Source organism: Primulina eburnea, chromosome 1 (assembly GCF_022965805.1).
Source record: "Primulina eburnea isolate SZY01 chromosome 1, ASM2296580v1, whole genome shotgun sequence".
In the NCBI taxonomy this organism is placed as follows: Eukaryota; Viridiplantae; Streptophyta; class Magnoliopsida; order Lamiales; family Gesneriaceae; genus Primulina; species Primulina eburnea.
In genome coordinates, this window is record NC_133101.1 from 26,433,378 (window position 1) to 26,505,466 (window position 72,089).

Here is a 72,089-nt window from a genome sequence, read left to right on the forward strand (position 1 = left end):
ATTCAAGCTTGGAACAAGTCTTCAGTTGCATTGACTGAAATGTAGAATTCTCAAAAATCAGTTGATGATAAAACTGATTTAGGTTTTAACACTCATGATGAAAATTCTGCTAGTGATACAAAGCCAAGGTTGTATGAAAACAAAGGAAAGTACATTACCTTTTTAAAATCAACTATGGTAAATGAATTCTCAAAACCTAGTAAACCAGCTGTTCAATTTATTGAAAGCAAGAACAAAGGCAGAGGGTATGGTATGGATATAGCTCTGAGAGTTCAAATGAAACAAGAAACTGGTAACCTAAACGATTCAGTCACAAAAATCAGTACTCAAGGAATGGCTATTACAATTACGGTGTATTGGTTATAGACTTGTAATGACTTTTATGGAGTTTAAAAGTCTAGAGGTATTCAAACTAGACTTTTGTATACTCTATAAAAGTTTAGTGGTATTCAATGTAAACTTTTGTAGAAATTTAAAAAGTGATGTGATATTCAAACTTGACTTTTAAAAACTCTACAAAAGTCTATAGGTATTCAAAATGTCAATAGACTTTTAATGACTCTATGGAATTCTATTAAGTACAAGAATTATAGCCTAAAGTATAGCAATAAAATGTCAACAAAAGTCTTTGATTCAACCTAAAGATTTGGATGTACATTTAATACAAACTTTCATTCTTTTCTCATCTATTTATTTTTCCTTTTATTTGTACTTTTTAAAACTAAAATTTAATTTTTTTATTAATTATTATATAACATTTTATTTTTAATTATTTTCTTTAATTTTAGTTAATATATCTTAAATTATTGTATAAGCAAATTCATACCGATATTATACACAAATTTTCAGTATACCGAACCAAAATAACCTTACATTTAAAAAAAATTATGATTTATTGTTTTAAAATATATATATTTTAAACTTTTTGTATATTTTTCCGGTATTTCGGTATATACCAAAATTTTCAAATTGGATATCGTTACCGTACCAAAAAATTCGGTATTGTTATCGTACCGTACCGAAATTTTCGGTATACTTAAAATTCGGTAAATTCAATATTTTTAGTTACGGTAATCTCGGTATACCGAAAATTCGGTATTTTTTGCCACCCCTAACAGAGCTTGTATTGGCATGTGCTATATTACACAATTTTCTTTGAAAGAAGTGTCAATTTGATGAATTTCAAATTGAACTAGATAATGAAGCTCAATTGACTTCATCAGCACAAGTTTATGAAGGTGACAACTTTGATCAGTTATTTAATACTCAAAAACAACAACGAGCAAATGCTAATGCATGGAGGGATATCATAGCCAATGGAATGTAGAACGATGTTGATCAAATTGTCAGTAATGATTAGATTTTTTTTATAAAAGACTACTCATAATAAAATTTTATTATAAACTTATAAAAATATTATTCATTAATATGTTGAATTGACATAAAAAATTGAAATTTTGATTTAATAAATTGGATGGTTCATTTGTCGTTTTTCACAAATTAAATTAATTTAACTTTTAAGTAAGTAAAATTCATTTACATTCATAAATAAAAATAATAATTTAAAATTGAAGAGGTTATCTATGTCCAATAATTATTTTAAAAAAATTAATAAAAAATAAATAACAATTATAAACTACAAAATTCACATAATTCTATGAAAAGTTTACAAAAGTCTACAAAACTCTTGATAAAAAGTCTATAAGAGTTTATGAAATTTGTTTTACAATTCTATGAGATTCCATAAAAGTCAATAAAAATCCATCAACTCCACAAAAGTCCATCATTTGAAAAAAGCCATTAAAAGTCTTGAAAGTATAGAATGAATTCACCCCCTACAACTGTAAGCAAGTTCAGAAACGATATCAGAAGAATAGTCAGTTGAAAAAGGATACAAATCATACTGTTTCATCCTCACATCACACACATATTGCCAAAAATCGAGAAAACCCATATGGAACACAGTAACTGAGAAATCAGTTACACTGATCCAAGTCTGGGTTCCTAAAGGACTAATCAATTTAGGACCGCAAATGAACATGGGTACCAAAATTATATACTACGTGGGATTGCAGGTAACAGGAACAAGCAAGGAATCAACTTGGTATTTAGATAGTGTTTGTTCGTGACATATGACAGGAGATGAAAATTTTCTATCTCAACCGATAAAATATACTGGACCAAACATCAGTTTTGGAGACAACTCCAAATGTAAAACTATGGGTAATGGTAAGCTTATCCATGGTAACTTTACAATTAAAGATATTTTGCTAGTTGAGAATTTGAAGTATAACTTGATAAGCACCAGTCATCTATGCAAAAATAATTTCTCAATTCAGTTTGACAGACACATGTGTTCAGTTAGAGACTCAACTGATGAGGTCATCCTAACTGTAAATCGTTGTGATAATACTTACAAAGTCAGTTGGAGTGAACAACCTTATGCACCCGTTTGTTTCATTGCTTCCAAATCTTCTAAAAACTGGTTGTGGCATAACAGATTGAACCACTTAAACTTTAAATCTATTAGCTATCTGAGTAACAATGATCTTGTAAATGGTTTGTCCAAAATATATTTTTCCAAAGACAAAATTTTTTCATCATGTCAGTTTGGAAAACAAGTAAGATCTTCATTCAAGAACAGAGGTTGTAAATCATCTTCCCAATGCTTATAACTGTTACATATAGATTTTTTTGGTCCAATACCAGTCATGAGTTTAGGGGGAATGAAATACACCTTAGTGGTTGTGGATGATTTTTCAAGATTTACTTGGGTCATTTTTCTCAAATCAAAAGACCAAACTGCTACACAACTGATTAAGCTCTTCAAAAGATTTTTAAATGAAAAATAAGTTGGGATTGATCGAACAATGTCTGATTGAGGGACTGAATTCATCAATCAAAACCTTTCAAATTTTTTACAGAATACTGGAATCAAGCATGAGCTCTCAGCAGCTAGAGCACCTCATCAAAATGGTGTAGCTAAGATAAGAAATCGGACCCTTAAAGAAGCTGCTAGAACAATTCTTGTTGATTCTGGTATTTCTCAAAGGTTTTGGGCAGAAGCAGTAAACACTGCATGTTACACTTAGAACAAATCAATGATTAATAAGAATCATGTGAAAACACCTTATGAGGTCTGGCATGGAAGAAAAAATGCGTTATCTTATTTCAAGATATTTGGCTGCAGATGTTTTATTCATGATAATTGTAAAAATAATTTAAAAGCCTTTGATGCTAAATCTGCAGAGTGAATATTTCTTGGATATTATTCAGTTAGAAAAGCATATAGAGTTTTTGATAAAAGTTCTTTAAATGTTGAAGAATCTATCCATGTTGTTTTTGATGAAACTGTACTAACCGATCCAGTTGAGCGAGTTGACCATTTTACAGAGATCGGTTTGGAGGATGATAATGAAGAAGAAAATCATATCAATAGAAATATCCTTCAAACACCTGAACCAGAAATACTAGATAAAACAGTTGAACAGGAACCGACTTCTGATAATAAGTTGATGGAGCAAACAGATGAAATTCAGTTACCAACTGATACAGCTCCAACTGAAACTGAAAACATTCAGTTGCCAACAGAAGCAGTTGGTGATATGGAAGCAACAAACACTAAACTCAGATGGAAGAAATCACATCCTCTAGAATTGTTGATAGGTAATCCATCTGACCCGGTAAGAACAAGAAATCAAATGCTTAATTTGTTCATTCATTCTGCTTTTGTCTCACAACTGGAACCAAAGAAAACTGACGAGGCTCTTGCTGATCCTAACTAGATAAATGCAATGCAAGAGGAGCCTAAATCAGTTTACCCATAACAATGTCTGGGACTTAGTTCCAAGACAGTTTGTAAAACAAATATAGGTACAAAATGGGTATTTAGAAATAAACTGAACGAAAATGGTTCAGTTGCACGCAACAAAGCAAAATTGGTAGCACAAGGATATAGGCAGGAAGAAGGAATGGACTATGATGAAACGTATGCAGCATTTGCAAGACTGGAAGCTATCAGAATGTTCCTTGCCTATGCATCATTCAAGAACTTTAAGGTCTACCAAATGGATGTAAAAAGTGCATTTCTGAATTGTCAGTTGCAAGAAGAAGTTTATGTTGAACAACCTCTAGGTTTTATCAATCACTCTTTTCCCGATCATGTCTACCATTTGAGCAAAGCTTTATATGGTCTTAAACAAGCTCCAAGAGCTTGGTATGAGACACTTTCAAAATTCTTAACTGATCATGATTTTATTGTTGGATCAATTGACAGGACCTTGTTCAAATTTTCTAAAAATGATCATATTTTACTTGTGTAAATTTATGTTGATGATATTATATTTTGGTCAACTAATCCCAAATTGTGTGAGAAGTTTGCCAAGTTAATGCAGGACAAATTTGAGATGAGCATGATGTGTGAACTAACATTCTTTGTCGGACTGCAAGTGAAGCAACTGGAGACTGGTATTTTAATCAGTCAGACCAAATACGTGAAGGAATTGCTCAAGAAATTTGGCATGGAAACATGCTCAGCTGCAAGCACTCCCATGAGTTCATCAGTTAAACTTGACAATGATAAAGGGGGAATATCAGTTGAGACAACACTATACAGAGGTATAATAGGTTCGTTATTGTACTAACTGCTAGTCGTCCTGATATTGTCTTTGGTGTTTGCATGTGTGCTAGATTTCAAGTAAATCCTAAGCAATCGCATTTTTCAGTTGCCAAAATAATTTTAAAATATTTAAAAGGCACTCAAAATGTGTGATTATGGTATGCTAAAGACTCTTCTTTCAATTTAGTTGGATATTCAGATGCAGATTATGCAGGATGTATGCTAGATCGTAAAATCACCAGTGGATCTTGTCAGTTTCTCGGAGACAGACTGATCTCTTGGTTCAGTAAGAATCAAACATCCATAGCTACTTCCACAACTGAAGCAGAATACCTTGCTGCTGGAAACTGCTGTGGCCAACTTCTCTGGATTCAGCAACAATTGAAAGATTATGGAGTTGATGCTAAAGAATCTCCCATATTTTGTGATAATACGAGCACGATTACAATAACTTATAATCCAGTTTTTCACTCAAGGACCAATCATATTGATGTCAGGAATCACTTCATCAGAGATCATGTTCTTAAGAAAGTTATCAGACTGGAATACGTGTCAACTGAACCACAAGCTACTGACATCTTCACCAAACCATTGCCATAGACTAAGTTTTCTCACTTTTGCAATATACTTGGTTTAATTGATTTATTTTAATTATATTAGTTTTATTGTTGCTTTGTCAGTTGCTATCCATTCAGTTTGTCATTTATATGTCTGTCAACTGATGTCAATTATTAATTTATCAGTTATGATATTCAGTTCGTTCACTGTCTGTCAAATGATGCCAGTTATTAATTTATCAGTTATTGTATTCAGTTAGTTAATTATTTATCAACTGATGAAAGTGAAGTTTTTGCAGAAAGTAAAGAGACAACAATGATGCAAAACAAGAATTTATTAAGCATAAAATCGAAACCATACAACATCATTCAATTGTCTTTCTACAACTTCTTGCCAATCATTTAACCAATTTACAAGTTCTTGGCTATGCAGTTCTCTGACGAATTCAAAAGTAGAGACCTTCTCAAGCTGATGCCATTCTTTCCACAACATCACATGCCACAGAACTACATCAGTGACAAGCTGTGAAACATGACGGACGTTAAAACACCTGAAGTACTTTCTTGCTACAACTCTTTGTTGAGTAGTGGGAACTGAACCGTGTCTTCGAATAGACTGAAGATCTTGGACTTTAATCCAAGAAGATATCACCTTAAACCAGACGTATTCTTCGATGTCTTTCTTCACATCTTCCAGTTCTCGTGTTCTTTGTGTCAATATGTGATGATTGCTCCTGCAGGCATCTGAAATGATCGAACCAGACTCACTAGACAAACCAGACACACTCGACATATTGAACTGTTGTTATCTAACATTGTTTTCATCTTACTTATAGACATATCTCATTTAATATTGAAGAAAATGAAGATACTCAAGTAAATTGAAACGTCTTTTGACTTACACAGACTGAGTTTTTCTTATCATTTCACTTAATTATATGCATTTATTAAGGGGGAATGTCGATTTGAAAAGTTAACTGAGAAGACAGTAGTTAGTTGGTCTTCAACTGAACTGACTGAGTTCTCAACTGGTCATTAAGCTGCTGATCTAACTGATCTTCTCCTTTATGTTAACTGATAAATCAAATAATATTCTATATTAAATGATGTGACTGTTTGTCGAAGCATTAATTGATGTCTTTCAATGAATAGTATTTTGGAACGTGGACCCACGTAATCCATTAATACTTTGCAAACATTTTTATCACACGTACACATGTTTTTAATTCAAATTTTCCTGGACTGACACGTGTCCAAAAATTTGAAGATTCGCCTACATCAGTAATATACCCGCTCCAATTCAATTTTTCTTCTTACACGCAAATTCAAGCATTCAGAGCAAATTTCTATTTAAAAGGATACTCTTTTTCGCAGATTTCACTCGATAAAATGGCAAACCAGATCCCAGCTCATGTCATGAACGCTATGACGATCGACTTTGATTCAATCTTGACTGTAAAAGACGAAGGAGTCAAGAATGTTTTTCTGAAACTGAAAGCAGCTGGATTGAAAGAATTTCTGGGATTATCTTCCCAATAAATCTATGTCAAAGAGATTCAGTAATTCTACGCCAACTGATATGTCACTACAACTGGAACTATCGCTGCTACTGTAAATGGTCAATTGCTGATCATGGATGAGGAGTTCTTCTGCAACCTTTTCTAACTGCGTATGGATGAGCTAGTTAACCTTTCTGAAGTGAAGGCATTTGATATTGAGGAGATGCAAACTACCCTATCTGCTGATGGTCGGAAAATCAAGGTTTCCGATCCTAATAAGGATTTGAAGCGTGAAGTACAATTGCTGGTTGATATTGTAGCGAAGGGGCTCTTGGCAAAGTCAAGATCATTTGCTGCCCTCACTCTTGAGAAGTTTCAAGCTATGACTGCAATCATGGCTGAAAGGAAGATGAACTGGAGGAACATTAAATTCAATATTCTGAAGAATATGTTTCAGTCGTCCAAGCAGTCAAAGGGCTTTGTAGTGCAGCTCAGCCATGTGCTGAAAGTAAAAGGACTGGTGACTATGATTCTGAAAAGTCATCAAAGATAAAGATTTTCAATGCCAAGAATGTCCAGCTACCCAAGCCAAAACTAGAATTATCTCCTGAGCATTTCTTAAAGGTCAAGAAGGAGATTGGGACGCATGAGGCTCCCAAATCAGTTCAGAAGAAGAATACCATTCAAAAGAAGACAATCAAGCGCAAGCTGATTGTCAGTGAAACTGATTCAGAGAAGACCCCCTGTAACGATAATGGGCCATTAGGCTGAACCAACTAAGGCCTTGGCCATACCCACGCACCACTACTGGTCATGGGTCGTTAGGATGGTCTAGGCCTATGCCCATGCACCGCCACTCATAGAATATCCCACTCCTGGAAAGTGGTTTCTTTCGCCTTCACCAACACTTAAACCCAGGACCTCCAGGCTTAAGTACCCACACTTTAAATTGTAACGCCACAGATTCGACGAATGTCCTCACTGTATCAAGACGAGTCTTTCCAACGTGCTTATGTCCTCACTTATACGCACCCTAGGAAAATTCCCAGAGGGTCACCCATCCCAAATTACCCCAAGTCTAGCATGCTTAACTTTGGAGTTCTTATGTGATGAGCTATCGAAAAATAGATGCACCTTCTTGCATGGCTGTGATTCTGCAGGTTTTGGTGCTGCAGGTGGTGGCTTCTGCTATCCTTGCTTCTTGACTTGACCTTGGGGCTTTTGAGGCCCTTGAGGTCTAGGAAGACCCGTATATGGCTTTTGTTAGGATGATTAATATTCTGATGTTGCTGCCTCTTGCGCTGTAACTCAAAATCCATGTTCCTCAAGGATTTCTCAGACTGGTACGCATAAGTAACAGCAGTAGCATAATCCAAAGGACGCATCACCATAACATTATTCTGAATGGTAAAGCTTCTCTTCCTCATCCCTGGCAATAAGGGGTACAAAGTGACAACCCCTATCAAACCTTTTCATGAATTCAACAACAGTAGTGTCTCCTTGACAAAAAATCATAAATTCCCTCTTTATTCGCCCTCTGATATCAGCAGTAAAATATTTCTCATAGAATATCATCTTGAATTGAGCCCAAGTGAGTGTAACAAGGTTAAAACCATGCTCGGCTCCTAGCCCAACTGGTACCCACACTTTAAGAACCTAGGTACTTAAGCCTGGAGGTCCTGTGTTCAAATGTTGAAGAAGGCGAAAGAAACCACTTTCCAGGATTGGGATATTCTATGAGTGGCGGTGCATGGGCATGGGCATGGGCCGAGGCCCATGCTAGACCATCCTAACGACCCATGACCAGTAGTGGTGCGTGGGTATGGCCCGAGGCCTTTGTTGGTTCAGCCTAATGGCCCATTATCATTACAAAAAAGGCGCCTTTTTTTAGAGTGTAACGTTTTAAAATCAAAGGAAATCGTCAAATCACAAAATCTTCCAACGTTTTACCAAACCTAAAAAGCAATAAATTTGAAAAGTGTAGCCCATAATAAATGATAGGTGTGGTTTTTACGTGTTTTATTGCATTAGTTTGTGTGTGTTTGCATTGTGCATGCGTACATTTCATTTACATTTTGTTTGTTTTAGAGTAAGCATATGCATTTGATCATTTCTCACTTGTGCGTGACAAATTTGCAGGTAAAATGACCGGACAACCGAAATTGGAGTAAAGTGTGCAAGCCAAGAAGACAATGGGCAGAAAGGCTAGCGCCCGAGTGGTAGAAAATTACCGCCCTAGCACGAGAGTTGAATGGATAAGGTGATTTCCAGAAAGTATGGAGCTCGGGCGGTAATTTTCTACCGCCCGAGCGCAAGATTTGTCTTCCGAAGAGCTTACAAATAGAAGATTCGGCGCTCGGGCGGTAATTTTCTACCGCCTGAGCGCGAGAGTCCGCACCTCCCAAGCATGATTACAGAGAGATTCTACCGCCCGAGCGCCACTTAAATTTGGAAAGATTTGCTATTGATTTCTTCCCTTATTTTCTGAATGAAGTTGATAAGGAAAATGAGGGCACGATTCGGAGGGGGGATTCAGACATTATTGGAGAGCCGCCACAAGGTTTGGAGAGGACTTTGCACTTGGAGTTGAAGATTCGAAGATTTCCGGGCGTCGTTCCTCGCATTTTCAGTCACGAATAGTATTTCTAATCCAGTGTTATCATTCAAACTTTGTTTTGTTTATTTCTAATATGAAATTGATTAGCTAAACTTTAAATATTTGTTTGAATTTTAGGGGATCCTACCCCAAACTTTGATCTAATTAATTTATATTTCGATTGTTCCGTTATTCTTGAATGTGCTACTGTTTTTCTTTGTGTTGTTAGAGTGTAGCTAACTTTAACAACGTTTTTATATTGCGAGTGAGTTCGAGACAATAACTTGTGATAGGAATGAGTAGTATAATCCGTGGATCTACAATTTACATAGACATATGAAATTGGATACGCGTCGATAGTCATAGTCTGGTAGGGCGAAAACTAGGGGATTTCATATATCAACATGCGATTCACTCTTGATAAATAATTAAAGATATTTAATGACTTCATTGAGTCGAATTAGTTTGGCATAGCTCGAGAGAGTGTGTTCAATTGAATAGGAAATCCTGTCGGAATCATACAATCACTATCAAAAGAATTAATTAATTAACGAGGGGTAGGTGAACCGATATTCCCAACAAATTCATTTCTTATTGAATTTTAATCAACCATTTTAGATATTAATTCTTATTATTCAATTCTTGAATCATTTTATTTGCATATTTATTTAAGCATAGTAGTAATAAAAAATCAATCAAATTTCGTTGCTAAAGATTTAATAACTGAAAATAATAATTGTCAAATACAGTCTTCAGTGGAACGATACTCGTACTCACGTAAATTATACTATTACTTGACATCGTGCTCTTGCGATTAATTATTGAGCATATAAAACCATATTTTTATTAAGTATTCCATAGTGCATGTTTTGCTCGATCACTAAACCTCTCAAAAAGCATAAATAAATATTTGTAAAATCTTTAACATAATCATAAACGTAAATGCGAAAATAGAAGCGCTGGTCCTCTTGTCATGTGCACCTCCAGCCCATTCAAATCACACATCCAAGCCTCCCTCAATATTATTATCATACTCACCTGCATCAATCACACCTAGTGAGTAAAAAAACTTAACACATCATATTCTTGATACCAAATAATACGTAGAAAACCACAAGCAACAGTGAAAATACTTTTACATTAAAATAACATTTTCATGACATGCATAAACTTCCAAACATAAATATTTTCAAATCATCCTCAACATATTCATATACATATTAACATCAACATATGCGTATTCCTTTTCCTTTTCGTTGAATTCAGATCGTTAATTGTGACTTTCATGTTCATCTATGTCTACATGTTGGGCGATGGATCCATCTACATTTAACCACAGTACTGGACGGCAGGGACATCAGCAACCCTCTCACCGGTCAACTGAGCCCTACCCTTACGTATTAACATATCATCGTATACATATTCGTATCCACAGAAACACGATCGTCGGGCTCCCACTAGGACCATAACCCTCACGATATGTTCAACATATCATCGTATTAGTCACAATTACTTCACTTCATTCAATATTTCATATTCTCATCACTTTATAAAATTCAAACATGCATATAAAGTTTTCTTTTTAAACAAAGCATGCAACATGTCTTTTAAATGTCCACGTTAACTCATGAAATCCATAAAATTTTTAAAAATAACATTTTAACATATACATATCCATGAACATTTAAATAATCATATTAACATATAAACATCAATCAGAGCACTGCCATGACATTTACTAATTTTTAGGTGTAAAATTACCGTTTTACCCTTAGGCGTAAAATTTCACGTTTTTGACTTTTTCTTAATTTCATTTACACTAACTTGTCCCAAATAATTATTTAAGCCTAAATTAAAATTCTCATAATTTTATTTAGCCTAAATACTAGTCTTTTTAATTAATTCATATTTATTCGTTTTGAAAGCGTTTTAATCCCGAAAAATTTCAAAATTTAATATAAAATTCCTAAATTAAAAACTTAGACTTTTATATTATTTTATGCCTCGTGAACCACGACTAGACCCCCGTGAGCCATGTTTTGAATTTATTTTTCAACTAAAAACCCTAGTCGAGCCAAACTTTAAACCCACGAGCCATCTTTGGCTTTTCCCGAGCCCAGCTCGAACCACCATGAGCCAAACCCGAGCCAACCCTCGTCTAGACCCTACTTGACCCTTAACACCCTTAGGAATCAACCCAATCCCAAACATGAATCCCCCAACCATGCACTCCAGCTGGCCGAGAACTCCACTTTGGCAAGGGCTCTTGTTTCACATCTAGAACTCTAGCCGACCGAGCCACCCTTGAACCAGCCTGTTGTGCACTCACCTAAGACCCCAAAGAGTCACCCTAGCCCAGCCATGAGCCCCCTGGCCGAGCTCCTTAGCCCATGGAAGTTTGCGCAGTCTACGCATGTTGCAAGCGTTTCTCGGGTGCGAGTCCTAGGAATCTTCCCTTGACCCTTCGCAGACCTTGGCTAACCCCTGTACTCAATCCGTGACCAAGCCAAGCCCCTAACCCAAAAGCCGAACCCCCTAAAGACACAAAAGAAAAATGTGATTCCAACTTTTATTTTTTTTCATGTGCAACGTTTTTTTTTTTTTTTTGTATCTTAGGACTCTAAACTTCGTGTAAAATGTCCTTGATCACTACCTAGCCATGGCAGCCTCTTAACATGAATAAAACATGAATTTGGAATCAAATAACCAATGTTCAGAACACATATGCATGAAGTTACGAAAATTTAACTTGTGTGCCATGTTTTTCCTTCAAAATAAGTTTACATGATTAATATGGTGTGATAGATGTTGAAGGAAATAAATATGCGTGCCATTGCGTATTTTACGCACGAATTCTTGTTGACGATTGTGAAGAACGACGACGACAACCTTGCCTTGAAATTCACTTGAAATTTACGAACCTTTTTTATCAAATTGTGATGTGTGTGTCGTGTTGGAGAGAATTGTAGGCCGAATTCTGAAAAGTGGCATGAGGTTGTAGGGTTAATGGGGTGAGTTTTGTACATTAAATAGTTAATTAAGTTGCTAATAAGGCTTTAACCCACTAAGTAGGTAAATTAAGCCCATTAGTGCTTAATTAAAATATAAAATAATTTTGTTTAAATATGTTTGTGAATGTATTAGTCGGGTTGCCAAAACGTTTGTATTTTTGTTGAAAATCAACACCGATAAAATTTATGTCATGGCGTATAAAATCACCTAAAAAACCCTTATTTTCAAAAATATGAAAAATCATCATCCATATTTTAAATAATTAAAAACAATTATTTAATAAAAACATTTTACGTTTTTCAGCTCTCGGTCTCCGTTCCTCGATCGCAACTAGAATAATTCTTAAAAATACATTTTAATGCCTGTAAGTTGAAAACTCCTAAAATATCGTATAAACATGTCACATAATCAATTAAGCAATTAAAATAATTTAATTAACCATTTTTCATATTTCGTAGATTTGCATGCAGTTGAATTATGTCGTCTTAATTTTGGACCTTACAGTTTGTTTCTGTGAACGCCAAGAAATTGCAGTGCTACCACGAGTAAATACATATCCGGTTTGGGAACGAGCCTTGCATGGATTTGATAAGTACACAGTATCGGCATAACCAATTATACTTAAAATCCACTAATTTTAAACTTTAACTTTAAAAACCTACTAATTTTTTTCTTTAGTATTCGAAACATGCAAGTTTAAAATACTCAACATTTCGAAAACCCAAAAATTAATTTAAAATTAAAAATCTCAAGTGTATAAAATCCATAAAATCGTCAATTAAAAAAATCATACGTCAACCATTAACATGATCAACACTAACTTCAAAATAAAGCATAAAAATCTCTAATTATATCATTAACAAAATCGTTAAAACTTTTATTATCAAGGTAATGGGGAAAATGTCTCTCGGAAGTGTACTACCGGACTCGATCTACTCAAGCGTCAGCGCCTCCCTCAATCGAATCCTCACCTGCAACATTCAAACCTAGTAAGTCTAATGACTCAGCACATTCTAAACATGAGTAGCAAATAATACATATACAAGCACATGCATTAAAAATCATACATTTATTCAAAATAAGCTAGCATAAATTTGTAAGCATCATAAATCATCAAATCATAAAGCTTTCTATAATTTATCGTTTGGGATAAAGTTTGATCCTTGAAAGTGACTATCTATATCATTTTGTCAACTGATCAGTCTTAGCTCACTATTGCGCATGGGAACGGGCACTAGGCACCGTCGTAAATGGAAATACGATTGTTGGGTTCTCTCTGGAGACTTTTCTCGTAAACGGGCTCCCTCTAGGGCCTTCTCCATCACGATATTCCCAATAATCATATATCATATGCTTTTTGTCCAAGTCAATTTGCATTCTTCAAAATATTATTCTTTCTTTTTAATTATATCGCGTACTTTCCAAATTCGTAAAATAACATTTTAACAGTAAAAATTGCACAACTTTATCATAAATAATAAAATATTATAATTTCATCATAGACATTTTAAAATATAATTTAGCATGCATTATGATTCTTCAGGACACTGCCAATCTTTTCGTACTTCTCGGGACGTAAAATGACCATTTTGCCCTTGAGCTCTAAAATTCCTGATTTTTTACTTTTCTCACTTTTATTGACTCGATACTATCCCAAATACTTAATTAAGCTTAAATTTTACTTCTAATATTTTTATTTGATGTAAACTCGGGATTTTTTTATTTAATTCGTAAACCGTGAAGCGTTTAAATCCCAAATTAATTCAAAACTCAATTGTAACATCCCAAAAAAAAAATTTTGCTGGTCCACGTAATCCACATGAATGCAAGTTATCAAATTTCTTATGTGCTTTATTAAATTGTTTTAATTCAGTACATGTCTGTTTACTGCATGAATAAGTGTTTTCATTCATGGTTTATTTAAGTTCATATATAAGGGCTTTTAGTAGTATTCGCACTCGAACGTGCAACAGAGACTGGAGATAATTAAGGAAAAATGTTTTATTAAATAATTATTTTATATATGGTGTATTTAAGTATGATTTTTGTAAATAGGCCTTGGTTGGGTATTTTATTCGTCGGGTTATATTTTTAATCGGTACGAAAATTTTAACGATTCGAAGGACTTTTTGAGGGTGAGAGCAATATTTTCGAAAACGTACCAAAATAAAATATTTTTCGACAGTTTTTTTGGGCTTGATGTGTTTATTTTAGTGCTTAGTGGGCCCAAAACCCTTTTAAATTCATTTAATTTTTAATTGGGGCTCATTTATGCATGAATTTTCTACTTCAACCCTAAACCATCAAACCCTAACCCTAAACCTAAATTTGTCTGCCCCTCTCCTTTGCTGCAGCAACCTTTACGAAATTTTTCTTCAGCAGCAAGTCTTGAATTCCTCCATAGCTTTCAAAGAAAAACTCATCCCCACCTTTCTGGTGAGCTTTTTACGCAAGAATCTTCAAGTTTTTGAGCACATATACACTAAGGCACGTCATGTACCTCTTTTTCTCATCAATCACGCTATATACATGTTGTTGTTGGTGTGTTTGCATGAGAATTATTCGACTATCCATGTAGTCACGTTTTGATAAGGGTCATGACATGTACATGCTTATATCTTTTTCATAATTCAATTTTTCTTGACTTTGGTGCAAGGAGCTGCTATGGTTGGTGGATAGAGGGCTGTTCACGTCAATGGTTAAAGGTCCTAAGTGCTGGAGTCAGTTAGGGTGCAAGAATTTTAGAGGGCCGATCGAGTTCCTTGAGTGTATGGTTCGGTTGAAGGGAGTGTGGCTGATGTAACTGAGTCTTTGGTGCAAGGGCCAACCCAAGGCCTGGACCAGACCCTGGTGGATCTGATATATGTAATAGGATGGCTCAAACGTTGCTGGACTTGGTCACGAAGCCGGTCGAGCATGAAAGGGAAGGTTGGTCTCGGGTGGTGTCTTCTAGGGGGCTCTCGGGTGTGTGCACCTTATGGCATGCATGGTGATGAGGGATTGTGTTAGGTTGGTCCAGGAGGGTCCAGAGGAGGGCTAGGGAGAGTTGGTTCAGATCTGATCCTCGACGGTTAGGTCTAGGATCGATCAAAGTCAGGTATGGACCCATCTAGGGTTTCGTGGTTTGTGCGCTGGAAATTTCCAGCCACTTTCCAGCATGGTTCGTAGATCCTAAGGGTTCTGGAATGAGTGTTTTAGGGGCTGGTCGAGTAGGTTCAAGTCATGGTTTAAGTTGGGAAAGATTTGGTTAAGTTTCGTAAGGAGTTTTTTAGGCTTCAGGTCGAAATTCTGATGTCCAGGGGTAAAATGGTCAATTAGGGTTTCCAGAGACAAAATGGTCATTTTGCAGCCGAGTTCAGTATATGAATTTTTTTGAAATTAATTAGGAAACATACGTGGCATGCTTGATTTTAAGGAAAATTACGTATATGCATGATTTTTATAAGTGATAAATATGATGACATGTTTTGAACGATGAGAGTTGGTTCTTACTAATATGTATATGTATACGATGACATGTAAGGCTAAGGCTAATTGGATAGGTAATATTGTCGCTGATGTCCTCGACGTCAGGTACCACGGTTATACGTAGATGGATCCATCGAATAGAGCTGATACAAAAGTCACAACTAACGAACTAAATTCAATCAAGAAATTGAACACGTATATGATGATATGTTGAGACATGTTTTGACATGTTATGCCTTATTACGTATACGTTTTCTCTTTTAAGATCATGAAATGTATTTTGATTATAGTACTTTTCATTGTTGCATGTTATGTACATGTATTCTTTATAACGTTACATGTGTGTTGTGTTAGAGTAGGTGCACGTCGAGCCAAGTGTTGGCCGAGTGTTCACAATGAAACTCTATGTATAAACGATCTTTATTTTAATAATATTTGAATTTATTAATTTGGCGCATCTTTATCTTTATACCCATGCTAGTTGCATAGATAAAGTCCTTGAATATACAAATAGTAGAAAGAATATGAGATGCTCATAAGATGAGTATCATGAAACTCATATTTGGAATACTGTATATTCTAAACGGTTCCTAGTCGATTCAGCCGCCATTAAGAAGGATATAGGCCGCTCGAGTTAGAGACTAGTATCTGCGATGTGAGTACCATATTTCATTGGTAAGGGACATTGTGATGTCCGAACATGCAGATAGGTGCTCCTTGTAGAGTGCACTGAACAACCCTCTATAAAGGACTTTCCAAGTGGTTCTCACTTATCGAGTGGAAACGTCCTAGTTTATGGTTGTACACCATTAGTCCTTATGACCCGGGACAACATTGAGACTCTATGTGCTAGCGTTTCACTTTGACTTGTTTACCGACTCCTATGGGGTCATCAGGTGGCAAGGTTGGGTGTTATGGCGAAACGTATAGGAGTCGATGCATTGTAGTCGGGGATTCACCGCTTACCTACGGGTATGGATATCCTATGTGTTTTTCATGTATGTGTGGATTGAAATCTCTGATCAGAGTATGGTGGTAATTATGAAAGGGGTTTCATAGATTATGCCATCGATGCAACCACGACATGACACATAGTATCGATTCATTGACAACTCTCGATAGACCAATAGTTGTCGAATCGGTCGGGATATAAGAGTTGAAGGGACCGTACTGTACGCTAACCATAATTGAATGGTTCTTGCAGGCACTATCATATGATACCTAGGGAATCACGTAAGCGATGCTGCTAGGCGTTTAACGTGATTGGTTGGGTACTATCAGACTTGAGTTCTGACGTTCTTACTATCAAGGAGTTGATAAGTAAGAATGGAGCAATTGGGGTATGCTCGAATAAGGATATGTTTAGTCCGAATCACATAGAGATGTGAACCCACGGCTAGTTGTATCAATGAACCATTGAGGGCCACACAAGTACTGGCTTTGTAAATCCCGATGAGAAATAAAATAGTTCAATGTGTTGAACGGCTTATAAATGTGTTTATAAGCGTTAAGAAAAATAGAAGTATGACTTCTAAGAGAGAAATATAAATTTTAATTTATGGAAGTGTTCCTAAGATTAAAATTTGGCCAAGTAAATAATGTAGTTGAAAATTGTGATTTTCATAAACATTGTTGTGGACTAAATTAAATTAATTCAAGTGTTGAATTAATTAAACACTAGTGGACCTAGTAGAGTCTAAATAATTAAATTAATTCAAGTGTTGAATTAATTATATAATATTGATTCTTGTAGAGCTCAATTAAAATAATTATTTAACTAGTGGGACTTGAATAAATTCAAGTAGTATTTAATTAATCTCAAAAATGTTTGAGATAATTAAAATTTAGTCTATGGTTTTTAATGTGTTAAAAACCATAATATATATGAGAGACATGCTAGGGTTTGCATGCTTGGGAGATCAAGAGTCTTGAATACTTTTTAATAAAATAATGCATGGCATGTGGATTACTTTTTGGACTACCAAGACTCATCTTCCCTCCTCATTCAACTTGACTTGGCCGAAAATTCCTTGAGTTTTTCTCTCTCATTCTTCAAGTTTTGTTCTTCAATTTTTGGAGAGCAAAAATCATTCTCATTGAAAAATCCTTGAGTTTTTCTAGTGCAAAACTTGAGGGGATTTACCTTGTTAAGTGGTGGGCCTTATTTCTTGAAGGAAAGGAGTTGGAGGCTTGTAGATCTTCAACCAAGAAGAGCTAAAGTATTTATACTTTAGTTGGTGCCATTACATCAACCTCAAGAGGTTGATAGGTAAATCTTTCTTAAACATCCTATGCATGTTTTTGTAGTTTTTGTAAATATTACACAAATCTTTTATGGGGGCCGAAATATTTGCTCAAAAAATTTATAATTTTTGCTTCCGTTGCGCTTCCGGCCTCCGTAACCGGTCCGCTTTCAAGTGGTATCAGAGCTAAGGTTACGGTTTTTGTGTAATATTTGCATAATATTATGTTGAGATCGATTTCTAACCGTTTGAGATTTTTTGGTGCAATAAAACTCAAGGACCGAAAATTTTACAAAACAAAAAAAAAAAAAAAAATTTCGGGGCTGCCCGAGGGGCTGCCCGAAAATTTCGGGCAGCCGAGGGGCAGCCCCGAAATGTGCAAGTTTTTTAATAAAAAAAAAAAAATTTTTTTGTTGTTGCCGGAATCCGGCGACGGAGCTCCGGCGATGGCGATGACGGCTAGGGTTTCCAAAAGTGTTTTGGACAATCTTAGTGTCATGGGCCTTGAGATGTTGGGCCATTAGATGGTCAACATATTTTGTGAAATTTAAATGGGCCTAAGTATTTTTGTGAAAAATGAGTTTTGGGCCCTTAAGTTTAAATTCACAATTGTTGCACATATTTTCTCATAAAATAAATAATTGAAGTAGGACTTTAATTATTTATAGTAAATTGTGATTTACAAGAAATTCGATTATAAATAAATTAATTTGAAAGTAGACAAAGGTGTTTGTATACTTTGTTAATTTAATTTATAATTGTGGCGGTTAGTGATTGGATCAAGATATATAATATTGGATCAATTAATTATAGTGATAATTAATTGATGGTGTATGATATGTGATATTATGCATGAAGGATGATCAAAAGCCCAAGCCCAATTTGCTAGGTGTATGCTAGGATATTTGTGTTGAATGATTGTAATAATTATCAATTTATAAAGTGGGCTTGGTTTATGGCCCGTTCCCACCCCATGAGATGTATCCCTATGTGCCATGGATATTTAATTGTAAATATTAGAATAGGGGAAGATCAAGATTGGAAGATGGTGGCCTTGGTGATTATGAAGATCGAAGACATGTAATATTGGATGCTAATGTAATAGTATAGTTGCATTGCATCTCGTGCATTTACCCTAGGATTGGACCTAGGCCCGTGTTTGGCTCACACGGGCCATTAGTGTTGGGGCAATTGATCATCCTTGTACTGTTTTCTATTTATAATATATGCATGATATGTTATAAATAATGAGTATGTGCGTTATTATTATGATAATAACAAAGTTGCATGAATCCGGCAAACATACGATCAAACATGGCGAGCTTTTAAAATAAAATTAATGATGAGACCTTTCAAAATTAAAAACCCTCATTTTGAATGAGATTCAAAATTAATATCAAGTCCGAAAAGGGGAATTATAAATTTGTTTATAATTTCCTTGTCTTCCATCGACAATGGGTGCATGATGAACGCTACCCGTACTCGGGGCTCGGCTCATATTATTGGGGGAGCCTTGGGTGCCGGAAAGCTGTGACATCCATTGACATGGTGATGTGAACTACGTGGAACTCCCATGATTTCGGCTCATATTATTGAGGGAACTCATGGCGACCGTCCATTAAGGTTCAATATCGATGGGTTAGGCTTGACACGTAAAGATGAACGACGTCTATAATGGGTCCTAATCAAACGTGAGACAAAAGTTTACGTTAAGGGTTGCATTGTGATGCAATTGGGAAACTACCTTTTAGGAATTGTGATTGGCTGTATAATCGGGATCATAATTCGCTAATTGGACCTTACGTACCTACTGAGGAAAGGAGTTTCCCGTTTTCACTAGAGGGTAGTGAAAATGTCAAAACAGTGGGAGCGATAATTTATAAAGTAAAAGTCCAAACTTTATATCTTATTAAATATTTTAAAATAGTCATTAACATTTATCTGTTTTACTTCTCAGTACAAATCTGTGACAATGTCATCAATTCGCAACCCGTTTTCCGTAATTCTCGAAAAACACATTCTAACCGGACCAAACTATATCACTTGGCTAAGAAATTTAAAGATTGTCTTAAACTCGGAGAAAATCGCATATACACTGACTGAGTCGCCCCCTGATGAGGCTCCGACTGACTGCAGTCCCGAGGAATTGCAGACCTACAAGGATTGGTGCGACCATGACTTGAAGGCGAAGTGTTATATGCAGGCTTCAATGAATGATGAGCTGCAAAGGCGATTCGAGGATGCTAAGAATGCTGCTGACATTCATATGCACCTCAAGGAGCTCTTCGGTGAGCAGACTCGACCTTTGAGGCATGCCACAGTAAAGGAGCTCATCACTTTACGCATGCGAGATGGGACTTCGGTCCATGAGCATGGCCTAAAGTTGATTGGGCTCGTGGATAAGCTCGTAGGCATAGATTTGATCTTGCCATCGGAGTTGACCACGGATGTGTTGCTGTTGTCACTGCCCAGCTCTTTCGATCCTTTTGTCGTGAACTTCAATATGAACAAGCTCGAGCCCAGCCTTGAAGAGTTGGTGAACATGCTTGTGACCTTTGAGTCCACAATCAAAAAGGAGAAGCAGGTTCTTTATGTGGGCTCTTCATCTGGCACGAAGACCGGTCCACCTGGGAAGGGAAAGAAGCGTTCTTTCCAACGTACCAAGAAGAGCGTGCGCTTGAAGAGGCAAAGTCCGAGTCCCGTAGTGGCAGCCGCGCCAGTGAAGGCTGAAAAGACTGTTGACATCTGTCACCACTGCAAGAAGCCTGGACATTGGAGGCGTAATTGCAGGGAATATCTTGCGCAGAAGGGTTCTGGCAAAGGTATGTTCTACATTGAAGTGAATATCTCTATTAACTCTACTTCTTGGGTATTGGATACCGGCTGTGGCTCACATCTCTGTAATGATTTGCAGGTGATGGGAAGAAGTAGGAAGCTCAGGGAAGGTGAGACCTTCTTGAGGTTGGGCAATGGAGCAAGGGTTGCTGCCAAGGCTGTGGGAGATGTTTATTTATGTTTGAACAATGATTTTAATTTGGTTTTGAGAGATGTTTTATTTGTACCAGACTTGATCAAAAACATTATTTCCATTCCTATGCTTGATATCGATGGATTTTCTTGTTTATTTGGCAAAGGTGTTTGCAATATTTACAAGAATGAATGTTTAGTTGGTACCGGTGAACTTGAAAACAATCTCTACACCTTAAAATTAAAAGATATTCCACTTAACAATGTCCAAACGATAACAACAACAAATAAGCGCAAACAAGATACTCTTAATTCGGCACAATTATGGCATGCTCGATTAGGACATATTTACTCAAGAAGGATGAACAAGCTAGTGGGAGTTGGCATGTTTGATATGTCCGATGTTAATGCTCTCACGACTTGTGAATCCTGTCTAAAAGGAAAGATGACCAAAATTCCCTTTAAGGGCCATGCGGAGCGAGCCAAAGGGTTATTGGATTTGATCCATACCGATGTGTGCGGTCCGCTTAGCATCACCACTAAGCATGGACATGCCTACTTCATCACCTTTACCGATGACCATTCGAGGTATGGGTATGTGTATTTGATGAAATACAAGTCTGAAGCCTTTGAACGGTTCAAAGAATTCAGAAGTGAAGTAGAGAAACAATTGGGACGAAGCATCAAGACACTTCGATCGGATCGAGGTGGCGAGTACTTGAGTGCCGAGTTCCATGAGTATCTAAGGGAGAATGGGATTCTCTCGCAGTGGACTCCGCCCGCTACACCACAGTTGAATGGTGTTTCGGAGCGTCGTAACCGGACTTTGATGGACATGGTTCGGTCTATGATGGGGTTCACGGAGTTGCCGCCATCCTTTTGGGGATATGCACTTGAGACAGCGGCACTGTTGTTGAACCATGTCCATACAAAAGCAGTTGATAAGACACCATATGAGATATGGATGGGTAAGCCACCCAAATATTCTTATTTTAGAATATGGGGGTGCCCTGCTTATGTGAAGCAGGTAGTGGGAGATAAATTGGATAGTCGATCCATTTTATGCTACTTTGTGGGATATCCAAGGAATTCAGCTGGATATTATTTCTATCATCCTCAAGAAACAAAGGTGTTTGTTTCTAGGAACGCAACCTTTTTGGAAAGGAAATTTCTATTGGATAGAAAAGGCGAGATGATAGAACTCGAAGAGGTTCGAGAAACACCCACAGTTGTAGAACCCACACCCGAGAAGCCAAGTGAGGAGATACAAGCTCCTAGAAGAACCGAGAGAGTCTCGAGACCACCTGTGAGGTATGGTCTGCTTCTTGAAGAGGGCCATGATGAGCCTAATCTTGGATGTGATCCAAGGACCTTCAAAGAAGCGTTATCGGATGCCGATTCGTCCAAATGGCTTGAAGCAATGGAATCTGAGATGAATTCCATGCATTCGAACCAAGTGTGGAATCTCGTAGATCCACCTGAGGGAATTGTTCCCATAGGGTGTAAATGGATTTACAAGAGGAAACTTGGGGCGGATGGGAAGGTATTGACCTTCAAGGCGCGATTGGTAGCAAAAGGGTATACTCAAAGACAAGGTGTTGACTATGAGGAAACCTTTTCTCCAGTTGCGATGTTCAAGTCCATTAGGATATTGCTAGCCATAGCTGCATGGTATGACTATGAGATATGGCAGATGGATGTGAAGACAGCCTTCCTTAATGGGGATATTAAGGAAGAGATTTACATGTCTCAACCTGAAGGGTTTACATCCATTGGAAGTGAGCATATGGTATGCAAACTTCAAAGATCTATTTATGGTCTTAAGCAGGCATCGAGGAGTTGGAACCTCAGATTCGATAGTACAATCAAAGAGTTTGGTTTTACTAAGAATCCTGAGTAACCCTGTGTGTATAAGAAGGTCAGTGGGAGTGCTGTGACATTCCTTGTTCTTTATGTTGATGACATTCTACTCATTGGGAATGATGTAGGAATGTTGCAATCAACTAAGATATGGTTAGTAAGTAAGTTCTCAATGCAGGACTTGGGTGAAGTATCTTTTGTATTGGGAATATAGATCTATAGAGATAGATCAAAAAGATTGCTTGGTCTCACCCAGTCCACATACATTGATACCATCGTGAAGCGGTTCTCGATGGATGAGTCCAAGAGAGGACATCTACCAATGTGTCATGGCGTGTCCCTATCCAAGTCTATGTCTCCCAAGACTGATGCAGAGATAGCGGCGATGACACGAATTCCGTATGCTTCGGCTATTGGTAGTATCATGTATGGGATGATATCTACACGTCCTGACGTGGCATTTGCACTAAGTGTAGTGAGTAGATATCAATCCAACCCTGGTCTTCCACACTGGAAAGCTGTGAAAGACATCCTCAAGTATTTGAGAAGGACCAATAAGTTGTTTTTGGTCTATGGGGGTGGAGAACTAAAATTGGAAGGCTATACCGACTCTAGCTTCCAAAGCGATGTTGATGACTCGAAGTCAACCTCCGGATTCATATTCATGCTCAATGGTGGTGCTGTCTCTTGGAAGAGTTCCAAGCAAGACAGTACTGCGGATTCCACCACTGAGGCAGAATACATTGCTGCATCGGCTGCAGCAAAGGAGGCTGTTTGGATTAGGAATTTCGTCCAAGAGTTGGGCGTCATTCCAAATGGAGTTGCTCCTATCCCGGTGATGTGCGACAACACGGGAGCCATAGCTCAGGCGAAGGAGCCAAGGTCTCATCAGAAGTCCAAACACGTATTGAGAAAGTACCACATCCTCAGAGAGATCGTGGAAAGAGGAGATGTCGTGATTGACAAAGTCGGCTCCGCAGATAATGTTGCTGATCCACTAACTAAGCCTTTACCAGGACCATCATTCGAGAAGCATCGCGAATCTATGGGTCTGAAGCATATGGGTAGTTGGCTCTAGTGCAAGTGGGAGATTGTTAGAGTAGGTGCACGTCGAGCCAAGTGTTGGCCGAGTGTTCACAATGAAACTCTATGTATAAACGATCTTTATTTTAATAATATTTGAATTTATTAATTTGGCGCATCTTTATCTTTATACCCATGCTAGTTGCATAGATAAAGTCCTTGAATATACAAATAGTAGAAAAAATATGAGATGCTCATAAGATGAGTATCATGAAACTCATATTTGGAATACTGTATATTCTAAACGGTTCCTAGTCGATTCAGCCGCCATTAAGAAGGATATAGGCCGCTCGAGTTAGAGACTAGTATCTGCGATGTGAGTACCATGTTTCATTGGTAGGGGACATTGTGATGTCCGAACATGCAGATAGGTGCTCCTTGTAGAGTGCACTGAACAACCCTCTATAAAGGACTTTCCAAGTGGTTCTCACTTATCGAGTGGAAACGTCCTAGTTTATGGTTGTACACCATTAGTCCTTATGACCCGGGACAACATTGAGACTCTATGTGCTAGCGTTTCACTTTGACTTGTTTACCGACTCCTATGGGGTCATCAGGTGGCAAGGTTGGGTGTTACGGCGAAACGTATAGGAGTCGATGCATTGTAGTCGGGGATTCACCGCTTACCTACGGGTATGGATATCCTATGTGTTTTTCATGTATGTGTGGATTGAAATCTCTGATCAGAGTATGGTGGTAATTATGAAAGGGGTTTCATAGATTACGCCATCGATGCAACCACGACATGACACATAGTATCGATTCATTGACAACTCTCGATAGACCAATAGTTGTCGAATCGGTCGGGATATAAGAGTTGAAGGGACCGTACTGTACGCTAACCATAATTGAATGGTTCTTGCAGGCACTATCATATGATACCTAGGGAATCACGTAAGCGATGCTGCTAGGCGTTTAACGTGATTGGTTGGGTACTATCAGACTTGAGTTCTGACGTTCTTACTATCAAGGAGTTGATAAGTAAGAATGGAGCAATTGGGGTATGCTCGAATAAGGACATGTTTAGTCCGAATCACATAGAGATGTGAACCCACGGCTAGTTGTATCAATGAACCATTGAGGGCCACACAAGTACTGGCTTTGTAAATCCCGATGAGAAATAAAATAGTTCAATGTGTTGAACGGCTTATAAATGTGTTTATAAGCGTTAAGAAAAATAGAAGTATGAACTTCTAAGAGAGAAATATAAATTTTAATTTATGGAAGTGTTCCTAAGATTAAAATTTGGCCAAGTAAATAATGTAGTTGAAAATTGTGATTTTCATAAACATTGTTGTGGACTAAATTAAATTAATTCAAGTGTTGAATTAATTAAACACTAGTGGACCTAGTAGAGTCTAAATAATTAAATTAATTCAAGTGTTGAATTAATTATATAATATTGAGTCTTGTAGAGCTCAATTAAAATAATTATTTAACTAGTGGGACTTGAATAAATTCAAGTAGTATTTAATTAATCTCAAAAATGTTTGAGATAATTAAAATTTAGTCTATGGTTTTTAATGTGTTAAAAACCATAATATATATGAGAGACATGCTAGGGTTTGCATGCTTGGGAGATCAAGAGTCTTGAATACTTTTTAATAAAATAATGCATGGCATGTGGATTACTTTTTGGACTACCAAGACTCATCTTCCCTCCTCATTCAACTTGACTTGGCCGAAAATTCCTTGAGTTTTTCTCTCTCATTCTTCAAGTTTTGTTCTTCAATTTTTGGAGAGCAAAAATCATTCTCATTGAAAAATCCTTGAGTTTTTCTAGTGCAAAACTTGAGGGGATTTACCTTGTTAAGTGGTGGGCCTTATTTCTTGAAGGAAAGGAGTTGGAGGCTTGTAGATCTTCAACCAAGAAGAGCTAAAGTATTTATACTTTAGTTGGTGCCATTACATCAACCTCAAGAGGTTGATAGGTAAATCTTTCTTAAACATCCTATGCATGTTTTTGTAGTTTTTTTTAAATATTACAAAAATTTATAATTTTTGCTTCCGTTGCGCTTCCGGCCTCCGTAACCGGTCCGCTTTCATGTTGAGTCTTTAGACTCACTTGGTGAGATTTATAATGGTGACCAGATCGATCAGAAGAGTGGGGGTGACGAAGAAAGACTGAGTAGGCAGAGTTGGATGTGCGCACGCGAACCCGAGAAACGTATTTTTCGCATGTCATTTTTATGAGATAGGAGTGAATTGGAAATTTTTATACGCTTTTGTTTTTACGTTGATGGTTGTTAAAGATTTTTGCATGCTTCGCTTTTGAATTATTTTGCTCGACAGTCTAGGATTTGACGTTCTTCATATTTTTAACTGCAGTGTTTTCACTGATAGTTGAATACTTATATTTCTAAAATATGAAATTTTCAGCTTTTATCGCATTCATTCTTAAAGACGTATATTTTTGAAATTTAGTTTTTTTTTAAAAAATTTCTAGCAGTAGACGTTTCAGTTGTTATCATATCAATGATTTTGTATAGGGTTGTGCCACCGGTAGCTTCTGCAGCTCAGTTTTCAAGACTAAAGTATGTGATTTTGAATATTTTAAATGTTTTGAAAGTTTTATGCCATCACCGGCTTGTTTACAAGATATTCGTTTTATAGTACATGTTTATATGTCTATATGCATGTTACGACATGAAATGAGAAATTATATGATTTTAATGTTTGCTGGCTTTGTCGTGGAATTGGACATGATTAAGAATTTGGCTAATGGACGTTAGGAAATGATTGAAAATGATTTGACTATATTGATTTTTGGTTAGTAGTAATGGTGTTCTTCTTTTTGGGTCATAAGTTAGTCATGAAGATTATGAATGCTTTTGGAACATGTAAATTTTCTAAGAAAATACTGATGATTTGTGGTTACTAGTTGAGTTAATCTTTGAGAATTTCATATAAATAACAATGATTCGAAGAATGCGACGATCTTTAGAAATATAACAACGTATGATTTGGGATTTTAGGTATTTATGGAAATGTAAGATTGGTTAGGAGAATTGAATTTGTGTTTAATAAGATTAAGATGATTGAAGTTTATGTTACAGAAAACTTATAAAATGGAACTATGAACGCCATAAACTTAAGGGTAATCGTATAATTTTCAAAATTTATGAATAATTTTCGAGGAAATTAGGAATTAATTTTGCAATTGTTAAGAAATTGGAGACTAGTTTAGAAATAAGTGAGAATTAAATGGTTTAAATGATAATAACTTTCGATGATTTAGGTTGAAGGGATATTTTAAACCTTGAAATATATTGGTTATAATAAGGAATGGTAATCAAGGGTATTGTATGATGATTCAATATTGGGCTTGAAAATCTAAGCGTTGGTGGAATAATGTCGTGACAAATTAAGAAAATGGAGTGATGCCAAGTTAAGGTAAAGTTGATCAATTAATTAAGTTATAAGATTACTAGACATTAAGTTAAAATATTTTCGGGAACATAAGGTTTGATTCACATGTATCATAAGTTTTAGTCATGATCTTAAGAGATAAAATTATACATTTGTTAGGGTTAATTTTTTTTTTTAGAAAAAGTTGAGTATTGTCATGATCTTAAGAGCTAAAATTATACATTTTTTAGGGTTAATTTTTGTAAAAAAAGTTGAGTATGATTGATGGTTAGGTTACTTCAGAGACTTATGTAAGAAGTGAGATAGACATCATGTCTTGACAAAATTTTAAAAAAAAGTTTGTTCTTAAAAGTCTAGTAATATTGTGATATTTGGAAGTAAGTATATACAGTATACTCATGAACATTTAGATGTTATGCTTTATAAGGATAAAAAAGTACTTGAGGAATTATTGAAAGTCATTAATAAACTTGGGATTAAGTGGATATGTGTGTTGGAATTATGTTATTTAAGATTATTTGGTTTGGGTAAGTTTGAATTTCAAGATTATGAGATAGTCGTTCATATGAATATTTTGGGTGAAATAGAAACAAAAAGAAATTAGTTGTGTTCAACATAGGTTACCAATGAAAGAATATAAAGATTTTTATCGAGTAAGAAATCTAAAGTCTTGATATGTGGATTTTAAAATTATACGGATTTTAAGTAAAGTTGAATTATTAGAGTTAGTCTAACGCTAACATGTGATAAATTATTAAGTTTTATATGCTAGTATTAATTAAGCATTAAGGATACGTCATAATGCTACAATCGTTCAAATAAGGAAAGCCCAAGTTTCTTAGGCCTCAACAATATTGTAATTGAGAAGAAAATAGTTTAAGCATGTAATTGATTCTAGAATGGTTTTAATATATAGGTAGAAGATTGATATTGTATATTTGGATTTTATCGATTAGCATTACTCGAAATTTAAGATCTGCAACAATTTTATATTTGGAATGTACTTGTAAATGGTTAAGTTATGTTAGTTTGGTGACGTAAGATAAAGATTTGATTCAAGGATCTTATGATAATATTATTGTGTGGTTGAGATAAGGTTTAACAATTAAGGGTGTGTTTGGTTGAGTTGATTAAATAAGTATAGATTAATAGTCAAATATTTATCGTTAAAATTTTAAGTTGTTTTAATAATCATTTTGACCCGGTTTAAGATCCAATTTTATGGATAACTATTTGATTAATAAAATTAGATCTTAAACCGTGTCAAAATGATTATTAAAACATCTTAAAATTTTAACGATAAATATTTGACTATTAATCTATCCTTATTTAATCCACTCAACCAAACACACCCTAAGTGTATTACTTATGATAGAAGTCGATTAGTAACTTTTGGTACTAATATCTGTTAAGTTGAACTGCATAAATGTTATTATTTGGATTTAAAGCCTTAGCAAACGTTGAGTTTAATAAATTTAAGAAAGGATACATTTGAGATTTTAATGTTGACATGTAATAGGTCGATGAATATTATGGAGATAATATAAGAAAATTAAGGTGCGGTAAGTTGGGACATCCATTTTTAGTATGAGAAATTACGAGAAAAGTCAAAATTCGAGGTCATAAAAGAATAGAGCTAAGTCTCCATATGTCGTTTTAAGTTGAGATTCACAATGAGGGTGTTGAAGGCAAACTTAATTAGGATTGAGGAGACATGAGGATATCTTACCACTTATTTTATCAGAGTGGCGCAACAGAAACGTGGATTATTGGGATATTAGAATTAAGAGTCTAAACAATTGGGATTCAGACGCTAATTCATTTCTTAATCGTCTTTGGGAATAATTGGATCAATTAAATAAACTGGGTCTAATTTTTTTTAAATACGAAAGTGCGGAACATAATAGAATGTCTGATATACATGTGAAAATAAAAGTACAAGTCTTGTACTACAGTATGTCATAACAAACTATTATTCTCTCACTACATAACTAGTAATGAAAACAACTCTACTTTTGAGTCCGAATCTCCACGCTAAAATGTAATCTCTTCCTCGTCTTGACCCTGATCCTGTCCCACCTGTTGTCATGCCACATATAAACACAACAACTGCCGGATAACTCCGGTGAGAATAATATTCCCAGTATAAACAATATATACATGCAATCATATAAAAGCATAATCATCAATAACATGTACCAATCTGAAACATGAAATGATATAAAACTGTAACTCAAACTCATATCTCTGACTCGACTCTGATTTAGTATAGGGATCATAGTTCTCGGACGTTGGCATATCATATCGAATCTCAGCAATGGAAGTCGATTTACTTCTAAGCAACATCGATATAACCAAGCATCCAATGCTTAGGCACCTCTGCCAATGACTAGTTCTCGTAATCTATCTTTGATTCTTTGCTATTCTATAAGTCAATAGAATAAGCATATACATTCAAGTAATACAAGGTAGTGAAACAATAACAAAAAAATATGTGGTTTAGGGAAAATCAAGTTAATTTTGACTCAAATCGTATCTACCAGTTAACATTGATTTATACCTATCTTTCGTCGGGGTTTTGGCTCTGTTCTGTCTTTGAAATCTTCGATATAAATCTGGCATAACATATTCGAGGATACAATATGTTGGGATCGATTAGGGGGGTAATCGTTGAGCTAAAATAGCTCGGTTCTTTAAATATTGAACACCGATGAATTAAATCGAGTTTGGTTAAAAACCAAGCGGAAGATACTCGAAATAATCCTTCGTAGAAACCGATTAAATATTTTGTAAAACATTTAAAATATATGCAAGTTGAATGAGTAAAAGTATTTCAGTTGAAGCATTTTATCAAACACTTGGTATGCAATATTTTGGTATTTGAAGAACACATAAAATGCTTCAACAATGCATCTTTAAAACTATGGAAATGATAAGCAAATGCAATAAACAAATAGACACGAATTTGTTTATGGATGTTCGGAGATTTAAATACTCCTACGTCACCCCTTCTTCCCCTTGGGAAGGATTCACTAGAAGACTTTGATTCATACAACTCTTTGTACAAACCCGATCCGGAAGGGCATCACCCAACTAGAACTCCTAGCACTCAAGATTGTAGGGAGCACCTCACAATCAACATATTGTTTAATGTCTCATATGCAAAGACTACATACACAAGTTTATTGTCTTTGTGCAAGACTCACTCAACTAATCTTTGAACTTCAACTCTCTTGTATATATGTGAGTGATTGTTTGTGAGGAATTTATCAGTTACAGTGTACACTCAAATGTATCCTCATACAAGGGCTCGTGCTCTCAACTAGCTGATTTTTTCATGCTAACTGCCCATACTTTGAATTCCCTTCAAAAACTCTTGTTTGATCTTCAAGATGTTGTATTTATAGGCTCCAACTCTGATATATACGTTAGACACAAGAATATGACCGTTTGAAAAGTTTCTGTACTGTTTACGAGATTGCAACGGTCAAATTCAGCTTGCTGGGCATTTTCCCGACTGGTTAAATCTGGTCAACTGGTCAACTCTGGTCAACTCAACTAGTCATTCAGTCGGACTGGTTCAGTTGGTCTGGTTCAGTTCAAGTGGTTCAGTTGGACTGGTTCAACTGGTCTTCAGCTGGTTCAGTTTCAGCTGGTGTGCTGAAATCAGCCTAGCTGATTTCAGTTTGTGCAGAACCATTAGATTCATCGTCATTTATCAGCATCATAAGCTTCGATTCAGACATTGACTTATAAGAATTATTTGTAGATCTTTGTCTTAGCTTTCCAACGCATACTGAATCGCTTCGTTTCGATATCCGAGCTGAGAGATATGACCAAAATACGGCAGCTGCTCAAACACAACTGATTGCTGTTTTCGTGTGATTAGTTCGGTAATTGAGCGATCCGTTAGACCATGATAACATCCGATTTTGCCCAACTGAAGTGCAATACGATTTGTTCCAAATTGAGTTTTCTAATCAGTTCCATTTGGCGGATTGTCATTTGGATAATCCAATTGAGAGATATCATCAAAAATACCGAAGCTCGCCAGAAATTCAGTTTCAGCTAGCTTCTTGTGTTTTCAACTTCACACTTGAGTAAAAATGTTAGAAACACAATAACAAGTTTGTAAACATCAAAATCAAGATTGCGAACTTGTAAAGTTCCAACAATCTCTCCCTTTTTGATGATCACAAAATTTGGATAAACAATCAACTCAACTAACATATTTCTCCCCCTTTTTCTGTGAATCAAAAAGTCATATTTCAAAACATTTTAAACAAAATTTTATCACCCTAAATATCTAAAAATAATCTACTCATTAAAGCTATAATGAGTTCTCCCCCTATATTTTTGAAATATTGAAAAATGTAAAAGAGGAGGGATAACTAACCAATTTTCTCCATGGTTCATTTTCTGCTGCAGCACATATGCTCTGTCTTCAACAAATAAACTGTATTTTCTCGTGCATAATTAGGCTGTAAATTTTATACCGCTGTAAACCTCTACGAGTCTAGTTTGCAACGCAAAAAGCGGTTTGTCATTTGGACACTCGAGCTAGGAGATATGACATTTTTCCCATGGTCGCTACAAGCTGCGCGAAAATTCAGTTTTGCATATATATGTGTAAAAAATCTGAAATTTCGAATTTTAAACATCAAAATCAGTTTCAATGTTCTTTCAAGAACAACCCGCTCTGATACCACTTGTTGGGATCGATTAGGGAGGTAATCGTTGAGCTAAAATAGCTCGGTTCTTGAAATATTGAACACCGATGAATTAAATCGAGTTTGGTTTAAAACCAAGCGGAACATACTCGAAATAATCCTTCGTAGAAATCGATTAAATATTTTGTAAAACATTTAAAATATATGCAAGTTGAATGAGTAAAATTATTTCAGTTGAAGCATTTTATCAAACACTTGGTATGCAATATTTTGGTATTTGAAGAACACATAAAATGCTTCAACAATGCATCTTTAAAACTATGAAATGATAAGCAAATGCAATAAACAAATAGACACGAATTTGTTTATGGATGTTCGGAGATTTAAATACTCCTACGTCACCCCTTCTTCCCCTTGGGAAGGATTCACTAGAAGACTTTGATTCATACAACTCTTTGTACAAACCCGATCCGGAAGGGCAGCACCCAACTAAAACTCCTAGCACTCAAGATTGTAGGCAGCACCTCACAATCAGCATATTGTTTAATGTCTCATATGCAAAGACTACATACACAAGTTTATTGTCTTTGTGCAAGACTCACTCAACTAATCTTTGAACTTCAACTCTCTTGTATATATGTGAGTGATTGTGTTTGAGGAATTTATCAGTTACAGTGTACACTCAAATGTATCCTCATACAAGGGCTTGTGCTCTCAACTAGCTGATTTTTTCATGCTAACTGCCCATGCTTTGAATTCCCTTCAAAAGCTCTTGTTTGATCTTCACGATGTTGTATTTATAGGCTCCAACACTGATATATACGTTAGACACAAGAATATGACCGTTTGAAAAGTTTCTGTACTGTTTCCGAGATTGCAACGGTCAAATTCAGCTTGCTGGGCATTTTCCCGACTGGTCAACTGGTCAACTCTGGTCAACTCAACTGGTCATTCAGTCGGACTGGTTCAGTTGGTCTGGTTCAGTTCAACTGGTTCAGTTGGACTGGTTCAACTGGTCTTCAGCTGGTGTGCTGAAATCAGCCTAGCTGATTTCAGTTTGTGCAGAACCAGTAGTTTCATCGTCATTTATCAGCATCATAAGCTTCGATTCAGACTTTGACTTATAAGAATGATTTGTAGATCTTTGTCTTAGATTTTCAACGAATACTGAATCGCTTCGTTTCAATAACCGAGCTGAGAGTTATGACCAAAATACGGCAGCTGCTCAAACACAACTGATTGCTATTTTCGTGTGATCAGTTCGGTAATTGAGCGATCAGTTAGACCATGATAACATCCGATTTTGCCCGACTGACGTGAAATACGATTTGTTCCAAATTGAGTTTTATAATCATTCTAGTTGGCGGATTGTCATTTGGATAACCAATTGAGAGATATCATCAAAATACCGAAGCTCGCCAGAAATTTAGTTTGTGCAAAATTCAGTTTCAGCTAGCTTTCTTGTGTTTGCAACTTCACACTTGAGTAAATGTTTTAGAAACACAATAACAAGTTTTGTTAACATCAAAATCAAGATTGCGAACTCGTAAAGTTCCAACACAATATCAACATATACCCCAATCAATACCAGATTATAACTCAGTCTAATTCTATTTCGATGGCATAATATCGCAATCTTGTAATACCGGTAATACAAAATCAGTATATACCAATCCTAATAACTCATAATCAATAAAAAAACATAATCTGATACCAAATCTGTATAATCAAATCAAATCTGATAAATCATAACAATTTCATATGGTATCTGTTCTTCGATCCAGTTTCGATTATACGATGTCTAACATCTCAAGAACACTATATAGTAATCATATTTGATTCCTTCAGTATCAAATTTTCAAATCGTATCAAAACATAAGAAAACTTACGTCCTTGTGAAGATTTTGTCGAGAGGATCACAGAAATAAACTCGGATCGAAAATCAAACGGGCGGATCTTGTAAAATCAAAATTCTAAACGATAATAAAACTTGAAGCTTTTCCTCACCTTTTTCTCGTTTCTTGCTGCTTCTTTCTGAAGAATTAAAGTGTATATATATCAAGTTGCATGCCCCGGACACATCTATTATTCTTCATCCATATCAAGCGGCGCTCGGGCGGTCAAAAACTAACGCTCGTACGCGGAACACTCAGTCTGGTTGCTATTCTTGTTGTACACTGACGCTCTGGCGGTCATTTTCTACCGCTCAGACGCCTACCATTCTGTACATAAATGTTGGTCCATGTACCCGTGCTCGACTTCTCCACTCTCATCTTCCTTTCTCTCCTGAGATCTCAATTCTGTTAATTAATCAATGTCTGATTACAATGATAAAATCTCGGGCATTACATTTCTTTCCCCCTAAGATCTGATTTCGTCCCCGAAATCATAGGCAATCAAACAAGATAAGGTAGGAATTAAACAGAATTAAATAGGAAACTCACATCAATGAAATAACTCTGGGAATTTCTGTCTCATATCTGATTCAGTCTCCCAGGTAGCTTCTTTGATGCCATGAAGACTCCACTGAAATTTCACAAGCTGAAATTCTTCGTTCTGAGTTGCTTCTCTTTACGATCAATAATCTGGATCGGCTTCTCGAAGTAACTCAGTGTCTCATCCAATTCTGCCTCATCTGGCTGAAGAATATGTGAAGCATCGGGAATATACTTCCGCAATAACGATACATGAAAGACATCATGTATTCCGGATAAAGAAGGTGGTAATGCGAGTCGATAGGCACGATCTCCTATCTTCTCGAGAATCTCATATGGCCCAATGTATCGTGGAGACAATTTTCCTTTCTTGCCAAATCTGACAATGCCTCTGAAAGGTGAAATCTTCAAGAATACTCTGTCTCCTGCCTCAAATACCAACGATCTTCGTTGACGGTCTGTCTTGAGCTGTCTTCATCCTCTTCTAAATCATCCTCACTTTTTCTGTCATTTCTCGAATCATATATGGTCCAATCTCAGGTACCTCCGATATATCATCCCAATATAGAAGGGATTTGCACTTCTTGCTGTACAACGCTTCAAACGGTGCCATCTCAATACTCTTTTGATAGCTTTTGTTGTACGAAAACTCACAAAGTGGCAAATAATCTTGCCAACTAGTGCCAAAATATAGCACTAAAGCTCTAAGCATATTCTCCAGTGTCTGGATAGTCCGCTCTGACTGTCCGTCAGTCTGAGGATGATATGCGGTACTCAGATGTTACTTGATACTAAGAGCTTGCTGTAAACTGTGCCAAAAGTGCGAAGTAAACCGAGGATCACCGTCTGAAACAATCGATTTCGGAACTCTGTGCAATCTGACCACGCCTTTGACGTAGATCTCTGCCATCTGGTCATGTCTGTACGTCATCTTGTACGGAATAAAATATGCTGATTTGGTCAATCTGTCAATCACAACCCAAATCGCATCACAACCTCGGGAGGATCTTGGTAGATTTGTCACAAAATCCACAGAAATGTGATCCCATTTCCATTCAGGAATAGACAAGCTGTGCAATAAACCTCCGGGTTTCTTTATTTCGGCTTTCACCTATTGGAAATTCATACATTTTGATACAAACTCTGCAATATCAGCTTTACATCTGTTTCCACCAAAACTGTCTTTTCAAATCATTGTACATTTTTTTGTTACCAGGATGAATACTGAATCGACTGCTGTGTACTTCTGACAAAATCTGTTGTTTCAAATCTGAAACATCTGGCACAACAAGACGATTATTCACATTTAAGACACCATCACGAACCTGATACTCGGATTTATGCCCTACTCTGACCATCATTATGGAGTTTTGAATGTTCTGATCAACTTTCTGAGCTTCTTTGATTCTCAAAATCTGCTCGGGTTCAACTTGAACAGTATACAGTCTCAGAGGTTTACAATCTGTCTCAAATACTAATCCAGACAAACAGCAATCTTCAATCAAATTTGAAACACCAATGGTCGATAAGGATAAAGAACATACCTTTTGACTCAGTGCATCACCTGCTGCATTCAATTTTCCAGGATAGTACTTTATTTCACAATTAAAGTCTTTCAATAAATCAAGTCATCTTATTTGTCTCATGTTCAATTTAGACTGTGAAAATAGATATTTCAGACTCTTGTGATCAGAACAAATCTAAAAATCTCACCATATAGGTAGTGTCGCCAAATCTTCAGTGCGAAAACAATGGCCGCCAATTCAAGATCATGAATTGGATAGCGAGACTCATGTGGCTTCAATTGTCGCGAGGCATAGGCAATGACATGAACTCGCTGCATCAAAACACAACCCAATCCTCTGTGAGATGCATCGCAATAGACAACAAAATCACCAGTACCTGATGGAATAGTCAACACCGGAGCACTGGTTAACCTCTTCTTCAACCAAGAAGCTGGACTCACATTCTTCAAAACAAACAAATGGTGAATTTTTCTGAGTAAGCTGCGTAATAGGTTTAACAATACTGGAGAAATCTTTAATGAAACTTGAAGCATTTCCTCACCTTTTTCTCGTTTCTTTTTCCTTCTTTCTGAAGAATTAAAGTGTATATATATCAAGTTGCATGCCCCGGACACATGTCTTATTCTTCATCCATATCAAGCGGTCAAAAACTACCGCTCGAGCACTGAACACTCTGTCCGGTTTCTATTTTTGTTGAACATAGCGCTCGGGCGGTCATTTTCTACCGCTCAGGCGCCAACCATTCTGTACAAAAATGTTGGTCCATGTACCGGTGCTCGGCTTCTCCACTCGCATCTTCCTTTCTCTCCGTAAATCTCAATTCTGTTAATTAATCAATGTCTGATTACAATGATAAAATCTCGGGCATTACATTTCTTCCCCCGTAAGATCTGATTTCGTCCTCGAAATCATAGGCAATCAAATCAGATAAGGTTGAAATTAAACATAAACAAATAGGAAACTCACATCAATGAAATAACTCTGTGAATTTCTGTCTCATATCTAGTTCAGTCTCCCAGGTAGCTTCTTTGATGCCATGACGACTCCACTGAAATTTCACAAGCGGAAATTCTTCGTTCTGAGTTACTTTTCTTTCCGATCAAGAATCTGGATCTGCTTCTCGAAGTAACTCAGTGTCTCATCCAATTCTGCCTCATCTGGCTGAAGAATATGTGAAGCATCGGGAATATACTTCCGCAATAACGATACATGAAAGACATCATGTATTCCAGATAAAGAAGGCGGTAATGCTAGTAGATAGGCACGATCTCCTATCTTCTCGAGAATCTCATATGGTCTAATGTATCGTGGAGACAACTTTCCTTTCTTGCCAAATCTGAAAATGCCTCTGAAAGGTGAAATCTTCAAGAATACTCTGTCTCCTGCCTCAAATACCAACGGTCTTCGTCGACTGTCTGTCTTGAGCTATCTTCATTCTCTTCAAAATCAGCTTCACTTTTTCTGTCATTTCTCGAATCATATATGGCCCAATCTCAGGTACCTCTGATATATCATCCCAATACAGAAGGGATTTGAACTTCTTGCCGTACAACGCTTCAAATGGTGCCATCTCAATACTCGTCTGATAGCTGTTGTTGTACGAAAACTCACAAAGTTGCAAAGAATCTTGCCAACTAGTGCCAAAATATAGCACTAAAGCTCTAAGCATATCCTCCAGTGTCTGGAAGTCCGCTCTGACTGTCCATCAGTCTGAGGAAGATATGAGGTACTTAGATGTTACTTCGTACTAAGAGCTTGTATAAACTGTGCCAAAAGTGCGAAGTAAACCGAGGATCACGGTCTGAAACAATCGACTTCGGCACTCCGTGCAATCTGACCACTTCTTTGACGTATATCTCTGCCATCTGGTCATGTCTGTACGTCATCTTGTACGGAATAAAACATGCTGATTTTATTTATCTGTCAATCACAACCCAAATCGCATCACAACCTCGGGAGGATCTCGGTAGCTTTGTCACAAAATCCATAGAAATGTGATCTCATTTCCATTCAGGAATAGACAAGCTGTGCAATAAACCTCCGGGTTTCTTTCGGTGGGGACCCGAACCTAATTCAACACTTAATTGTTATTAAGATCAAAGTTAACAATTAAGTAATAGTGGGACATAAATTTTTTTTGATATACAAGTGATCGAGCAAAACTTGCACAGTGAAATCCCCAATAAAATATTATTTTGTATGCTCAAAAATTGATCGCAAGTGCACGATGTCAAGTTATAATATAGTGTACGTGAGTACGAGTATCGTTCCGCTGAAGACTGTGTTTAACAATTATATTTTCAGTTATTTAACATTTAGCAACGAAAATTGATTTGTGTGATTATTCCCACTATACTCAATTAAATATGCAATTAAAATGACTCAACAAGTGATGAATGAGAATTTATATCTAAAATGATTGAATTAAACTCAATGAGAAATGGATTTGCTGGGAATCTCGGTTCACCTACCCCTCGTTAATCAATTAATTCGTTCGATCGTGATTTACGCTTCCGACAGGATTTCCTAATCTATTGAACACACTCTCTCGAGCTATGCCAAACTAATTCACTCAATGAAGTAATTAAATGTCTTTAATTATTTATCAAGAATGAATCGCATTTCGATTGATGAAATCCCCTAGTTTTCGACCCTAAGGACTATGACTATCGGCACGTATCCAATTTCATATATCTATGTAAATTGTAGATCCGCGAATTCTACTACTTGATCCTATCACTTGTTATTCTCTCGAACTCACTCGTGATATAAAAACGTCGTTAAAGTTAGCTATTCTTTAATGACACGATAAAACAGTAGTAAACTCAAGAATAACGCACAATCAAAATATAAATTAATTCGATTCACCGTTCGGGGTAGGATCCCCTTTTATCCCAACAAATATGAAAGTTTAGCTACTAGAATTCATAATTAAAATAAGCAAAACATTATTTAAATAAAGGAAAATAAACTAGAAATACGAGACGTGACGAAATCTGCGAAGAACGATGCCCGGAAACCGTCGAATCTTCAATCCAAGTGCAAAAGCTCTCCAAAAACTCCTTGTGCTCCTTCAATAATGTCTGAATAATCCCCCAAAAACGTGCAATAGCCTTACCATATCAACCACACCTCCAAAATAAGGTAGAGAATCGCGCACAATAATTTTCAAAAATAGGCGGCGCTCGGGCGGTAGAAAAATACCGCTCGAGCGCCAACTTTCTGTGATGTCCCTCGGCTGGTGCGGCATTCGCGCTCGGGCGGTAGAAAAGTACCGCCCGAGCGCCACAAGTTCTGTCTGGCACTTCGTCTTCTCGCGCCCAGGCGGTATAAAAGTACCGCTCGGGCGCCAACTTTCTGTAAGGCTTGCTCAATTAGTCATCTTTCGCGCCCGGGCGGTAAAATTCTACCGCTCGGGCGTCGAGTATTCTGTCCGAATTCTTCAACTTTGCACACTTTGCTATATTTTCCGTTTTCCGACCATTTTTCCTGCAAGTTCATCACCCAACAGTGAGATATGATAAAATGCAAATGATTACTCTAAAATGAACAAAATGTAAATGAAATGCATGCATGCACAATGCAAACACAAATAAAACTAATGCAATAAACACGTAAAAACACCACCTATCAACAAGTGCGGAAACGTAAGATAATAAATCTGGTACACGTGGCAGTGTAATAGTACAAATCTTGTATAACATTTATTTAACTCAATTAAAGTTCAGTCGCTATGTCAAGCACTGAAAATCACTCTACTCTAAGTCCGGATCTCCACGCTAATCCTGAATCTCTCATCCTCTTCCTGATCCTGATCCTGTCCCACCTGTTGTCATGCACACATACAAAACAAGACAACAGTTGGATAACTCCAGTGAGAAATACATCCCAGTATAAAAAATGTATACATGCAATCATATGTACAATATAAAAGCATATAACAGATATTCATAACATGTATCAAATCAGAAACATAACTCAATATCAAGTAATGAATCACACTCAGACTCAGACTCGACTCATTCCTAATCTAGGGATCCCGACGTCTGGATATTGACAAATACATCGAATCTCAGTTGATAAGAATGAATCAATTCCTAAACGGCATCGATATAATTCGTATATCCAGTGTCTGGGCGAATCGGCCACATAATTGACGAATCAGCCAATGACTAGGCGAAACAGCCGATAACTAGATAAATCAGTCTATGACTCAATACATACATTGTCTATGAATCAGTAGATCACACACATCAATATCATTAATTGCAAATATCACTGCAATAAACTAAGGTATGTGATTTAGGGAAACTCGAGTCAAACCTCACTCGAGTTGTGCAATCCCAACTTAACATTAATTCATACCTTTCGTTCTGTTACTCTGACTCTGTCGAAGCCTCGAACTCAAAGCCTGTCAATATAAATCTGGCAATAACGACATCGAAGGTATCATATCAATATAAAACTCAGATCAATACTGGATATAATCAGAACTAGATCAAATTCTGTTTCAACAGTGTAACTGCACCATCTCAATATACCCAGCAATACAGTCTCAATCAGATATCAATCCCAACATCTCATAATCAATAACGATACAAATCTGATATCATATCTCAATCAATTCAACTCCGAAAATCATAACAATTCGATATGGCATCCGTTCTTTAATCCGGTTTCGATTATACAATGTCTAACATATCAGAAACACCATATATGAATCATATCCGATTCTGACAATATCATAATTCCAAAACATGTCAAAACGTAATAAAACTTACGTCCAGTTATAGCCTGTGTCGATAGAAACACAGTACTGAAGTCGGATTCAAAATCTAACGGACGGATCGAAATATAAAGGCGTCTCATGAGCCTTTCTCGATTTTTCTCGGAATTCTCATTGCTTCCTTCTGAATTGCTAAAAGGAGATGCAATATATATATATATATATATATATATATATATATATATATATATATATATATATATATATCACATGCATATAAGACTAGGTGGCTCATTCTTCTTGCTGCACGTCTCGCGCATATGTGCGCAGCGCGCCTCATCTCCGCGCATATGCGCGAGGTTCTCTGGAATGGTACTCGACTTACCATATGACTCGCGCATATGCGCGCACTTACATCGCGCATATGCGCGTGATCTTCTGCCCATTTCGCGCTTGGGCGTGCATCGGGTCGCGCATGTGCGTCAATGGTACTGTCCTCGCACACATTTCATGTATTTTCTTGACTTTCCCGGTCCGATCCTTTCCGTCCATAATAACAGCAATTTATAAATCAATAATCGCAATTTATCAAATAAAATTATTGGCATTACAATTTCTTTCGTCTTTCACCTGTTGGCAATTCAGACATTTTGATACAAACTCTGCAATATCAGCTTTCATCTGTTTCCACAAAAAATGTCTTTTCAAATCATTGTACATTTTTCTCCCACCAGGATGAATAATGAATCGACTGTTGTGTGCTTCTGACAAAATCTGTTGTTTCAAATCTGAAACATCTGGCACAACAAGACGATTATTTACATATAACACACCATCACGAACCTGATACTAGGACTTATGCCATACTCTGACCATCATTATGGAGTTTTGAATGTTATGATCAACTTTCCGAGCTTCTTTGATTCTCAAAATCTGCTCGGGTTCAACTTGAACAGTATACAGTCTCAGAGGTTTAAAATCTGTCTCAAATACTAATCCAGACAAACAGCAATCTTCAATCAAATTTGAAACACCAATGGTCGATAAGGATAAAGAACATACCTTTTGACTCAGTGCATCACCTGCTGCATTCGATTTTCCAGGATAGTACTTCATTTCACAATCAAAGTCTTTCAATAAATCAAGTCATCTTATTTGTCTCAAGTTCAATTTAGACTGTGAAAATAGATATTTCAGACTCTTGTGATCAGAACAAATCTAAAAAATCTCACCATATAGGTAGTGTCGCCAAATCTTCAGTGCGAAAACAATGGCCGCCAATTCAAGATCATGAATTGGATAGCGAGACTCATGTGGCTTCAATTGTCGCGAGGCATAGGCAATGACATGAACTCGCTGCATCAAAACACAACCCAATCCTCTGTGAGATGCATCGCAATAGACAACAAAATCACCAGTACCTGATGGAATAGTCAACACCGGAGCACTGGTTAACCTCTTCTTCAACTCAAAGAAGCTGGACTCACATTCTTCAAAACAAACAAATGGTGGATTTTTCTGAGTCAGCTGCGTAATAGGTTTAGCAATACTGGAGAAATCTTTAATAAATCTTTGGTAATATCCTGCTAAACCCATAAAGCTGCGTATCTCTGGCACAGATGTTGGTCTCGACCAACTATCCCATCGCCAGATATAATATGTCCCAAAAACACAACCTTTCTCAGCAAAAACTCACATTTTGACAATTTGGCATACAGTTTCTCTGTCCTCAGAGTTCTCAATACAATTCTCAGATGTTCAGCATGATCAATCATATTATTCGAATAAATCAGAATGTCATCGATAAATATAAGCACAAAATCATCAAGATACTTATGAAATACATGGTTATCAGACCCATAAATACAGCTGAAGCATTTTTTAAACCGAACTGCATGACAATAAACTCATAATGTCCATACCTAATTCTAAAAGCTGTCTTCGGTATATCGAAATCTCGAACTCTCAGTTGATGATATCCAGATCTCAAATCGATCTTTGAATAAACAGAAGAACCCTGCAACTTATTGAATAACTCATCTATACGAGGCAAAGGATATTTGTTCTTTACCGTAGCCTTGTTTAGTTGCCGGTAGTCAATGCAGAGTCTCATTGAACCGTCTTTTTTTCTTACAAACAACACTGGAGCACCCCAAGGAGAAACACTCGGTCTGATGTAACCCGTGGCCAGTAAATCTTCTAACTGATCTTTCAGTTCAATCGGTGCCATTCTGTACGGAGCTCTAGAAATCGGAACTGTACTTGGTACCAGTTCAACGCTGAAGTTTATCTCTCGAACTGGTGGCAAACCCGGAATCTCATCTGGGAAGACATCAGCAAACTTTCATATCACTGGCAGGTCTACCAATGATGGACTCGACTTCAGTACATCTACTGAATAGACAAGGAATCCCTCTGCTCCTTTCTGTCAGATATCAAAGGAATTCTAGCTCTAGAACCCTTACAGTAAAATTTCCATTCTTCAGCCATCTCAAGTCTGAATCTCACAATCTTATGGAAACAATCAACTGTAGCTCTGTACTTGGTCAGCATATCGATAACAATAATGCAGTCAAACTCAGACAACCCAAGTACAATACAATCTAACTCAATCTCATGCCCGTCATACTGTAGCATACAATGTTTAATATAATTCACTGATATCAAACCTGTCCCCAAAGGTGAAGAGACAGATACTACAGCAGATAATGACTCAACAGGCAATGCATGTGTAACGTACCGTACTTTTTACTACTTAAAAATTTGCGGAAAAATTTAAAATTTTCTGAAACATAAAATCTATAAGGTCGTCACTCATCATTCATCTTATTAATATTTGAAATCAACATCACCAAATAAATTTTCCAACAACATACTTGTTTCAAATGTCTCACATCCAACATAAAAGCAGAGTATTTTAAACTTTTCATAAAAACATAAACTTAGTGGTCCTCGGGTTTAGCCTTCCGCTCAGTCCAAGCCTGTTCCTTGGTCGCCACCTCTTGTCTCCTCCTCAACATACTTACCTGCATCGATCAAGTCTAGTGAGTCTAAAGACTCAACACGTATAAACTGGGAATAACGAGTACTACATAATAAAATCACATGCAACTTTAGAATAGGACATACATATCTTGAAACTTGAACTTGCATATTAAACTTGAACATGCGTACATACATACTTTGACATGCCATCATCATAAACTTTTCTTAAACATACTTGCATACTTGAACATACGTAACTTCATCATTTTGTAGAGGATGTTTCAAAGCAAGTGACCCATAACATAATAAATGCCTGATCAGAAATACCATAGTACTGGGCTGACTGGGACGTATCCACTGCCACATACATAAGATCCCTGTTCATAATTTAACGGGCTGGTTGGTCCCCGTTCATAATTTAACGATTTCCAACCTCGATCTAACATGTTCATAATTTAACGGGTGGATTGTTCCCCGTTAATAATTTAACGCTTTCCAATCCTAACATAATTTGGTCACAAGACATTTAGCATACCTCCAAAAACTTAAAATATTTTTTTGCACGTCCTACATACTTACTCGGTGTTGAGGGATTCGTTGGAACTCGATTGGGGCCGTTGCTGCACATAGTAACATGAATTCAAAAGCTTAACTTCCATATCTTAGACATACACAGCAATGAACCTCCGACGATTCCCAACGAAGCCTGCAACAAGAAATTCTCAAGAACATGACAATAACACATTTTTTTTTAGAAAACACATTTGAGCAGTCTCACGAAAACAACCATAACTCACTAAATTTTTATCCAAATATTTCGAATTTACTGTCAAATCGAAGGTATCAAAAAGATCTACGTTTTATAGTTGAAAGTTTTCGAGATAAGTGACCGAAAATTCGCAACACACGAAAAGAAAGTAAAATTCAAATTTTTAGATCCAAAAACGTTTCAAAATTGATTCAACACATTTCTGCTCAAACTTTGCACAACATACATAGATTTTCATACGTAATCAACAACATAAACATAATATAACGAGATCGATGCAGAAACAACAGATTATAAATGCCTTTGATGATTAAACAATACCGAAATGACGACACCGAAGCAGAGACGGAGCGAGAAACGATCCGGGACGAACGTGGCTCGATTTTCTTGAAATAAAAGTGAACTAAAATTGCTGGAATATTGCAGAGATTGGACGTGATCTTGGAAAGGAGAACTTGGAGAGGGGAGTAGTGATGTGGAGATGGAAAGAAGAGAAGTTAAAGAAAACTTCCTTTCCCCTTAAGTCAAAAAGATTGAAAAACATGTGTGGTTGTGTATGTGCTTTACGTGTGTGAGTGTGTGTGAAAAAAATGTTGGAATATTTGAATATGTGTGTGTGGTGTGTAGTAAACCACATGATTAGTAATTATTTATAAATATGTGTTTAAATAAATAAATCATGCCAATTAAAATGTTAACAAATCAACAAATTAATAAAATTCTAATCCTATAATAAATTTACTAAATCCCCTAATTGATAAACTTTAAAAGTTTAAAAATTCTAAAATAAATTAATATTTAAATTAGGCTTTAAAAATATTAAAACTTCATAAATCATTTAAAATGCCTCATACCTAACTTAAAATAAAATACCACATTAAAATTTACTAAAAATCGTCCCGGTCTCCTTTCCTCGATCTCGCCTCGAATAATCGCCTGAAACATAAAACTCAAGAAAATATTTTTAACGTAGATCGATTAACCATAAATAATTAAAATAATAAAATTTAAATAAATGCATGGATTTTACGTATACGGATTTTTGGGTTTTACAGTATCTCCCCCACTTATAAAAATTTCGTCCTCGAAATTAAGTCTTACCGAAAAACTCCGGGTAGCGAAGTCTCATGTCTGCTTCAACTTCCCAAGTGGCCTCCTCCACTGATTGATTCAGCCATTGGACTTTTACTAACTTAGTCGTCTTGTTCCGAAGCCTACGTTCTTGTCTGTCTAAAATTTTAACCGGTTTTTCCTCATAAGACAGGTCTGGAGTCAAATGCAATGGATCATGGCTCAGAACATGCGAAGGATTAGCTAGATACTTCCTCAACATTGAAACGTGGAACACATTGTGCACTCCGGCCAGATTCGGCGATAGGGCTACACGATAAGCTAGTGTCCCAACTCTGTCAAGAATTTCAAACGGTCCAATAAATCTCGGACTCAGCTTACCTCTCTTCCCAAATCTCATAACACCCTTCATAGGTGCTATCTTAACGAATACATGATCACCTACGGCAAACTCAAGATCCCTTCTTCTCTTGTCAGCATAAATCTTTTGACGGCTCTGGGCGGTCTTCATTCTATCACGAATCTTGACCACCACTTCTGTAGTCTGCTGAACTATCTCTGGACCAAGTTCTGTTCTCTCACCAACTTCATCCCAATGAACTGGCGATCTGCACTTCCTTTCATACAACGCCTCATAAGGAGCCATACCTATTGATGATTGGAAACTGTTATTGTAGGTAAACTCCACTAGAGGTAGCTTAGACTCCCAAGTCCCCTGAAAATCAATCATACAGGCTCTCAACAAATCTTCTAATATCTGTATCACTCGCTCAGACTGGCCATCTGTCTGAGGGTGAAATGCTGTACTGAAAAGCAACTTCGTCCCCATGGCTGCATGTAAGCTCTTCCAAAAGGACGATGTGAACCTCGGGTCCCTGTAGGACACTATCGAAACTGGAATCCCGTGCAAACGAACTATCTCCCGGATATAAAGTTCTGCATACTGAGTCATGGAGAAAGTCGTATTCACCGGTAAGAAATGTGCCGACTTAGTTAGTTGATCCACTATGACTCAAATGGCATTGGATCCTCTGACTGACCTCGGCAAACCAACAACAAAATCCATGGTAATATTCTCCCATTTCCACTCTGGAATGGGGAGTGGCTTAAGCATCCCTGCTGGCCTCTGATGCTCTGCTTTCACTTGTTGACAAGTGAGACATTCTGACACAAATCTGCGGATGTCTCGTTTCATCCCTGGCCACCAATACAAAATTTGCAGGTCTTTGTACATCTTGGTACCTCCTAGGTGAATAGAATACGGATATGCATGTGCCTCTGACAAAATATCATGTCTGATTGAATCAACACTAGGCACCCACATTCTATCTTTGTATCTCACAATACCATCGGACACTGAATAAAGTACACTTCCCTTGGCTTCATCTTTCAGCCTCCATTTCAATAACTGCTCATCTGAAGGCTGACCTGCTCGAATACGGTCTAACAAGGAAGATTGGACTGTCAGATTAGACTTCGGAGCTCTGCCCTCGGGATAAAATTCCAACTCAAACTTTTGAATCTCAGACTGAAGAGGTCTCTGCCCTGATAACTGAGCTATGCCCGCAACTTTTCTGCTCAACGCGTCGGCAACAACATTAGTTTTTCCCGGATGGTAGCTAATTTCACAGTCATAATCCTTCACCAGTTCTAACCACCGTCTCTGTCTCATATTTAGCTCTTTCTGCGTGAAGAAATATTTGAGACTCTTGTGATCGGTGAAAATCTGACATTTCTCGCCGTATAAATAGTGTCTCCAAATCTTCAATGCAAAGACAACGGCTGCTAACTCAAGATCATGTGTAGGGTAGTTCTTCTAATGTACCTTCAACTGCCTGGAGGCATAAGCTATGACCCGACCCTACTGCATCAATACCGCTCCTAAACCGAGCTTGGATGCGTCGGTGTATAACACAAAATCTCCTTGTCCTGATGGCATAGCTAACATCGGTGCTGAAATAAGAGCTTGCTTCAAAGTATCGAAGCTCTTCTGACATTCATCACTCCACACAAATTTGGCATTTTTCTTGGTCAATGAAGTGAGTGGCACTGTTATGGATGAAAACCCTTGAATGAACTTACGGTAGTAACCGGCTAAACCCAGAAAACTGCGGATATCAGATGCATTCTTCGGCTCAACCCATTCCTTGACAGTTGCTACTTTCGCTGGATCCACCTCGATACCACTACTAGATACTATATGACCCAAAAACGCTACCTTTTCCAACCAAAATTCGCACTTACTGAATTTCGCAAATAACTTGCGACTCTGGAGAATCTGTAAAACTATCCTCAAATGCTGGTTGTGCTCCTCATGGCTCTTCGAGTATATGAGGATGTCGTCAATAAATACTATGACGAACTGATCAAGATACGGCTGGAATACTCGGTTCATGAGGTCCATGAAAATAGCTGGAGCATTCGTCACTCCAAACGGCATCACTAAGAACTCGTAATGCCCATACCGGGTCCTGAAAGCTGTCTTGTGGACATCTGCATCCTTTACTTTTAGCTGATGATACCCTGATCGAAAATCTATCTTAGAGAACACGGTAGCTCCCTACAATTGATCAAACAAGTCTTCGATTCTAGGCAGAGGGTACTTATTCTTGATCGTTACCTTGTTCAACTCACGGTAATCGATGCAAAGCCTCATGCTCCCATCCTTCTTTTTCACAAATAGCACTGGTGCGCCCCATGGTGAGAAACTAGGGCGAATGAATTCTTTGTCTAGAAGTTCCTGTATCTGCTGTTTGAGTTCTAACATCTCAGCTGGAGCTAATCTGTATGGTGCCTTAGAGATTGGCATTGTATCTGGCATGAGGTCAATGGCAAACTCCACCTCTCTATCCGGTGGAAGGCCTGCAATGTCATCTGGAAAGACGTCTGGGAATTCTCTGACTACTGGCACCTCTGATATAGATGGAGTGGGCACATCAGGTGCTGAAATAACACTGGTCAAGAAAGCCTGACACCCCTTAGAAATCAGTCTCCTCGCCTGCATGCAGGAGTTCATGCGAGGAAAACTCCTCCATCTTGATGGCTCAAATAAAAACTGCTCCATTCCCAACAGGTCTAATCAGTACTGATATTTTCTGGAAATTAATCAGAACTCTGTTCTTAGTCAGCCAGTCCATTCCCAAAATAATATCGAACTCTGGCATTGGTAGCAGGATCAAATATGCATACACTAAATGGCCATGCAATTCTAGATCGATATCTCTGACCACTCTAGTAGCTAACAGCTCTTCCTCTGATGGGACTGTCACTGAATAATTCACGTCGAGGCCGATGGTCTTGAAATCCAAGTGACTAGCGAACGTCTCTGAGATGAATGAATGGGTGGCTCCTGAGTCTATCAAGGCCTGAGTAGCTATTCTCTTAATGAAAATACTTCCGGTCAGTAAGGTAGTGTCTGGATTCGCCTCCTGTGCATGCATGACGAACAATGTGCCCTGAGTTGGCTGTTTCCTACTGCGGGCACTCTTTCAGCATGTGGTCACTGGCTCCACACTTAAAGCATTTGCCTGATCCATAAAAACATGGCCCTGGATGCTGGCGGTTGCACTTAGGACACACTGGGAAAATAACGGGCTTCTGAGGTGCCCCCTACTGTTGAACTGGACCTTTGCCCATCGGCGGTCCCTAATAAGGCTTCTTTCCCGGCTGCCCTTGGTAAGGCCTCTTATGGTGAGGTCGCTGATGCTGCTGCTGCTGGTGTTGCGGTGGTGCCTGATAGGGCCTCTTGCCCTACCTGTCCGCCTCGATATCCCTCAGATCTTGTTCTGCCGCCAAAGCTCTAGAAACGGCAACTGCATATGTAGTAGGGCCAGCTACCCTCACATCACGGCGCAAGATAGGCCGCAAACCATCCATAAAATGTCTCAGCTTTTCCTGGGCATCATTAGAAATCAGGGGTACAAAGTAACACCCCCTCTCAAACTTCCTGACGAAATCTGCCACGCTGCCGTATCCTTGACGCAACGTCATAAATTCTCTGGTCAATCGGGATCTTACCTCTTCAGTGAAGTACTTGGCGAAGAACAATTCCTTGAATCCCGTCCAAGTCAAAGTCTGCAAATTCACTGCCACTGATGCGCTCTCCCACCATAGCCTAGCGTCCCCTGACAGAAGGAACGTTGCACACCTGACCCTATCAGCATCGGTTAGCTCCATAAAATCGAAGATTACCTCGATGGACTTGATCCATCCTTCGGCTATCATCGGGTCAGTGGTACCCGAGAACTCCTTTGGACTCATCCTCCTGAACCTTTCATACACTGCTTCTGGCCTGGGTCTCTCCTATGCACCCATTGCTGTAGCGTGGTTCCCCGCAAACTGTGCGAAGAATTGAGTCATGCCTGCAAGCATCTGTGCCTGCATATCTGGTGGTGGATGAGGAGGTGTGGCTCTTTCCCCATCACGAGACTCTCGGTCCTCATCCCTAGCTCCACGGGCAATCAAACGTCTAGGAGGCATACTGTTCTAAAATTACCCAATACGTAAACCCAACATGCATATGAACATGATATAAATAACATAGGATTCACGTAACTTAACTTAAAAGTATGGACATGCTGAAAATAATAACTTAATGCATACTACACTAACATAAACCTTTGAAACTTTAAAACTTAGAGACTTGAGGTGTGACTTCGTGAGCTTCTTGCGACTGGCAGTATGCATAACCCTTTACAAGAACACGGCTCTGATACCAACTGTAACGTACCGTACTTTTTACTACTTAAAAATTTGCGGAAAAATTTAAAATTTTCTGAAACATAAAATCTATAAGGTCGTCACTCATCATTCATCATATTAATATTTTAAATCAACATCACCAAATAAATTTTCCAACAACATACTTGTTTCAAATGTCTCACATCCAACATAAAAGTAGATTATTTTAAACTTTTCATAAAAACATAAACTTAGTGGTCCTCGGGTTTAGCCTTCCGCTCAGTCCAAGCCTGCCCCTTGGTCGCCACCTCCTGTCTCCTCCTCAACATACTTACCTGCATCGATCAAGTCTAGCGAGTCTAAAGACTCAACACGTATAAACTGGGAATAACGAGTACTACATAATAAAATCACATGCAACTTTAGAATAGGACATACATATCTTGAAACTTGAACTTGCATATTAAACTTGAACATGCGTACATACATACTTTGACGTGCCATCATCATAAACTTTTCTTAAACATACTTGCATACTTGAACATACTTGAACATACGTAAATTCATCATTTTGTAGAGGATGTTTCAAAGCAAGTGACCCATAACGATAATAAATGCCTGATCAGACATACCACAGTACTGGGCTGACATGGACGTATCCACTGCCACATACATAAGATCCCCGTTCATAATTTAACGTACTGGTTGGTCCCCGTTCATAATTTAACGCTTTCCTACCTCGATCTAACCCGTTCATAATTTAACGGGCGGATTGGTCCCCGTTCATAATTTAACGCTTTCCAATCCTAACATAATTTGGTCACAAGACATTTAGCATACCTCCAAAAACTTAAAATATTTTCTTTGCACGTCCTACATACTTACTTGGTGTTGAGGGATTCGTTGGATCTCGATTGGGGCCGTTGCTGCTCATACTAACATGAATTCAAAAGCTTAACTTGCATATCTTAGACATACTTAGCATGCTTACTCTCCAGCTCAATCGCCTCTTAGGACATTCTAAAAATTCCCATGACTCGACCTTGTAAATCATAGTACTAAACCATGACATCAAACTCAAAGCATACTATAAATTTTTCCCAAAATATGAAGGACACAGACCTTGCTTAAAACACGGTTCAATGATCCCAAATGAAACTTCATGTCATCTAAATTAATTTTTAGTATACTAGGATATAAAGATTTAATAGTACCCAAAGGAAGCAAGAAAACTATTTTTAAAGCCAAAAATCTGCACTAGGCAGCGCTACAGGCGCCTAGGCGCTGCCTGGCACATACTGGCAGTGCCGCAGCGCCCGCAGTGCGGCGCTGCGGCGCTAGCCTGCGCTAGTTCACCCCCAAAATTCCTGCACATGAATTCCCTATGACTTCTAATGCATGCACAACTTAAACCACTCGAGACAACACCTCAAAATTCACATGATCAACCCAATGGACACTCCTAAACACAGCAATGAACCTCCGACGATTCTCAACGAAGCCTGCAACAAGAAATTCACAAGAACATGACAATAACACATTTTTTTTTCAGAAAACACATTTGAGCAGTCTCACGAAAACAACCATAAGTCACTCAATTTTTATCCAAATATTTTGAATTTACTGTCAAATCGAAGGTATCAAAAAGATCTATGTTTTTATAGTTGAAAGTTATTCGAGATAAGTGACCGAAAATTCGCATCACATGAAAAGACAGTAAAACTCAAATTTTTAGATCAAAAAACGTTTCAAAATTGATTCAACACATTTCTGCTCAAACTTTGCACAACATACATAGATTTTCATATGTAATCAACATCATAAAACATAATATAACGAGATCGATGCAGAAACAACAGATTATACATGCCTTTGATGATTAAACAATACCGAAACGACGACACCGAAGCGGAGACGGAGCGAGAGACGATCCGGGACGAACGTGGCTCGATTTTATTGAAATAAAAGTGAACTAAAATTGCTGGAATATTGCAGAGAGTGGACGTGCTCTTGGAAAGGAGAACTTGGAGAGGGGAGTAGTGATGTGGAGATGGAAAGAAGAGAAGTTAAAGAAAACTTCCTTTCCCCTTAAGTCAAAAAGATTGAAAAGCATGTGTGGGTGTGTATGTGCTTTACGTGTGTGAGTGTGTGTGAAAAAAATGTTGGAATATTTGAATATGTGTGTGTGGTGTGTAGTAAACCACATGATTAGTAATTATAAAATATGTGTTTAAATAAATAAATCATGCCAATTAAAATGTTAACAAATCAACAAATTAATAAAATTCTAATCCTATAATAAATTTACTAAATCCCTTAATTGATAAACTTTAAAAGTTTAAAAATTCTAAAATAAATTAATATTTAAATTAGGCTTTAAAAATATTAAAACTTCATAAATCATTTAAAATGCCTCATACCTAACTTAAAATAAAATACCACATTAAAATTTACTAAAAATCGTCCTGGTCTCCTTTCCTCGATCTCGTCTCGAATAATCGCCTGAAACATAAAACTCGAGAAAATATTTTTAACGTAGATCGATTAACCATAAATAATTAAAATAATAAAATTTAAATAAATGCATGGATTTTACGTATACTGATTTTTGGGTTTTACTGCATGAATCAATGCAAATTGTTCAGAAATAAATGTATGGGAAACACCCGTATCAATCAATACGTAAGCAGGGTAACCACAAAGAGAACAGTTACCTGCAACAATATCATCTGGTGCTTCCTGCGCCTGTTCTTCAGTCAAAGCAAATACTCTGGCCTGCTGTCTAGGAGGCTAGCTAACTGTCTGGCTTCCTCCTGGCCATGGCTGTGACTGGGCTGGTGCTGGCTGGAATGTGTGAACAGCAGATGATCATCTATCAAGCTGTGCCACTGATCCAGATGATTCAGTTCCCTGGGACCGTTGGGAACTTCTCTGTGGACAAACTCTAGCAAAGTGTCCCTGTTGTTTGCAGATATTGCAATTACTAAACACTCCTTGGCATTGCTATATGGGATGTCTCCCTCCGTAAGTTCTGCAATAATCCCTGTATAATTCTGTCTGGAACCACTGGAGCTAGAAGAACTGCTGTCAGACTTCTTAAACTGTTTCCCTCTTGCTTTCAACTGATCTCTCCTTCCACTGCTACTACTGCCACTCTCAAATCTGGGAGGGGGTTGATGGAACTGAGTAGTAGATGGCTGCTGTGGTCTCGTCAGCAAAGTTATTCGGTCTCCCTGTGTTCACCAATGTAAAGATCTCCGGATTTAACCCATTGATGAACTGATCAGCAACAGCTTCATCATTCTATGCAACGTGCGGAGAAAATCGGAATAAAGTAGAGAACTTGGCCACATACTCTTCTATATTCAACTGACCCCTATCTCAAATTGGCAAACTCTGCACCTTTGTTTTTCCGGTACGACACTGGGAAGAATCTTTGGAAAATTCAGTCTTAAAGATATTCAAGGTAATATTCAAACCTCGATGCTCCAAAGCCCTCTTTGTCGTAATCCACCAGTTCTTTGCAACTTCATGCAACTGGTTCCCAATCAATCGGACTCTGTGCTCATCTGTGTAATCCATGGAATCAAATAGCATCTCAATATTATCTAACCAACTCTCACAATCAACATAAGTCTCTGTTTCTTTCAGGGTTGGCGGTTTGAACGACTGAAACCTCTTCAGTTGCATTTCCATCGGTGTTGCTGTCAAATCCATTGGATTCGCAGAGGTACTTGCCCTGTTTTGGGATTCGTCGAGGAGGCATATCTTTTTATTAAAAGGGTTAGCAATCAAATCCATCTCAGTCCCCTTCTGATCATCTTACCTCTGATCAAGAATCGGTTCTGATTAATTCTCAATAATATATATTACCAATCAAATAATATAATTCAGGTAAACATGTATTAAAGCAGTAAAACATGCTAGCAATCAAAAGCAAGGAAGAAAACTCAATCTATCCCTGCGCACTAGCTTCTATTTCACTCTAAGGAACCAACTGTTCTGGAACCTACTGCTCTGATACCACCTGCTATGGGGACCCAGACGTTAATTCAATTTCTTAATCATCTTTGAGAATAATGGGATCAATTAAATAAACTTGGTCTAAATTTTTTTTAAAAATACGAAAGTGCGGAACATAATAGAATCAGTCTGATATACATGTCAAAATAAATACACGTCTTGTACTATAGTATGTCATAGAAAACTACTATTCTTCACTACATAACTAGTAATGAAAACAACTCTACTTCTGAGTCCGAATCTCCACGCTAAAATGTAATCTCTCATTCTCGTCTTGACCCTGATCCTGTCTCACCTGTTGTCATGAACACATACAAACACAACAACAGCCGGATAACTCCGGTGAGAATAATATTCCAAGTATAAACAATGTATACATGAAATCATATAAGAAAGCATAACAATCATAAATAACATGTATCAATCTGAAACATGAAATGATATAAAACTGTAACTCAAACTCATATCTCTGACTCGACTCTGATCTAGTCTAGAGATCCTGGTTCCCGGACGTTGGCATATCATATCGAATCTCAGCAATAGAAGTCGATCTACTTCTAAGCAACATCGATATAATCAAACATCCAATGCTTAGGCACCTCTGCCCAAGACTTGGCACCTCTGCCAATGAATCGTTCTCGTAATCTATCTTCGATTGTCTGATATTCTATAAGTCAATAGAATAAGCATATACATTCAAGTAATACAAGGTAGTAAAACAATAACAAACAAGTACTCAAGTCGTATCTCCCGGTTAACATTGATTTATACCTTTCTTTCGTCGGGGTTTCGGCTCTGTTCTGTCTTTGAAATCTTTGATATAAATCTGGCATAACATATTCGAGGATACAATATCAACATACCACAATCAATACCAGATATAATCAGAACTCAGTCTAATTCTGTTTCGATGGCATAACATCGCAATCTTGTAATATCGGTAATACAAAATCAGTATATACCAATCCTAATAACTCTTAATCAATCAAAAAACATAATCTGATACCAAATCTATATAATCTCAATCAAATCAAATCTGATAAATCATAACAATTTCATACGGTATCTATTCTTCGATCCGATTTCGATTATACGATGTCAAATATCTCAAGAACACCATATATTAATCATATCTGATTCCTTCAATATCATCTTTTCAAATCGTATAAAAACATAAGAAAACTTACGTCCTTGTGAAGCCTTTGTTGAGAGGATCACAGAAATAAACTCGGATCGAAAATCAAATGGGCGGATCTTGTAAAATCAGAATTCTAAACGATAATGAAACTTGAAGCATTCCTCACCTTTCTCTCGTTTCTTGCTGCTTCTTTCTGAATAATTAAAGTGTATATATATCAAGTTGCATGCCCCGGACACACGTCTTATTCTTCATCCATATCAAGCGATGCTCGAGCGGTCAAAAACTACCGCTCGGGCGCGGAACACTCTGTCCGGTTGCTATTCTTGTTGTACATTGGCGCTCAAGCAGTCATTTTCTACCGCTCGGGCGCTAAACATTCTGTCCAAGTACTCAATTTGTGGCGCACTGGCGCTCGGGCGGTCATTTTCTACCGCTCGGGTGCCAAACATTCTGTTCGAAAATCTTGATCCATGTACCGGCGCTCGGCTTCTCCACTCGCATCTTTTTTTCGCTCCTGAAATCTCAATTCTGTTAATTAATCAATGTCTGATTACAGTGATAAAATCTCGGGCATTACATAAACTTTTTGATTATCGAGGATAAGCGAATTTCGGGGAAAAAATTCAATTTAAGGGGGATAGATTGTAACGTCCTAAAAAAAAATTGGAGGTCCACGTAATTCACATAGCATGCAAGTTATCAAATTTCTTATGCGTTTTATTAAATTGTTTTAATGCATTAAATTAATGTTTACTGCATGAATATATATCTTAATTAATGGTTTATTTAAGTTCATGCACAAGGACTTTTAATAGTATTCGCGCTCGAACGAGGAACGGAGGCCGTGGATAATTAAGGAAATTTTTTTAATTAAATAATTATTTTGAATTATTTTATATATGATGTAATTAAGTATGATTTTTCGAAATAGGCCTTGGTTGGTTATTTTACTGGTCGGATTATATTTTTAGACAGTACGCAATTTTTAACGATTCGAAGGCTTTTTTAAGGGTGCGGGCAATATTTTCAAAAATGTACCTAAATGAAATATTTTTCGAGAGTGAGTTTACGCTTGATGGGTTTATTTTAGTGCTTAGTGAGCCCAAAACCCTTTTAAATACATTTAATTTTTAGTTAGGGTCCATTTATGCATGAATTTCCACTTCAACCCTATACCATTAAACCATAACCCTAAACCTAAATTTGTCCGCCCCTCTCCATTGCTGCAGCAGCCTTTTCAAAATTTTTCTTCAGCAGCAAGTCTCGAATTCCTCCATAGCTTTCAAAGAAAAACTTATCCCCGCCTCTCAGTGCGAGTTCTACACAAGAATCTTTAAGTTTTTGAGCACATAAATGCTAAGGCACGCCTTGTACCTCTTTTTCTCAGCATTCACACTATATACATGTGGTTGTGGGTGTTTTTGAATGAGAATTATTCGACTAGCCATGTAGTAAAGTTTTGATTAGGGTTTTGACATGTACATGCTTATATCCTTTGCATAAATTTCGTTTTCTTGACTTTGGTGCAAGGGGCTCCTATGGCTAGAGGCTAGAGGGCTGTTCACGTCAAGGGTTAAAGGTCCTAAGTGCTGGAGTCGGTTAGGGTGCAAGATTTTTAGAGGGCCTATCTAGTTTCTTGAGTGTATGGTTCGGTTGAAGGGAGTGCGGCTTATATGACTAAGCCGGTGGTGCGAGTGCCAATCCAAGGCCTGGACCAGACCTTAGTGGGTCTGAGCCATGGCCTAGGATAGCTCAAACATTGCTGGACTTTGTCACGATTCCGGTCGAGCGTGAAAGGGATGGTTGGTCTGAGGTGGTGTCTTCCTCGGGGCTCTCTGGTTTGTGCACCTTATGGCACGCATGGGGCTGAGGGATTGGGTTAGGTTGGTCCAGGAGGGTCCAGAGGAGGGCTAGGGAGAGTCGGTTCAGGTCTGATCCTCGATGGTTAGGTTTAGGATTGATCAAACTCGGGTATGGACGCATATAGGGTTTCGTGGTTTGTGCGCTGGAAATTTCAAACAACTTTACAGCCTGGTTCGTAATACTTAATGGATCTGGAACAAGTGTTTTAGGGGTGGTCGAGTAGGTTCAAGTCATGGTTTAAGTTGGGAAAGATTTGGTTAAGTTTCAGGTTGATTCAAGTTAAAACCAAGACCCTAGTCTAAGTTTTAAAAATCATTTAAGTTTTGAAACGTGCTTGATTTTATGTCTAAGAAATGCTTATTATTATGTTTTGAGGTTTTTAAGAAGTTTGGTAAGCTTTGGGTCTAAATTATGAGGTCCATGGGTAAAATGGTCAACTAGGGTTTTTCAGGGGCAAAATGGTCATTTTGCAACCGAGTCGATTTTTATTCCTGGTACCGTCCTAAACACGATTAGAAATGTTTGAAATGTTTATATTATCATTTATATGACTTTTTATGAAATTAAGAAAAATACGTTGCAGGCTTGATTTTAAGGAAAATTACGTATAAACATGATTTTGATTAGTGATGAATATGATGACATGTTTTGAAGAATGAGAGTTGATTGTGACTAATATGTATATGTTTACGATGACATGTAAGGCCAAGGCTAAGTGGATGGGTAATACTATCGCTGATGTCCCCATCACCAAATACCATGTTTATACGTAGATGGATCTATCGAATACAGCTGATACGAAAGTCACAACTAACGAACTGAATTCAATCAAGAAAATGAACATGTATATGATGATATGTGTTAGACATGTTTTGACACTTTATACCTTATTAAGTTTACGTTTACGCTTTTAAGATCATGAAATGTATGTTGATTGTAGTATTTTTCATTGTTGCATGTTATGTTTATGTATTCGTTTTAATTTAAGAGGTGTGTTGAGTCTTTGACTCACTAAGTGTGAATAATGCAGGTGAGCAGATTGATCAGGAGATCAATCTTGTGCACATCCGTATCTTTTGCTGCTCATGTTCCTCTCGGCTCTTGGAATAGGTCAAAATGTCATCGATGAAAGCAATAACAAACTGATCGAGGTACGGCTGAAATACGTAATTCATTGTATCCATGAATATCGCCAGAGTAACCAAAAGGCATCATTAAAAACTCATAATGCCCATAACGCATTTTGAAAGCAATCTTGTGCACATCCTTTTCTTTACTGTCACTCTATTCAGCTCTCTATATTCGATGGACAGTCTCATCTCCCATCCTTTTTCTTTAAAATAGTATTGACGCGCCCCATGGAGAGAAACTAGGGCGAATAAATCCCTTGTCTAGCATCTCTTGAATTTGATCTTTTAATTCTTTCATTTCAGCAAGTGCTAGGCGATATGGTGCCTTAGAGATCGGCAAAGTACAAGGAATCAATTCAATAGCAAATTACACCTCTCGCTCAGGTGGGATGATATAAACATCGTCAGGGAACACGTCCAGAAAGTCCTTGACAAACTCCACATCCTCAATCGATCGACTATCAGTAGTGGGTAAATATATAATACTAGCAAGAAAACCTTCACTGTACGTTTACTCATTCAAAAATGCTGGTAAATTTGTTTTTTTTATTGACAATCTCATTTTTTGAAAATAAACATTTAAATATTTTGCATTCATGCAACCTTACTGAAAAATATGATATTTAAAAATAATCGTAAGCAATCGCCAGATAAAGTGTTGCAGCTTAAAAATATTGCCACTTGGCCCCAGATCATGCATAAATAAAATAAAACAGTAAAATCCCTAAAAATCAACAGCATATCATAAAAACGTATAAATTCGATCATCTCTACTCAAAGCTCATGAAAACGTGATGTGCGGTTGTGGTACTCGGGTCGTGCTCGCACATCCAGCCCTGCCAACTCCGAGTTCGGCGCCTCCAGTCTCCTCATCTCAGTTCTCACCTGCATCAAACACGCCTAGTGAGTCTAAAGACTCAACAGACCTGCACCGTTAATAGCAAATACATATAAATATCACACAGCAGTGAAAATTATCGTAATCAACATACATTTCATGAACTTAAAAGCATAAACGTGAACGTGTGGGGACCCGGGCTCTATCTCGAATCGTTATGGGATTAACGGATCATTATTCAACATGTGGGTCAAATTTTTGCTTTTTAACATTACTCAAATGTATATAAACAAGCATAAGTTCTTTATTTATTTCAACAAACATACAAACATGTCTTGATCTAGTACATTCATACAACTAGTGTTTAATACAAATCACCACTACAAGTAGTACTAGTCTAGTACAACACCACTAGTGATCTTCTGCGCCCGTAGTCACCACGCTATCTCGATCTCATATCTGTCGTGACCCAGATCCTACCCCACCTGTTGTTATGCACACATACAGATATAACAACAGCCGCAAACTCCGGTAAGAACAAATCCCAGTATAAAACATGTATACATGCATATGCATAATAAAATCATAAAGCACAATCTCATGCATGTAACATAATTCATAGGTTCCATAGTCTATGAAACCAATCAATAAAAACATGCAGTCTAAATCAAATCATGTCTAGACTCAGTTCGACTCTACTCTAGGGATCCCGTGTGAATAAGACGTCACTGTCTCTCACCTACCCTCCCAATCGGGTGTATCAATGTCTACAATCGGAGGGTGTCTGCTCATATGCGTCGATACGACCGAACATCTAGTTTGACAAATCTGTCAATGACTCCTATCTCAATGCTTGATTATAAATCTATAAACACAGCATTATCATATCAGGAGATTTGAATATAAATCTATAAACAATTCAAAAAATATCAAAATATACAATAACAAATCTAGTATGTGATTTTGTTGGGAAACTCCAATCAAATCTGATTCGAGTCGTATCTTCCCTACAATCACATGAATTATACCTTCTTGTCGTTCGTAGAAGTCGAAGTCTCGTATTCTGGATATCGAATCTATCAATCCAAATATCCTTAGATAGCTCTTGATGCAAGGAACACCAATCTATGCTTATATTGAAGTTTGGATGAACATATCTTGCACAAATTCAAATGGCAAAGATGGAAGGAAAGCTTGGAGTCCTTTCTCTCTCGTTCTCAGCTACTGAATTCCTTTAGAATGAAGACTCAGCACAATTAAGTATATATACCATGCCATGTGTCAGCTTGAGAAACAAAGGTGGATTTCTCGCATGCAGCACCGCGGGTGCGGTCACTCTTACTGCGGGTGCGCTGTGCCCACGGCATGCCTTTCATTTTTTGAAATTCGACGACCGCGGGTGCGGTCCCTCCTTGACCGCGAGTGCGGTCTTGCTTCAAATAAAATTTCCTACCCTACTGGACATCAACCGCGGGTGCACTCTCTCTGGACCGCGGTGCGGTGACCCTACGGTAAAAATGGCCATCTTTCTGTCCATACACCGCAGGTGCGGTGCTTCTCAAGGCGCGGGGGCGGTCTCCCTTCAAGCAACATTTCATCTTTGCATTTTATCTATACACAATCTAGGGCATTACATTTCTCCCCCTCTTATATATAAGTTCGACCTCGAACTGGAAATCAATCAATCAAAACGTATAAAAACAGCATTATAATCAAAAGCTGAATAAATACTCACATCATGAGAATAACTCAAGATATCTCTGTCTCATAGATGCTTCTATCTCCCAAGTCGCTTCCTCGATGCCATGACGACTCCATTGGACTTTCACTAACAAAATAGTCTTCGTCCTGAGCTTCTTTTCTTTCCGATCAAGAATTCGTATCGGTTGTTCAACATAGCTCAAGGTTTGATCAAGCTCCGCTTCGTCAGGGTTAATGACATGGGAAATATCAGGCATATATCTACGCAGCATTGACACATGAAAAACGTCATGTATCCGGATAAAGAGGGAGGAAGAGCAAGTCGATAGGCTCGGTCGCCAATCTTCTCTAAAATCTTGTAAGGACCGATGTATCTAGGGGACAACTTTCCACGCTTGCCAAATCTGACAACGCCTCTGAAAGGAGAAATCTTTAGAAACACTCTGTCTCCTTGCTCGAATACCAACGGCCTACGTATGATATTGGCGTATTTGGCTTGCCTATCCTGTGCCGTCTTCATTCTTTTCTGAATGATTTTTACCTTCTCAGTCATTTCACGGATCATATCAGGTCCAAGTTCTGGTACCTCAGATATATCATCCCAGTACAACGGAGATCTGCACTTCTTGCCATACAAAGCTTCAAACGGTGCCATCTCGATGCTCGTATGATAGCTGTTGTTGTACGAGAATTCACACAAAGGTAGTGAATCTTGCCAACTAGTGCCAAAATCTAGCACTACAGCTCTCAACATGTCCTCTAAAGTCTGGATAGTCCGCTCTGAGTGTCCGTCTGTCTGGGGATGATAAGCAGTACTCAGGTGTAATGTTGTACCTAAGGCCTGCTGCAAACTATGCCAAAAGTGCGAAGTGAATCATGGATCACGATCTGATACGATAGACTTCGGCACACCATGCAATCTGACAACTTCTCTGACATACAAATTTGACATCTGATCGTGTCGGTATGTCATTCTGTATGGAATAAAACATGCTGATTTGGTCAGTCGATCAATGATGATCCAAATCGCATCACAGCCCCGGGATGATCGAGGTAACTTCGTCACAAAATCCATGGAAATGTGATCCCATTTCCATTCTGGAATAGCCAAACTCTGAATTAAACCTTCGGGCTTCTTTCTTTCAGCCTTCACCTGTTGGCAATTTAAGCACTTAGACACAAGTTCTGCGATATCTGTCTTCATCTGTTTCCACCAGAATTGTGTCTTGAGATCATTGTACATTTTTCGGGCTCCAAGATGAATGCTGAACCGACTACAATGCGCTTCTGATAAAATCTGTTGTTTCAATTCTGAAACATCTGGCACTACAAGACGGTTATTCACATACAGAAGAAAATCATGTACCCGATATTCAGACTGATGTCCTGATCTGACCATTTGAATTGACCTCTGTACATTCTGATCTGTTCTTTGGGCTTCTTTAATTTTCATAATCAAATCTGGCTCAACTTGAATCGTGGCAAGTCTCAATGGTCTACTATTTGTGTCAAATGCTAAACCAGACAAACAGCAATCTTCAACTAAATTCGAAACACCTATCGTCGATAAGGATAGGGCACATACCTTTCGACTCAAGGCATCCGCTGCTGCATTTGACTTCCCTGGATAGTATTTGATCTCGCAATCAAAATCTTTCAGTAGATCAAGCCATCTACGCTGCCTCATGTTCAACTCTGACTGAGAAAACAGATACTTCAGGCTTTTATGATCCGAGTAGATCTCAAATTTCTCGCCATAAAGATAATGACGCCAAATCTTTAATGCAAATACGATAGCCGTCAATTCCAGATCATGAATGGGGTATCGAATCTCGTGTGGCTTCAGCTGTCTAGAGGCATATGCGATCACATGACCCCGCTGCATAAGAACACACCCCAACCCTCTGTGAGATGCATCACAATATAAAACGAAATCACATGTACCTGAAGGAATCATCAAGACAGGTGCACTGGTCAGCCTCTTCTTCAATTCTAAGAAGCTAGACTCACAATCCTCTGACAACACAAATGGCGCATTCTTCTGTGTCAACTGGGTAATCGGTTTCGCAATGCTGGAGAAATCTTTGATGAATCTTCTATAGTACCCTGCTAGACCCATGAAACTGCATATCTCTGGCACAGAAGTCGGTCTCGGCCAACTGATAACAGCTTCAACTTTACTCGGATCCATAGAAATACAGTCTCCAGATATAATATGACCCAAGAAGACAACTTGCCTTAACCAAAACTCACACTTTGACAGTTTCGCATATAATCTTTCATTTCTTAGTGTTTGCAACACAATTCTCAAATGATTGGCATGTTCATTCAGATTCTTAGAGTACACCAAAATATCATCAATAAAAACAATCACAAACTCATCCAAGTACCTCTGAAAGACTCGGTTCACTAATCCCATGAACACTGCTGGTGCATTCGTTAAACCAAAAGGCATGACAACAAACTCGTAATGTCCATACCTGGTTCGGAATGCCGTCTTCGGTATATCAACATCTCGAACTCTGAGTTGGTGATATCCCGATCTCAAATCAATCTTAGAATAAACAGATGATCCCTGTAACTGATCAAATAAGTCGTCGATATGAGGCAAATGATATTTGTTCTTTATCGTTGTCTTGTTCACTTGCCTGTAATCTATACACAATCTCATAGAATCGTCTTTCTTTCTCACAAATAGCACTGGAGCGCCCCAAGAAGATACACTAGGTCTGATATATCCCTTGGCTAGAAGATCTTCTAATTGTTCTTTCAGTTCTTTCAGCTCTATCGGCGCCATCCTAAACGGAGCTCTCGAAATAGGAATGGTACCTGGAATAAGATCAATGCTAAAATCTACCTCTCGGGCTGGAGGTAATCCTGGAATCTCGTCGGGAAATACATCTGCAAACTCATGTACTACTGGCAAATCTGCCAATGCCGGGCTCGATTTCTGTAGATCTACAGAATAAATAAGGAACCCCTCTGCTCCTTTCTATAACAATCTACTCATAGTCAAAGCAGATACTAAGGGAATCCGAGATCTGGAACCCTTACCGTAGAATTTCCATTCTTCTGTCATTTCATGTCTGAATCTGACAATCTTATGAAAACAGTCTACGGTGGCTCTGTACTTAGTCAACATGTCAATCCCGACAATACAATCAAAATCAGATAAACCAAGTACAACACAATCTAAATCGATCTCATGCCCCTCAAATTGTAGTATGCAATGTCTAACTGAAGTCACATATATCAACCCATTTCCCAACGGAGAAGAAATATACACTACAGTAGACAATGACTCTACAAGCAATGCATGTGTCAATGAAAAATGCTCAGAAATGAATGTATGGGATGCACCTGTGTCTATCAACACATATTCAGGATAACCGCAAAGAAAACAGTTACCTGCAATCACGTCGTCTGGCGCATCCTGTGCCTGCTCCTCTGTCAATGCAAACACCTGAGCCTGTTGTCTGGGAGGTTGGCTCACTGTCTGGCCACCTCTGGCTCTAGTCTGGGACTGTGTAGGCGTGGGCTGAAAGGAATGGACAGACGAAGCTTGCCTCTCGGGCTGCGCCATTGAAGCTGATGACCCTGCACTCTGAAATCTCTGGGCACCTTTTTGGGGACAAACTCTGGCGAAGTGTCTCGGCTGTCTGCAATAGTTACATCTGCCCATCACTCCCTGACACTGCTCAGTGGCATGCCTACCACCACAAGAACTGCAATAAACACCTGTATAATCGGTACTTTGGCCAGGACCTCTCTGTCTTGACCCACTGGAGCTCGACGAACTGCTCCCTACTCTCTTGAACTGCTTACCCTTAGCTTTCAAAGAATCCTTCTTGCCACTACTACTGCTTCCACTATCAAATCGAGGAGGAGGTAGTGGAAACTGTACGGCGGGCGGTGGCGTCGGTCTCTGACCCTGAACACTATAGGAAGCTCCTCGCTGCCTAATCAAGCCAGCCTCTGCTCCCTTTGCTCGGTTCAGCGCCTCAGAAAAAGTGTTGGGTCGCCCCGTGTTCACTAAGGTGAAGATATCCGGATTCAAACCATTTATGAATTGATCGGCGACCGCCTCGTCATTCCCTGCTACATGTGGTGCAAATCAAAGCAAGGAAGAAAACTTGGCAACATACTCCTCTATGTTCCATTGCCCATGTCTCAAGTTGGCGAACTCTGCCCCTTTGTCTTTTCGGTATGGCACTGGAAAGAAACGTTGATAAAATTCATCTTTAAAGACTTTCCAAGTAATATCAATACCTCGATGTTCTAGGGCTCGTTTTGCCGTTAGTCACCAACTCTTGGCCACTTCTTGTAATTGATGTCCAATAAGCTTTACTCTACGTTCATCTGAATAGGCAAGTGATTCAAATAACATTTCTATATCATCCCAGCCAGCTTTCGCAATCCGCTGCATTCTCAGTGCCTTTCAAAGTTGGGGGTCAAAATGACTGAAACCGCTTCAACAGAGTCTCCATCGGGGTAGCGGTTACGTCCATCTGAGTACCTGACGTACTCCCCTGTTCTGGCACTTGTCCTGCAGCTGGTTGCGGTATCCTTCTAGGCGGCATATCTGGTTATCAAACAGGTTAGTACACAGTCTATACAAGCTGTCTCAGCCCTCCTATTATCATATACCTATGATCCAGAATCGGTTCTGATTCAGTCTTGGCAATTATATGCTGTAAATCAACTCAGATACAATACAACATATAATAAGGAAAGCAATAAATCATGCTAGCACATCAAAAGCAAGGAAGATGACTCGATCTACCCCGCTCATTCTATTCTATCTCAATCTACAGAACCTACTGCTCTGATACCACCTGTTGTGGGGACCCGGGCTCTATCTCGAATCGTTATGGGATTAACAGATCATTATTCAACATGTGGGTCAAATTTTTGCTTTTTAACATTACTCAAATGTATATAAACAAGCATAAGTTCTTTATTTATTTCAACAAACTTACAAACATGTCTTGATCTAGTACATTCATACAACTAGTGTTTAATACAAATCACCACTACAAGTAGTACAAGTCTAGTACAACACCACTAGTGATCTTCTGCGCCCGTAGTCACCACGCTATCTCGATCTCATCTCTGTCGTGACCCAGATCCTGCCCCACCTGTTGTTATGCACACATACAGACATAACAACAGCCGCAAACTCCGGTGAGAACAAATCCCAGTATAAAACATGTATACATGCATATGAATAATAAAATCATAAAGCACAATCTCATGCATGTAACATAATTCATAGGTTTCATAGTCTATGAAACCAATCTATAAAAACATGCAGTCTAAGTCAAATCATGTCTAGACTCAGTTCGACTCTACTCTAGGGATCCCGTGTGAATAAGACGTCACTGTCTGTCACCTACCCTCCCAATCGGGGTAACTGTACGTCTTACTCCTATACTTCGGTCCTGTCTGTATCGAATGTCTACAGTCGGAGGGTGTCTGCTCCTATGCGTCGATACGACCGAACATCTAGTTTGACAAATCTGTCAATGACTCCTATCTCAATGCTTGATTATAAATCTATAAACACAGCATTATCATATCAAGAGATTTGAATATAAATCTATAAACAATTCAAAACATATCAAAAGATACAATAACAAATCTAGTATGTGATTTTGTTGCGAAAATCCAATCAAATCTGATTCGAGTCGTATCTTCCCTACAATCACATGAATTATACCTTCTTGTCGTTCGTAGAAGTCGAAGTCCCGTATTCTGGATATCGAATCTATCAAACCAAATATCCTTAGATAGCTCCTGAAGCAAGGAACACCAATCTATGCTTATATTGAAGTTTGGATGAACATATCTTGCACAAATTCAAATGGCAAAGATGGAAGGAAAGCTTGGAGTCCTTTCTCTCTCGTTCTCAGCTACTGAATTCCTTTAGAATGAAGACTCAGCACAATTAAGTATATATACCATGCCATGTGTCAGCTTGAGAAACAAAGGTGGATTTCTCGCATGCAGCACCGGGGGTGCGGTCACTCTTTACCGCGGGTGCGCTGTGCCCACGGCATGCCTTTCATTTTTTGAAATTCGACGACCGCGGGTGCGGTTCCTCCTTGACCGCGGGTGCGGTCTTGCTTCAAATTAAATTTCCTACCCTACTGGACATCAACCGCGGGTGCACTCTCTCTGGACCGCGGGTTCGGTGACCCTACAGTAAAAATGGCCATCTTTCTGTCCATGCACCGCGGGTGCAGTGCTTCTCTAGGCGCAGGGGGCGGTCTCCCTTCAAGCAACATTTCATCTTTGCATTTTATCTATACACAATCTAGGGCATTACAGAACATTTCGTATAAAATCATAACGTGTCAAAACATGTCACAACATATCATCATATACATATACATTTTCCTTAAACTGAATTCAGTTCATTAGTTGTGACTTCGTATCAGCTCTATTGTATCAGCTCTATTTGATGGATCCATCTATAAATAATGGTACCCGAAGACGGGGACATCAGCGATAGCATTACCCGTCCACTAAGCCTTGGCCTCAGCTCATAATATCTCATGTCATCGTATACATATACATCGTCAGTCACAACCAACTCCCATACTTCAAGAACATCATCATATTCGCCACTTAATAAAAACATGCATATATGTAACTTTTTCTTGAAACCAAGCATGCACCGTATTTTTCATAATTTCATAAAATGTCATAAACGGGATAACATAAACATTTAAAAACATGTCAAATCGTGGGAAAGGTGATGTCAGGACTAAAATCTCACTTCGAGTGCAAAATGACCATTTTGCCCCTGGAAACCCAAAATGACCGATTGAAACGTTTGTCCTTTTTATTGTTTTAAAAGTACTAGAAATTTTTTTTCCCACTCAAATTTTCAGCCATATACATAAACCTCATGAAAATATTTTTAAAAATATTTTACCCTTTAAAATAAAACACCATCCAACTAGCATTTTAAAAAAATCAAGTGAAATAGTCATAAAAATGAAATCGTCGCATGTTTTACCAAACATAAAAAGAAATAAATTTGAAAATTATAGCTCATACTAAATCTCTAAAAAATCTCTCAAAAGCATAAATATATATGTCTTAAAATCTTTAACGTAAATCATAAATCATAAATCGTAAATGCGGAAAAAGTAGAAGTGTTGGTCCTCGAGTTGTGTTCGCCTTCAGCCAGTCAAATCATCCTCAAGACCTCCCTCAACCTTACCTGCATCCATCACACTTAGTGAGTCTAAAGACTCAACACACCATAATCTTTATAACGAATAATACGTATAAAACCACATGCAATAGCATAAAACATTTTTAACATGGTCATAAACATAAAACATTTTTAACATGGTCATAAACATTTTCCTTTTCCTTTTCCTTTTTCTTTGTTGAATTCAGATCGTTAATTGTGACTTTCCTCAACATGAAATAAAGCTCAAAAATCGATGGATCCATCTACATGAAACCACAGTACTGGGCGGCGGGGACATCAGCGACACTCTCACCAGTCAACTAATCCTTGGTCTATCCTCTTTCGAACAGAAATACGATCGTCGGGGTTCCCTCTGGTGCCTTTTCCCATAAATGGGTTTCCTCTGAGGCCTTTTCCCGTCACGATATTCTCATTCATATCGTTACCTCATATTCGTAATGATGGAAATACGATTGTCGAGCTCCCACTAGGACCGTCACCCTCACGATATATCCAACATTATCGAATTAGTCACAATTACTTCACTTCCTTCAATGTTTTACATTATCTTAACTTTATAAAATCATGCATAAAATAACATTTTTGTTGTTAAAACCAAGCATGCAACATGTCTTTTAAATGGCTTTCTTAAATCACCTTAGACATTTAAAAATCATAATTAATCATAAACATTTAAAAATAATCATAATAATAATATCATAAAAATAGCATTTATGGTACTGCCATGACCTTTACTAATTTCTAGGTGTAAAAGATCGTGTTACCCCTAGACGTAAAATTTCATTTTTTTGACTTTTTCTTAATTTCATTGACTCTAACATGTCCCAAATAATTTTTTAAGCTTACATGAATTTTCTCATATTTTTATTTGGCCAAAATCAATGACTTTTAATTTATTCTTTAAATATAATATATTAATGCGTTTTATTCTCGAATTAAACCAAACCTTAATATAAAATTCCCAAATTAAAAACATAGACTTCTAATAATTATTTAAGCTTAAAACTAATTTTTCATAATTTTATTAAGAATAAAACTAGGTGTTTTAATTAACTCGTTGATTAGCATTTCGTACGGCGATTAAATCCCGAATAAATCCAAAACTCAATATTTTGATCCCAAATTTTTAACATAACATTTTTAATATTTATTCTACCCTTCCAAGTCATGCGCCACACCCGTGGACCCATGGATTCAATTTTAGCTTTATTATTTTCGTTTTTGACCCTTTATCGAACACACCGAGCCCTCTCCTAATTTACTCGAGCTACGCCCAAGCCACCTCGAGCCAAACCCGAGCCAACCCATCTAGGCACCCTCCTGAGCAACCCTAACCCATAAAACCTAACCCTAGCTCACGCCCAAGCCCTGCAACCGAGCCACAAAAATCTGCACGTGAGCCCTTTCTTGCCCAAGGCTCCTAGTGACCCTAGGACTCCTCTAGCCATCTAACCACTGATCACCCACGACCCTTACTGACACTAGACCAGTCCCAAGCCCGAGCCACCCCAAGCCCAAGCCCTTGAACCGTGCAGTAAGACCCTGCGCAAGACATCTCCTAGCCGCAGCCCCTCCCTCACGTGAATTAGGAGTTTTGCCATGCTAGGACTCCTCCATCCTCTAGACCCCGACTCCCTCTGTAACGCCCCGAAAATTTTAAGGTTCACGTAAACCACATGCGCGCAAGTTATTAAATTCTTTGTATTTTAAATTAATTGTTTTAATTGCATTAATTAATTATGTTGTGCATATTTGCATGTTGGAAATATAGTTTTATCTTTAAACCCTAGAATTTGAAACATGCAATTCTAAGCCATCAAGTTCCATGCACCTTAATTCAATTCTAGTATTCATGTTTTTTATCTCCAGAAATAAGGCGATTTAAAATTCTTGAATAGTCAAAGTACCTGTAATAAGCATAGTGTTTGGCTTCGCTTGCTCAGCATGCATAACATAGGCTCTTCAGTCGTGGGTTGCTTAGGCTTTGGGCAATCAGCATCCTTATGCCCTATTCCTCCGCACTTAAAGCACTTGTATGTGCCCCACATGCACTTGCTGTAGTGATGGCGATTGCACTCCTTACAGAGTGGACTTCCCTCAATCCTTGGGACGTTTTATTTACGTGGCTGTCCTTGTGGTTTGTACTGTCCCGGCCTCTTCTGTTGTCCCGTAAACATATTCTTGTTCAGCTGACTTTATTGATGGGTGCGCGGTTCCTTTTGCGCTGCATCTCCCAATCAATTTCCTTCAATGATTGCTCGGCTTGAACGGCTTTAGCAACGGCTGCAGTATAGTCAGTAGGATCAGTCAGCATCACATCTCGACGGATCGTCCAAGAAAAGTCGTAACTTCTCCGCAACATCATTGGCAATCAATGACACAAAATAACAGACCCTATCAAACCTCTGCACAAACGCAACAAAAGTAAAGTCCCCCTTGCGGAGACTCATAAACTCTCTCTTCAACATCGAACGAATGTCGGTATGGAAATATTTATCATAGAATATCCTCTTGAAATCCTCTCAATATAGAGTCGCTATATTCACCCCTCGCTCTGCTCCCTCCTACAATAAGGAAGCGTCGCCTTTCAGGAGATAGATGGCAGGAAGGCTGGCCGGGGTTGTGTCCTATAGAGCGGATCAGGGCTTGCGTAGAGGTCTTACAGAGCCACGGACCTCTAAAGATCTATAGCCCTCATTCATGAATGGATCAGTAGTGCCAAAAAAAATGTGCGAGATCCATCCTCCTAAATAGCTCATAGACAGCTTCTGCTCGGATCCTCGCAACATTTCCCACGTGCTGCTCTAGTGAACGAGCCATACTGGATAGTACACAGGCACTAGTGTAAGGTCTAGGAAATTCGAACTAGGTAACCCGACTGCATGCAATCTAGGGTTTTATTTAAAATATGTGTTTAATTATTTTTATGCATTTTGTTACGTGATTATGGCTTGGATAGATTATTATTTCATGTTTATTTTTAAAATTTCATTCATTTTTCGCGCTCGAACGAGTAACATAGATTGGGATAATGAGGGAAAATATTTTTATTGAATAATTATGTTTAATTATTTAATATAAGGTGTATTTAAGGGATAATTTCGAAAATAGGCCTTGGTTGAGTATTTTAATCGACGGGCCGTATTTTTAATCGGTACTCAAATTTATCGAATCGAAGATATTTTTGATGTTCGGGCAATAGTTTCAAAAACATACCTAAATGAAATATTTTTCGGAAGTGTTATTGGGCTTGATTTAAGTGCTTAATGGGCAGCCCAAAACCCTTTTAACCCTTTTAAATTTTAATTAGGGCCCATTATTGTGTTAATTTCCTACTTAAACTTTACTAAACCAAACCCTTATACATGGCCGCCACCTCCCTCATCCAGCATCATCAGCAGCCTCTTTTCGAAGAAAAACCAGCAGCAATTCTCGAATTCTCCATAAGTTTTCAAGAAAGCTTCTTCCCCACCTATCCGGTGCAAGTCCTACGCGCATATCTTCGGGTTTTTGAGCACAAAAACGTGAAGGCATGTCATGTATCTCTTTTTCTCATCATTTACACCATATATATGTTGTATATGTTATTACATGAAATTTCGTTGGTCTATCATATAGCATCGTTTTTGCAAAGGTTTTGACATGAACATGCATATATCTTGTGTACAACTCATGTTTTCATGTCCTTGTGCAAGGGGCTGCCGAATTTTGGTGTTAGAGGGCTGTTTAGGATAGGAGTGAAGGGGGCACATTGCTGGAGTCAAGTATTGGTTTATTTTGTGGATGGCCGAACGCTTTTTAGTATTGGCAGCTAGGTTTTGTTTCTTTTTCTTGACATGGCCGAGCCTTGTGTATTGTAACGTCCAGAAAATTTTAAGGTCCACTCAAACCACGTGCATGAAATTATTAAATTCCTTTGTATTTTAGTTAATTTTTTTAATTGCATGAATTAATTATTTTGTGCATTTTGACATGTTTAAAATATATTTTTCTTCATTGTTGCATTAAAATATATTTTTAAAAGTTATTCG